Source organism: Chlamydotis macqueenii, chromosome 6, assembly GCF_036417535.1.
Source record: "Chlamydotis macqueenii isolate bChlMac1 chromosome 6, bChlMac1.mat, whole genome shotgun sequence".
NCBI lineage: Eukaryota > Metazoa > Chordata > Aves > Otidiformes > Otididae > Chlamydotis > Chlamydotis macqueenii.
Genome location: NC_141561.1, coordinates 44,827,007 through 44,893,707, shown reverse-complemented (window position 1 = coordinate 44,893,707; position 66,701 = coordinate 44,827,007). Strand labels below are relative to the sequence as shown.

The 66,701-nt window shown below is 53.0% G+C and overlaps 3 protein-coding genes across 3 annotated transcripts; 1 reads left to right on the top strand and 2 right to left on the bottom strand.

Moving 5' to 3' along the window:
- Nucleotides 1-11,419: 11,419 nt before the first annotated feature.
- On the bottom strand, nucleotides 11,420-16,666 carry LOC147600363 (E3 ubiquitin-protein ligase RBBP6-like). The gene is made up of 4 exons (XM_086751254.1): nucleotides 16,501-16,666; nucleotides 13,701-13,800; nucleotides 12,771-12,882; nucleotides 11,420-11,512 (listed from the first exon to the last, which is right to left on the bottom strand). Exons 1-4 carry the CDS (start codon nucleotides 16,664-16,666, stop codon nucleotides 11,420-11,422), a joined length of 471 nt encoding a protein of 156 aa, XP_086607380.1.
- Nucleotides 16,667-21,036: 4,370 nt separating this feature from the next.
- LOC147600362 (ubiquitin carboxyl-terminal hydrolase 36-like) lies at nucleotides 21,037-39,262 on the bottom strand. Its single transcript, XM_086751253.1, has 19 exons — nucleotides 39,028-39,262; nucleotides 38,735-38,956; nucleotides 37,882-37,992; nucleotides 37,502-37,604; nucleotides 36,792-36,859; nucleotides 36,287-36,357; nucleotides 35,791-35,873; nucleotides 35,360-35,465; nucleotides 34,919-35,059; nucleotides 34,511-34,611; nucleotides 34,086-34,209; nucleotides 33,636-33,825; nucleotides 33,414-33,501; nucleotides 33,199-33,272; nucleotides 32,416-32,519; nucleotides 31,834-31,968; nucleotides 22,121-22,201; nucleotides 21,622-21,682; nucleotides 21,037-21,119 (listed from the first exon to the last, which is right to left on the bottom strand). Exons 1-19 carry the CDS (start codon nucleotides 39,260-39,262, stop codon nucleotides 21,037-21,039), a joined length of 2,181 nt encoding a protein of 726 aa, XP_086607379.1.
- A 374-nt stretch (nucleotides 39,263-39,636) lies between these two features.
- Nucleotides 39,637-58,578, top strand: LOC147600361 (E3 ubiquitin-protein ligase RBBP6-like). The gene is made up of 14 exons (XM_086751252.1): nucleotides 39,637-39,802; nucleotides 40,832-40,931; nucleotides 41,749-41,858; nucleotides 45,564-45,589; nucleotides 47,872-47,960; nucleotides 48,897-48,922; nucleotides 52,228-52,253; nucleotides 54,534-54,622; nucleotides 55,558-55,583; nucleotides 56,455-56,464; nucleotides 56,957-56,966; nucleotides 57,863-57,951; nucleotides 58,070-58,166; nucleotides 58,435-58,578. Exons 1-14 carry the CDS (start codon nucleotides 39,637-39,639, stop codon nucleotides 58,576-58,578), a joined length of 1,008 nt encoding a protein of 335 aa, XP_086607378.1.
- The last annotated feature ends 8,123 nt before the right edge of the window (nucleotides 58,579-66,701 follow it).

The following is a 66,701-nucleotide window of genomic DNA, read 5'->3' as shown; positions in this document are numbered from 1 at the left end:
GACTTGCTCTTTTTCTATCTTACTGCAACACAACTGATTTGCACTGGATGTACTTGTGGAGCAGTGAAAAATGTGCACGTTCACATACCAGTAGCGGCCAGTATGCACCAGTTTATATCAGTCAACAGCTATGGTCGTTCATGGGACAGACCATACATACACTGACCCTTCCTGTTTGCTTTTCCACTGACAAAGCAGCAGTTGTGGAGAGGTAAAGAAACCAAACCAAATTTGGGAGGTAAAGAACTGGGGAGAGTGACTGTTTTGAATTAACATCATCTATTTTTTGTGTGTGCTGTGGTTTTTTTAAGATCCAAGTCTCCTCATCTTGCTTCATCTTACTCTTTCAGCTACTCCAATTCAAGATCAAGTTCCTCCCGCACTAACTCCTCCTCTCGATCACTTAGCCATTCCCATTCCCGTTCCTACCTGCGATCACCACCTCATCCAAGAAGAGGCAAAGGGAAGAGCCGTAACTCTCGTGCCAGGTCAAGGTCACGTGGCTCTCGCCATTCCAGATCAAGGTCACCCCCCTACAGAAGATACCGTTCACGATCGAGGTCCCCAGGGTTTAGAGGTCGGACTCCCACTGAACGGACTGTACCTGAAGGGGGACGAGAGCGGGGGAACGTTAACAGATACAGAGGTGTTCCACCATATCACAGGAAGGCTTATGAAAGAAGGAGTAGCCATAGAGAAACAGTGTGAAACAGGAGTAGAAACAATATGGAAGAGTAGTATCCAGTTTCATTATTAGTATGTCTTAAATTCCTTAATTTTGCTATAGCCTTACTAATGTTTTGTGGGTTTTGGATGTGTTTTGTAAACCGTTTCAGTTCAGACAAATTAGTAATGTATCTGTAAAGTGTTTTGTAAATGTTAATGGAAATTATTTTGTAGATGTCGATCGCGATTATGTTACTGTGGGGAAAAGACTGTGTATATGAGAGAACCATTTATTAAAATTTTGAAACGAGTTGGAGTCTTTGGTGAATTAATGCATATGAAGACGAAACCATGAGTGGTTGATCTGAGCGACAGGGGCTTGAAGGTCCAAATAACCGACAGTCACTCCCTTAGACCCTGCTGGTATCTGGACCAGTGTGTCATAAAAACATTTGAGCAAATACTGCTAAAAATAAACCCCAACTCCTTCAATAATTTGAAGATGTCGTTCTGTTACAATTTGTGTGTTGAAAGGACGCAGTCAGCTGGAACAAAACTGACTGTGGTACTAACTGTCGTTAAATCACTTAATGTGAAGACGTTAGTAGCGGCGGAACACGCAGTTTGACCTGCCTACAGCACACGATGCCCAGATTAATACAGAAAAGGGTATTTTGTCTTCCTGAATGATAATAAAAAGCCTCTAAATGCTTCTGTGTCTGAGGCTGAATTTCAGCACGAAAAACAATTTTCCAGCTCATAAGTTGTGCGTCCTTTTAGTGCTGCAAAATGAAATGATGATACTAGCATACATCTTTCTCAATTCAGGTACAGTCAGTATCTTCTCCTTCAAATAGTCTGCACCTTAAATACCCGTTTAAAAATGCTGGAGAGCATAAATTGTTCTACGCACAGCTTCCCTTTGAAGAAGGCTGGATGGGTCACACACGTCTGTGTGTAAGGGGCAAACAGAGCCCAGGGTTCTGAGTGCCCCAGAGCGCTCTTTTCCAGGAGGCAGCAGAGGAGACAGCAAACCTCCCTTCAGACAGGACATTGCCGTCTGTGACGGCAGCTTCAGTCCCCACGCTGAGCTCCGCTTCTCTCCGCTGCTCAGAAAGCTTTTCTGCCCGGCTGGAGACGCTGGTCCTGCATTGCATCCCCCCTTTCTTGTTAAGCTAGGGAAAGGAAGGGGGATTTAAGCTGAAAAGGTACTCTAAACTTAGAATTTCCATTAAGAAGGAACTTAAAATCAACCCTAGAACGAAGACGTAAGTTCAGTCGCCTCAACCGCACTTCAGCAGAGGAGAGAGCATTTCCCTTGTGCAGCGAGCCCTCTCGGCCCTGACGGATCTGGGCTTTAGTACAGTCTGCCGCAAGCACATTTTTCTGTGCGTGTCTGTGCCAGATCAAGGCCACAGCAAGGCCCTGGAAGAAGTGTCTTCATGACAGCGATGCCGAGCAGCACCTTGCTGAGGTGCTAGAGCGTGCAGGGCTTTATTCACGGTAGCAGACGTGTTCCAGGCGTAAGGATTCCTACAGCTGACAGAGCAGGCGGATGACTGATAAGCTGTCTGACCAGTCGTTGGGTGGGAGGAGCAGCGGGAAATCCCAGACAGCCAATCAGAGGCAGCATTGCCTCAGGGGAGGGCGGGCACTGCAGCCCAGCAGCCCCGCCAGCTGGCGGCCAATCAGAGCCAGATTACCCTCAGGGCAGGACCAAACCGGGGCGGAGTGACGGCCCAGGGGACCAATCTGAGGCAGGATCCCATCAGCGCAGGGCGGGCACCTCACCTGGGTAGAGTGACAGCTGACGCCGCCAATCAGAGATCACTCCCTCAGGGAAGGGCGGGCTCTGCAGCCCAGCAGCCTGAGCACATGGGGGCCAATCAGGGGCAGCATCGCCTCAGAGGAGGAGACGGACAGCCCTCCCAGCCTATGGCAGTGAAGAGCGAGGTGAGCAGAAGGCGGGCTCTGCCGGAGCCGGGCCCAGCTGTGCCATGGCGCAGGTGGGGCCTGCCCCGTGGCTGAGCTGCGCCTGGCCCAGGCCCGGGGCCCCTCTTCATCCCTCCCCGCTGCCCCCCTTTGTCTCCTCTCCCTCTGCCCACCCCCGTGCTCTGGAACCCCCCATCTGCATGGGAGCCCCCGCCGCACACAGAGTCAGTGCCCCATTGGGATGGGGACGGAAAACACCGAAAATAGCAGAACGATAATTAAGGATGATCTTTGACAACAGACGGTAAAATGTGTAGCTTATTTTATCTGACACGGTGTAAGTACACAGAACTGGTCACGAGGAAAGGAGATATTACTCAAACTGACAAGGACAGCAGGAGAAATGTGGAACGAACAAGCTCCTGGCGAAAACATCAGGAGCACGGCTGGACAACAGCCAGCTGCCGTGAGCACTTAATGGCACACCAAGGCCCAGAGGTAAAAAGTGTCACCTCCTCTTCCTTGCGGCCTTCATCCCCAAGGACCCCCGCGCGCGACCACCAGACATCACGGCGCAGGCGCAACAAGAAGGCCGGGGCGCGGACCAGGGAAACGAGTTCCAGGAATGGGTCCGCCTTTCTGGGGAAGGTTATGAATTGTATCGGCGTTTCGCAGTCCTTATGAATATGTAAACGCTCCTGTGTATAATTACAGAAAGGTCCACCGACACAGGCGCGCACCTTTTTGGGAAGCGATCCCCTGTGCGCCCAGTGCGTCGGAAATAAAGTACACCTACTTTACAACCTTCTGGGTTGTGGAGTCTCTTTCTCCGCGTGCCAGGGGATCCCTCCCGCAAGGAGCCTGGGTGGGGGTGTCCCAGCCATCCCTCCTGCAAAAGGCTGGGCTGGTGGGGAAGCCTCCTGCAAGGAGCTGGGGGGGTGCTAGGGGGGTCCCCCTGCACGGAAGGGGGGAAGGGGCTGCAAGGAGCCAGTGGGGGATCCCTTCTGCAAAGATTTAGGGGGTCCCCCTTGCAAGGAGCTGGAGAGATCCCGGGGGCCCTTCCTACAAGGAACGGGGGGTGTCTCCTGCTAGACATGGGGGGGGTCCCTCCTGCCGGGAGCCTGGGGGGGATCTGGGGGTCCTTCTGCAAAATATGGGGGAGTCTCTCCTGCAAGGAGCTGGGGAGGGTCCTGCAGGTCCTTTCTGCAAGGAATGGGGGGATTCTTCCTGCTAGAAATGGGAGGGGGGACCTTCTGAAAGGAGCTGGGGAGGTGCTGGGGGTCCTTCCTGAAAAAAAATGAGGGGGTCCCTCCTGCAAGGAGCTGCGGGGGATCCTCCAAGTCGTTCCTGCAAGGAATGGGGGGGGTCTCTCCTGCAAGGAACTGGGGAGGACCTGGGGGTCATCCTGCAAGAAATAGCAGGGTCCCTTCAGCTTGGGGGGTCCTGGGGGTCCCTCCTGCAAAATATGGGGGTCCCTTCTACAAGAAGCCTGAGGGTCCTTCCTGCAGGAAATGGGGGGCATCCCTCCTGCTAGGAACTGGGAGGACACTGGGGGTACCTCCGCTAAGGTCGAGGTGTCCTGGGGGTCCCTCCTGGCCGGATGGAGGGGGGCTCCCCCCGCAATCCCCCCCCCGCACTCACTGTCGGAAGAGCCGCTCCATGGCGCGCAGCTGCCGCCGGCTGAACTCCCGGAGCTCCCCACGGGGCTGAACACCCGCCGGCCGCTGCCTGGGGCGAGCCCTCGCCACCCAGCCGTCCCAGCGGGCTCTGCGCTCTGGCTCCGGGTTCCACCGCCCGGCTCCGCCAGCTCCTCCGCCACCATGCTGTCCGGATGCCTGCGCCCCCCGCCCCGCCTGCACCCACCCCCTCCGCCTCCCCCAGCAGTCCCGGGGCTCTCCCAGGGATGCTGCTGCCATCCCTTGGGATCAAGGCCTTTTCCAGCCCCGCCTCAACGCATCCACAGACCCCTGCGCCCCGCTCCCAGCTGCATCCCTCAGTTACGGGGTGGGGGGCCCAGGGCGGGAGGCAGGCAGCGCCCATCCCAAACCATCCCTTGCACCCCCAGATGCTGCCCGCAGCACAAGGGTCAACCTATGTGGGCGCACAAGGATGCGCCTTGTCCCCAAAATCAGCCCAGGCCAGCCCATGGAGGGGAGCCCCCGCCAGATCTGAGGGGGGAAAAATGGGACGCATCCATAACCAGAGCCTGGCGGCACGGCCGCTCGCCCCCTGCTCAAAGCTGGGCATCGGGCACCGGCCATCGCACACCCCGGGGTGCCCCTGGGGAGCCCTGCCAGAAAATGCGCCCGCAGACGCTGCAGTTTCTGAATCAGCAAGCTGCAGCCCCTCTGTGCTGCTTTTAGGCTTTTTCATCCCATTAAAAAGAAAAAAAAAAAAACAAAAAACCCTCAAATCCCCCGCTGGGGCTGCGCTCACACCCACAGTAGCCTCAGCCAAAAGAATCTGCAGAGGCCTCGGCACAGCCTGCTCCGCGCGAAGCGAGGGCAGAGCGGCTGCAGGGGCCACGTGCACTCGAGCTGCCCGCTCCCCGCACAGACCCCCTCCCCAAAACGCCGCTGCTCCCCAGAAACCGGGGGCTGCTCTCGCCCTCGGGAACGCAAACGGTGGCGGCAGGGCTGCATCTGATGGTGACGGCGGGCGAGCGAGCCCGCGTCACTGCCGCATCCCCGCTGACCGGGACTCCGCTCTCCTCTCACCCGGCCGCTGTAACACAAGGGCACGGCCCACGCAGCTCTTCTTCCTCCCTTCCCAGCACCACATGGCAGCTCGTTCCAGCATTCTTGGCATCCCACATCCCACGTTTCCCATGTCCCCTAGGCTCCAGCTTCCCTGGGACGCCATGGGGACCGGGGGTCACGGGATTTGCACATGTATGGGGACAATTGCGCACATACACGCACGCACACACAAAAAAAACCACAGCAGGCTACAGTAACTCAACCTTTTCTAACAACAAAAACCGCACTACTACAGAAAACCAAGGTCCTACGCGCACTACAGTCACGCCCACGGGCCCAAAAATCTACGAGACTCCTCAAAACAAACCCACACCTGGTTCTGCATCCAAAACTGGAGAGTCCACAGCGCGATGGTCCATGCCTGCTGCAGGCCTTCACCTTCCAAAGGCCCACGTGCGGCCCCCTCCTACGCGCCTCCTCTCTTGGCAGGTTCTGCCGTGGGCTCTCTGGCCTTCTGCTTGCCCACGCAGACAGGCTTCTGGGCTTGCAGGGACGCTTCTTTCAGCCTGCGCAAAACGGGAGGGGAAAGCGTCCATCACCGCGTCAACCCCCCAAAACACAGCTGGCCTCCGCACTTGCACCCCTCCTAGGACCCTCCCCACACCATGGGGTGACGCTGAAGGACAGCGGAGCAGCAAGAGCCTCGCACGCACCGGCAAAAACTTCAGCAGGCACTTTCCCTGTGCCCATTCCTCGTGCCCTGGACAGCCCTTCCCATCGGCTCCCACGCCTGGCTCCGTCCCGCACCGGCCCTCCACCCCAGCCGATGCCGCCGCTCTCCCTGGGGCCGGCCCCCCCGCACCAGGGAATTTGCCAAGGGTCCCCCGCTCTGCCACTGCCTGACTGCGCTGGGCCCTGCGAGGCACCCAGACCACGTCTCCCTGCTTCTCACAATTCTTGGTGGGACCACACCAACACGTGACCAGTCCTGGCCAGCGGCACAACCAGGCGTGTATCGCTGCCGCGAGGCTGCACCACTCCTTCCCCCGAGTTTCCCCTCGCTTTGCAGCCCAGGACCTTGGCTCACTCGGACCCGCAGCCACCCACAGCCACACGGCCTCTCTGCTACCTCTTGCTCTCATGGAGCTTCATCGTTTCTTCTCTCTTCTCCAGGCAGCTCTGGAGGCTCTTGAGCTTTTCCAACAGCTTCTGCAGGTGTTTCTGCCTCTGCAGCCCCGCTTGTTCCCTTTCCTCCTGAGGGAGCTGCTTCAGAGACCGCGTTCCTGACAGCTCCCTCATCTTCATCAGGCTTGCCAGAGCACTAATGGTGTCAAGGTACTGCGGAAAGCTCCGGGAATGCATTATTTCCTCGGCTGCCAATTCCTCTGCCACCTACCATCACCCTGCTCAGCCACCTGCTCTCCTTCTGCTCCACTGAGGCAGACAGACAACGCCGCGAGGAACCTGCTGCGCTGCCCTTCCCACTTTGTCTACTTTCCATGCGTGCTTTCCCTGGGCGAGCTTCTCAGAGGGGCTCTGTCCTCACGGACCGTACCCTCTCCTCAAGGATCAGCCCCGACTCCCTGAGGGTAACAGCCCCAGAGAGCTGAGATGGGAAGGGGAGAAGGATGTGCTGTTGCGTGTCCGGGCATCCCCAGACGCCCTGGCAGACGCCCGGCGTGCCCCGGGACCTGCCATCCACACTTTGGCCTCACCCACGTTCCCGCAAGAGCCCTTGCGCCCATCGCTCACTTCGGAAACGCGTTTGAAACCACCCTCCCCTCTACGAGCGCTGGGTACTGTTTCTACACGTCTGTCGCTGACCTACCGTCTTCTCGCTGAGCTCTGCCGCCTTAGCCACCGCCGAGCCTGTCGCCCCATGAGCAGCCTCGCACGAGCCCTCGTGAGGAACGGCGTCAGGAGCCTGCGCAGACAGGGAAAGAGCAATGGAGCCACCGCACTGCCTGGCGCTGGGCTGAGCTGCCTTGTGCGCCTGCCTTCCACTGCACGGGACAGGCTGCCCTGGCCACGCCGCGGTCTGCAGCCTCCCACCCCGGCCAGCTCCAGGCATCCTGGTTTTCCCATCGAGGCCGCAGGCGCCATAAACCACGCCCTGCCTTCTCACCTTGGCGGGCTTTGGTGCTGTTCCTGGCGCCGGTGCCGGCTCCTTCACAAGACTTTTTTTTCGCACTACGTTCCCCAGCAAGTCTTTCACCAGGACCACACACGGCTCTGAACCCTTCTTCTCGCCAGCTGGAGGCAAACAAACACCCACCACGATGTGCCGCTCTCCGTACGACACGCTGCGCCTTCCCAGCTCGGCCCCTTGGAGCCTCGCCGGGTTGCCCGGGCTCGGAGACGGGCACAGGCTACGGAGAACAGCCCGTACACGCCCGCCCTGCAGATATCACTACCCGAGCATCTGGCCATTGCTTTCTCTACATATTTAGGATGCAACCCTACTTCCCTGGGGGACAAGTCGGAGATTGCACCCCTCACCGCTCCTCTGCTTGGGAGCTTCTACCAGCGATGGCACCGCTTGTCCACACTGCTCTCCGTACAGGGAGAGACCCTATGGAGAGGGACCGAAAGAGAATGGCCGAGGCTGGCAGAGGACTCTCACACCGCATGCTAATCCCAAGGCTTTACGAGACCCACGGCTCTGTTCCTTGAGGCGCTGGCTGCTCTCGCTTGCCTCGAGGAGCGCAGCAGCCGAGCGCGGGAGCCCTCACGCACAGCGCCGGGCGCCTGCTCGCTGCTGGCTCCCACAGCGCGGCAGCTCCTGCTGCCAAGCCCTTCGCCGGCCGCCTCCTGCCAACGCCACCTCCTCACACGGCACCACGCGCTTTTCTGAAGCCTGGCGCTTTTTCTTCTGCAACGCTTTCCTAGCACCTGCGCACACTACCACGCACGGGAGAGCTGCCTTTGCACAGGAACAGCCTGAGCCCCATGCACGTGAGGAGCCTGTGCCCCTGGCATGGCCCATTGCCCCCTCCTCCGCGTTATGGGCTCCACCACACCTGTCAGGCCCTAACGGATGCCTCTTCCCCCTACAGCCGTGACAGCCTCACTTACCTGAGGACTGACTCTCCTCCAGCATCTTCAGTCTGCCCCGGAGCTCGTCCATGCCTGCTTTTTGGCGCTGGATCGTTTCCTCGTGCCTCTGGCCTCGGCACCTCCTGCCCAGGTTGACCAAGGCCCACACCAGCTGCAGGAAGAAGCAGCCCAGTCAGTTCTCGCCCAAATCGCCTCCGGCTCAACACGAGCTCAGCTTGACCCCGGTTTAGACACCGCCACGCTGAAAGATGCCGCGCCCTCAGCAGGTGCCAAGAGCCAAGCCCGTGGGGCGTCTCTCCCCACAGTCTCTTGGCAGATTGGTGGGGTAGAGGAGCGGCAGCAGAGACCCCTTCCGTGGTCCTCTGTGCCGGCCTCACGCCACCAAGGGCATCAGCCCTGCAAACGCTCCGGAGAGCTGGGAGAGGGACGGCGCTTGGCTCTCAGCAGCCCCCTCAGTGTTTTTCTCTGGCACTTGGCGCCACCACAGAGGATTTTATTCCCTTGGACACAGGCACACCGATCCGCTCGGTGGCCTGCCTTTCTACGTGATCACAGAATGAGAGAATGGTTTGGCTTGGAAGGGACCTTTAAAGCCCACCCAGCCCAACCCCCCCGCAAGGAGCAGGGACATCTCCAACCAGACCAGGTTGCTCAGAGCCCCGGCCAACCTGGCCTGGAATGTTTCCAGGGATGGGGCATCCACCACCTCTCTGGGCAACCTGGGCCAGTGCTCTACCGATGATGTCCTACCAATGGCATGCGTGATTCTCTTCTACACTACACCCGTGCACACAGACCCCCACAGTTCCTTTGCTTGCTGCACCGCCCCAAACATCCAGACACTCAGGAGAAGGGAGGCCCTTCATCCCACCCTGCCCACTGCTGCAAGCTCCCCGCTCGGCTCTGGCCGCTGTCGCCCCGCCCTTTGCTCTCAAACAACAGCTGTGCTGGGCTGCAGCTCTGGCGCCCGGCGCTTCCCCTCCCCATCGCTACGTGCGCACCAGGACAGGCGCTACCTCCCGCTCAGCGTCAGGCTCCGAGTCACCGCCTGGCACCCAGCCTTCCTCGTTGGCACGCCCTCTGCCACCCTTGCCGTACAGGATGTACGATGCCTACAGTCCCTCCAGCTGCTGCCGCAGTCACCTTGCAGTTCTTCCCTTTTCCCGTGCCAGGGAACTCAAAAGGGGATTCAGCGCGGGGGACAACAGTCCCTCCATTCCCGTCCTGTGCAACACGCTACCCCTGCTCCTGCGCGCTCAGCCCTGTCACTGCTTTTGTGGTGCCAATCCCACCAGCAAGGTTGGGAAAAGGAGCCAACGCTTGCAGATCTTCCCCTCCGTCGCCCCCGCCTCTGCTTGGCAATTAGCACAACCATCCGCACACACCACACCTCGCGCTTCCAAAGCGCTGCGCCCACACCCAGCTCCTCACCCGGTGGCAATGCCCGTGCAGGAGCGCGGCTGACGCGGCTCGTGGGTGGCACAGGCAGCCCCGCTCCTGCCTTCGGCCAGCTCGGAGCATGCCTGAGGCGGGCTGGGGCACTGGCCACTCTCACCGGCACACTGACAAACACCACGTGCGCCATCGATACCCTCAGCAAACCCAGAGCTCGGCAGCCTCCGCACGGACTCACCCTCCTAAAGGCTTCAGCCACCTTCGCCGGTATCCCGGGAGCCTCTTCCACCTTCACCACCGCTTCTTGCGAGGCGTCCCTCAGCGCCTGACACTCTGCTTGGGCTTGCCTGTGCCAAGAGACAAGACCCTTGAGGGACACCGTGACGGACAGCAGCTGCCCAAACAGCCTGCGGAGAGCAGCACCCCGGGCACCCGTCGGTGACTGTCGCGGTGTGGGTGGGAACGTTCAGCTCAGTTCGTGGAGACTTCAACACACGGCCACTGGCACGCGTTCCACTCAACTCCTATCTCAGTTCACGTGGCGCTTGCATAGAGCCCCCATCGCTGAGCTCCGCTCCGCGGCTCTCACACACACCTTTGGCTCCCGGGGAGGTCCCAAAATGCCACCAGCTGCTGGGAATCCACTAAGCAGCTTTGGCCAAGGCCCCAGTTCACGGCTGCATGTACCTTAACTCGTTAGCTGCTGCTTGCAGAGCTCGATCCTTCTCCTTCATCACCATGGACATCTCCAGCAGCTCCCTTCTAAGCAGGTGCAGCTCCTGCTCTTGCTGTTTCACCTGGCAGATGTTCTGCTCCACTTCTGACTTCAGCTGCTTGCTCAGCTCCCCTAGGCACACCACAGCTCCATGGGTGTCTGGCTCCCCCATCACCCAAGCCCTGGGGGATCCGCACCTCCCAGTGATCCGACGTCTGCGACCACGTCCCTTTTTCCCAAGGCGTTGTCATAAGGGTCGTCAGCCATCATGGGGCTTGTCCCCACAAACCCTCACCCTGCCCTCGCTAGCAGCCCTCGCCTCCTGGGCCCTGCCACCAGACCTTGCTTCCCCAAGTCACAGCGCAGGGCCGGTCTCTGTCAGGGCAGATGCCGCAATCACGGCTGGCTATGGCTACTTGCCTTCTGCTTCGAGAAAAGTGGGGTCGCCAGCATTTCCTGGCCTGCCCGCTTTCACCCACCTGCCTTCCTCATTCGCTTCGCGCTGTTATGGCCAGCAAAAGTGGGCCACGCGCATCCCTTTGCCTCACACCTCAGGCTCCTTTCTGCCCCATACAGCCTCCCCAAAGCAACGTCACGCCCACTGAGGGATCCCCGGCCAGGCTCTCCCAGTTTAAAGCCTCAGGCCACCTGCGGCTCCAAGGTGTGTACTCTTAACTTGAGCATTCACGGATTTGTTGTGTAAGTGCCAAGGCACAAAAATTAAAAGCTCAGTAACACCACAAGTCCCCCACAGTCTTACCCCATGTGCTGGGCAGTTCTTTATGTAGTGGCCAGGTTTCCCACAACGGAAGCAAGTATATGATGGTGGAGGGGCAGCCAAGGGATTCTTCACGTAACTAGAAGTTTTTTGGGAAAAAAAAACCAAAAAGGTATGCATGTGTCTCTCTACAATTTGTCCACAGGCTCCAAAGAACACATTTGACATTATCAACACCTACTTGACTGGATCATATTCACGGCAAGACTGCGTCATCATAGCTTTTATCTTCTCTTCTTCGGTGGCACTGGCTTCAGCCAGGTTGGCAGTCTGTGTAACGGGGAATTATTTGACACACATTAGAAACACCCTTCAGCCCACACAGCCAACGACACCAGCACTCACCCACTGCTGTAAAGAGCAGCACGGCGCTGGCTGCGCTTGCGCAGAAACAGCTGCTCATACAAAACACAGGTGTCCTGATGGCCTTTGCAGCATGGCCGTATAACCAGAACATGGTGGCACACCTTTCTTCTAAACAGGTATCTATAAGCAGCAAAATTAAAATTAGTTACAACTTTTTTTTAAATCATGCAGAAAAGCGTATACTTTGTTCATAAATGTCTGTATTAGGTGACCCTAACATGTTATCCATGATCAGATCCAATGATCCAGGGTTAGAGGAACACCTCTCACCATTCCAGTGAAGAAAAAGGAGTTTTCCTTAAAAGAAAGGTGAAAAATACAAAACACCACCTAGTAACTTTTCTGCTATCAGGACTATTTTGAAATGCATACTTACCCATACTATTTGACCCGAGTGACAAATCAAGATCTCGACCATCACCAGTCAGGTATCTCCTTCTGTTACTTCTTTATACTTCAGCAGCCGAATGGCAGTGCTGTCAGCTCTGAAGAAAAATGCTGTCCCTTCTCCACAGGTAAATTCCAAGTGGCGGTACACTAAAGAAAGGCTTCACCTTTGGGAAATTAAAGCAGCATCAACCCTGAAGTCACCCAGATCCAAAAATGTGCTGCAGGCAGAAGTTCAGGAAAGCGACGGGGATTTTACCCACAGGAGTTCCCGGCTCTAACCCTGCAGCAAGATCTCCACACTGGGTTTTAGATATTTTCATTTGCAGACAAACTGCTAAACTGAACTGCTTCATCAGATAAAGTGGAAAGATCAAATGCAGAGCTGTAGAAGACCACTTTGTGTCGCAACGAGAGTTAAATCCACCGCAATCTATTAGAGACGTTTAAGCCCTCAGAGGGGCCCAACCAACATCACTTCAATTATCCAGTTCTAGGAATAAAGACCCAAGTATTGAAGGTCGTGAAAAGGAATCAGTTAGCCTCACAGAACTGTTCTCAACATGGATGGGATGTGTTGGGTTTGGTATTTGTTGGAACCTCAAGTCCCATGTAAGGAACAGCACCAACTTTAACAAGAGTGGTTTCTCAGTGGTTTTTGATAACGTCTGTAAACTGCATTAGGCAAAAAAAAAAGTATTTAAAACAAAAGCGAAGGACACAAAGTGAAAATGGCAAAAATGACACAGGTGTGTGTGTGTTTTATATAAAGTGCACAAGTATGTGTGTATGTGGGTATGGAATCAAGCGCGGTGTGTAGGAACAAATGTGAGAGTGTGTTTTTACATACTGCTTTTGGTGTTCCGCTCACTGGCTCAGCTGGACTTCTAGAAAAAGAAAGAAAGAAAGGAGATCAGAACTTGAAATAAAGCACTTGTACCCCACAGAAAGCAGTGAAAACAGATTATAAAGCCTCAACATCAGCACCTTATGTACTGATAGCCCAGCGAATGTGGGAATTTATTCATATACATAAACTGTTCTCTCCTGGAACATCCAGTGCCACTAAAAACAACCACAAACATCCCAATTCTACTCTGTCACAAATTATTCCAAGACTTCCAGGGACAGAACACAACAGGGCAAGAGGAAGTCCTCAGGTATTTTGCCTCTGCTCTCTAAGTATCAAAATCAGGAAATCTGTGCTACAGTGTCCTGTTCTTAAATAACCAGCCATCAAACCAGGAAGGTAACTGTAGCCAAGCTGTAGATTCCTGGTGTTACAAAGAGGCACCAGATACAGAACTGAGTTTCTAAGAAAGAACAGTGATGGCCTAGACACTGCGAAGGGCAAGTGTACTTAGCGCAAAAAGATCAGTCACCTGACCATATTTAGCCATGGCAGCGCCAAAAATACCAAATGTGTTACATCTGCTGTATGGGCTGAAAACAGGAGTAGAAATGTCACCTGACAGCAGTTCCTAGGATCTGGTGTGATTTAGGAGTCCTGTGACAAACGTACTGTCCCAGCAGGCTTAAAAATGTCCGTCTGCTTTGGGACATTCAAACCTACCCCATCACAACAAAAATTAACAGCAGCTTTAACAGGAAAGAGAAATCTGAATGCCTCTGTACGCCAATATCCAGGAAAAAGTGAACAGACTGCACCCGCTACCAAAGAATACAATGCTTTAGGGACACTCACGGGACAGAGGTTTTGCTGGGAGCTTTAACTCCTCCAGCAGGGATTCGTCTCACAATTACCGAGCAGTTCTTCGGAATCAAGGCATCATCATCTGTGTATTCTGAAAGCAATACAGAAATAAAAAATCAGTCAATTTGTAAGAATGTACATTAATACGCAATTCCGTAGCATTCAGAGGATCCCTGTACAGATTGAAAAGCCAAATGTTATATGTAAGATCCCGCTTTTATCGTCTCAACACACTAACAGGACATCTCAAGAAATCTGCAGGTTTGAGAATCAAACACAAGCAGCGATTTCTGTTTGATTCTTTCAAAAGAGTTTGAATGCCAACAGCAACATGGTCTGAAAGGTCACTAAAGGAGAGTCTGCCAGTGCATGAGGTTCTTTCCTGATCTAGCTGAAGTTGCTTTTGCCCATTTGCCTTTGTCCATTTTGCCTTCCTAGTGTCTTAACACGAGTCCATCATACCATTCTTCCCACTGGCTCTTAAAACCCCGCTTGCTTTGAGCTTACCTTAGCATTGCTTCTGTCACTAGGTTGCCATTATGGAAAGCAACAGTGACTGAGCTGGAAAGGGTTCGAGTTCTCTGAACAAGCAGGCCATCTTCACTCAAGTGTCACTTTGCTCTTTCCGAGATCGTTTCCACATTTAGTCAGGACTCCTGCACAGACAAAGTGACACAAAAACCATACTTGATGTCCACATGTAAGAGCGCCAAACATCCCATTTAGGCAGAAGATCCTGGTCTAGATTTTCCCTTCCTCTTCTGAAGGTGAGTTTAGGCATCTGCAGCTGATTAAGAAAACCTGAAAGTCACCGTTATGCACACAGACCAACAGTTTGGCACACAGACCTGTTACACTGAAATGTATTCCCTAGCTTGGCCCTGAAAACCACTGGGGGATTTTTGCGTTTTCCCATGAAAACACCCTTACGAAAGCTTCCGGAAGCATCTGTGTCACTAACAGACCAACTTTAACATTTGACACTCATGCAACACACCCTGCCTAGAGGAGGATCTTGCCGCTGTTAAACAGCAGGGATGCTCTGTAAAGTACGAAGCAGATTCCTCCTTCAACTTCACCCTTAGGCAGCACCACACTTAACAGAACCCAGTGAAGCAGAGACTTTTTCTTCTCTGCAGGCTGATTACGTACAGAAACAATGCAACACACCTTGGACAACTGGTGCGATGTCTGTTGGAGGAACACTTGATGGGGTAACATACTGATGAGCATCAACTTTTGTTCTGAAACTTGACCTTCTGTTCCTCACCTGCTATAACAGAATCTACCTCTTTGCCCCATTTCAAAACATTTCTTCTTTTGGAGCGAATCATTGGGCTCCGTCGCGGGCTATGAGCATCCAACATTCTGGTTTTAAGGCTCCGTTTGAGACAGACCCAGCTGTTACAGGAGTGGTGTCAGCCAGCTGGCCATTCAGCCTGCTTGCGTTTGTGAAGCTGAAAGTACCTTAGCAAATAAAGACAAAATTCAGAGACCCTTCTGCAGAAAAGCCCTTAAAGCAAATCAGACATTTTTCAAAAGCTCTTGACAGTTTTATTCAACACCACAGGAAAACCAAAGCCTTCTGAAATGTGTCCCCACCTACATATGTCATGGCATCCACTGGCCTCCTGAGACCCCTAATACTGTGCTGTTGAGTCTCCTCACAAACATTCTCCTGAAAATGGTTTCACTGTCGATCAACAGCGAGCTTTATGTCCAGCCACTGAACTTACACTTCCTGCAGCGAACATACGATTCTGTTTAAGTTTAAACACAAAAATCAGGAAGAGGAAAAAAAACTCTAGAGCACATTCTAAAGAAAAGACTGTTGTAAGGGTGCCAGAGAACTAAAGGAAAAAAAATAATGTTCAAGGAGTGAAAACAATTTACAAGTCTCATTATTTCTGAAAATCCCATCCCAAAGTCTCCAATCACATTCAAGCTCCTCAAGATGGCAGATCACCAAACGGAAACATCATACTAAGTAATACAAACCCATTATCAGCTCCAAGAATCAAGCACCATTGAGCAGATTTAAATGAATTTATGACTTCTCTAAGAATCCTTCTTGCTTATATTCACCATAAATGTTCTGCCACAAAACTTCAGTACCGGCCCGACACCGTTACCGTGCACTATCAGGGAAAAAACCACCCACGGTTAGAAATGAATGATGAACTGATGCTCCATAGCATCTGCGTGGCAGTGTCCCTGGTGTACAGCAGCAGTTCTATTAACAAGAAATGCCAAACTGTCCTTCAGAGGCAGCCAACACTCAAGTGCACGATGGCTTTAAGGGCTCTGCTGAGATTCCAACTCACAGCTGCACTCTTGACCCAAAATGTTGCTGGGGAGCAGTTTCTGCAACAGCCACAGAACCAGTTTTCCAGTGCCGCGGCGTACAAGAAGTTGAAGGCAAAGTTAAGTGACCAAACCCGCTGTTTTTCTTCAAGTCAGCCACCTGTTCCATTGCCATCCCGTTCAGCTTCCTCCAGCAGATTTCAAAGAAATCTGGCAAGCCTGTTCTTATCAGATATCCTCCCACATTTCCGTATCATTTTCCCTGAAGAATTCCCGGAAAGCAAAACCTTAGTGAGCTCTCCACGTTGCACATGAAGCGCGGGCACTTGTAGCCTGGCTGTGTGGCTGAAACACAGCTCTGGCGGTGGTTGTCAGAAGAGCCGCGAGGAAGGAACAGCTCTGTGGGGCTCCCAGCACAAGTCCCAGCTAGGGATGGAGGGCGAATCCCATTGTCGCTTCCCACCCCGCGCCCGCCGCCCCCACGCACCTTCTTTGGTCTGGGCGTTGGTGATCTGCAGGTCGCTGTTGGGCACCTTCAGCTTCTCCCGGGCCATGATCTGGCGCTTGAGGTCGCGCAGGGAGATGTGCAGGCCGTTGAAGATGAGCGTGTGGTACTTGAGGCTGGAGGAGAACTTATAGTGCAGGCAGGACATGGTGAGGGCAAGGCGGTGTGTCCTCGGCAGCGGCGCCTACCGCAGCACACAGGGCCGTGGGCTCTGCTCTGAGTTGGGGCACGCAGCCCCGGCTCGGCCTCCGCTCCCTGTCTGGCACACAGCGCTGCCAGGCCGGTGTGTTTGGTGGCTACGGCGACTGCGGTGCCCTGGCCTCAGCGTTCCGCCAGGGCTTTAGGGGCACCAAGCAGAGGGGCTGGGCCAGCGGTGGTTCTAGGCCACGTTCCGTTGCCCCGACAAGACGCTGCCTGGCGCCACGAGCGGAACCAAACAGAACAGTCCGGCCACGCCCGGTCACCTGTCTGCTGGCTGTGCAGCCAGGGCCACTGGACTGGATCATCCTGACCGGGAGGAAGATGGAGGAGGCGCTGAAGCTGGGCCGCAGGGAGGCGGGCGAGGAGGGGGAGCTGGGTGGGCTGCTGGCTGCCTCGTGGAGAAGGCGCTGATGCAGGAGATGGAGTTGGAGCCCGCCAGCCGCGGCTCCTCCTGCCCGTGGGAGCAGCTGCGGGGCAAGTACCCTGAGGAGAAAGACCTGGGAGTGTTGGTAGACGAGAGGTTCAACATGAGTGGGCAATGCGCCCTTGCGGCCCAGAAGGCCAACCGCATCCTGGGCTGCATCAAGAGGAGCGTGGCCAGCAGGTCTAGGGAGGTGATTCTGTCCCTCTACTCTGCCCTGGTGAGACCCCACCTGGAGTACTGCGTCCAGTTCTGGAGCCCCCAACACAAGAAAGACATGGACCAGTTGGAAAGGGTCCAGAGGAGGGCCACAAAGATGATCAGAGGGCTGGAGCACCTCTCCTATGAGGCCAGGCTGAGAGAGTTGGGGCTGTTCAGCCTGGAGAAGAGGAGGCTCCGGGGAGACCTGATAGCGGTCTTCCAATACCTCAAGGGGGCCTACAGGAAAGATGGGGAGAAGCTGTTCAGTAGGGCCTGTTGTGATAGAACAAGGGGTAATAGGTTTAAATTAGAAGGAGGTAGGTTTAGATTGGATATGAGAAAAAAATTTTTTATAATGAGAGTTGTAGAGCACTGGAACAGGTTGCCCAGAGAGGTGGTGGATGCCCCATCCCTGGAATCGCTCAAGGCCAGGCTGGATGGGGCTCTGAGCAACCTGATCTAGTCAGGGATGTCCCTGCTTCTTGCAGGGGGGTTGGACTAGATGACCGTTGAAGGTCCCTTCCAACTCTAACTATTCTATGATTCTATGATTCTACCCGCTGCTCGGCCCCCAGGCTGAGGCCGCTGACGGCCAGCGCGGCCCCGAGGAGGGGCTGCCCGGCAAGCAGGGTAGGCAGAGAGGGCGAGGGGGAGCCTCCCCACGCTCACAGCCCTGCGGCTCACCGCCCCTCTCCCCGCAGGCAGCGGCCGTGAGTCGGGGAGCGTGGGAGATGGCATCCCCGCACCCCAGAAGGTGCTCTTCCCTGCGGAGCGCCTCTCCATGGAGTGGGAGCAGATGTACCCAGTCGGCGCCGGGCTGCACAACGTGGGGAACACCTGCTTCCTCAACGCCGGCCTGCAGTGCCTGACCCACACGCCGCCGCTCGCCAACTACCTGCTCTCCAGGGAGCACAGCCAGACCTGTGAGTGGGGAGGCCCGGCTCGGCGGGCGGCAGGGGAGGAGCAGCACCCGCCTGTCCTGCTCCCGGCGCTGCGCTCACCACCTCTGTGCGTGGCTCTGGCCAGGGCCGTGCGGGTGTCGGGATGCGCCTGCTCTGCTCCCTCCTGCCTGTTTCTCCGTCCAGAGGTCATCCTTGTGTCCGCGGAGACTTTGTCTCTGCTGGGCGTAGCCAGGACTGAGATGGGTCCAAGGGGGTCTGCTGGCTTCCTGGGGGCTGAGCTGGGGGTCCCACACAGCCCCTGCCTGCGGGGAGCGCGTGAGGGCAGGGCCCAAGGCTGCGTGCAGGCAGCAGCTGCTGTTGCTGGGGGGCTTTGAAAGGGAGTCCGGCGGGCACCGCTCCCAGCTGTGCCCAAGGGGAGCACGCGGGGCTCGCAGCCCTGTGCGTAGGGCTCTGCTGGGATCTGCCCCTCAGGGCCGAGCGCTGGGCTCCTCCAGCGCGTCCCTGTGACCTGTTTTCCGTCCACGTGGACAGTGTCTCGTCTGGGGGGGTTGCGCTGGCTGGTACTGTGACTCGGGCTGCTACTGAAATCCGGAATAGAACTCCTTAACAGCAATGAGAAGTTAAGAAGCAGGCACTTCTTTCTTGCAGCGCTGGGCACACGGGGATCGCTCCACCCAGCGTGCACGCCTGTCTCATCCAACAGCACAGTTAAATACACATTTGATATACATATTCAATAGATTTACGAGAAATGTCACGCATAAACATCAACTTTCCGAGAAATCATTATAATACATCTCCTCCCATTCGCGCATGCTCAGTAATTTGAGTCAGGGGTCTTCTGGTGGTCTCGGGGGTCGTCAGGACACCCCCTCCTCAAATTCGTCGGTCGAACCCATCCTTGAAATCTCCGTATGTGGTCCTGAGAACAAGGTCATCTTTTCCTTGAATCTTCTGGCTTAAAAGTGATGGCTTAGAGCCCAAACAACCTACCTGGGCCTCGTTCTACCACCCCCAAACTTTCCCCAACACAATGGGCCAATTATCTAAGATAAGGAGGTGCCATCCTTCTCAGATAAGGAAGTCTTATGTTCCTTAAGGTAAGGATACTTCATATATAAAACTTAACCCTATATTTCTATGGTTAGTAAAATCACTCTACATTTATATTCCAGAATCACATTGATTAAGTATTCTCCTATTATTAACCATTGATATTGTTATTAATTATAATTCTGCTGATTGAAGTCCTCGATACCCAGATCGAGATGGAAGGGTACGGGGTTTCCTAGCAGCGAGCTGGTATTCATAAGGGGTTTGCAACACTTCGAAGGTTTTGCACCATTTGTTTCAGAAGTTTTGCAGCACCGGGACCTGTCACAGAAGGTAACGCGAGAGCAGATGCTCTCACTAACGCGGCCCTCGTTCCAAACACACTCACGCAGGCTGAGCTGTCCCATGAATTTTATCACCAAAACTCTGCAGCCCTTCAACGACAACTACAGCTGACACGGGAACAAGCTCGGGCAACTGTGCGTTCCTGAAGCAGCTGCCAGAACACAGTTACGCCCCCTTGATATGGGGTTAATCCGCGCGGTTTGTGCTCTCAAGAATTGTGGCAATCTGATATAACTCTCGTCCCGTCATTGGGCCCACACAAATATGTGCATGTAACTATCGACACCCATCCCAGCTTATTGTTTGCCTCTGCTCATGCAGGAGAACGTGCTCAAGATGTTTGCCAACACTGGACGTCAGCGTTTGCTTTCATGGGGGTTCCCACGCGTGTCAAAACAGGTAACGGGCCAGCGTATGCTTCTCGCGCAGTCCAAAACGTCCTTGCTCTGTGGGGCACCCAGCATGTTACTGGTATCCCGCACAACCCCACTGGACAGGCTGTCACTCAACGCGCCCATGGCACACTTAAAAATATGCTGTTAGAACAAGAAGGGGGAACGGAAGGGAGATCTGCAAACGAAAAGTCAGCGAAAGCAATGTATGTGCTCAGTTGTCTAAATGGTTGGAGTGACAATTCTTCCCCAATACAGAAACATTTTGGATCGTCTCCTGTACCTGAGGCCATCCGAGGGCAAGCTCCGGGGATGGTTCAGAATCTGGAAGCAGGGAACTGGGAAGGACCGTTCCCTCTTGTAACGTGGGGAAAAGGATACGCTTGTGTCTCTACAGGAGCAGTGAACACGTGGATCCCTGCGCGATGGGTACGACCGGCGCTCCAGGCTGCCTCGCGTTTGTCGGATTGTTAACGAGCTGTGTGGCAGCTCCGTGGACATCACTCACGGAAAGCAGAAATGTGTAGGGAACTATCAAAACCCAGCACTACTCCAGTGCCCGCCCTGATGGGGGGTTTTTCATATGTGGGGACCGTGCGTGGGCAGGGATGCCCTCCCATATGGGGGGCCCTGCACCATGGGAACCTTGGGGATGTTTACACCCAATAACGCAGTGATTTTACAGCGTAAAAGACCTAAACGAAGTACACGTAGCTTTGAATCTGACTGCCAAGACAATACAGAGTTTGGGAACCCAAGTGAAATTATTGCTGCTCCAGTCTTTGCACTTGGTGTGGCAAGTGCCCAGGCTTCGCTACGCTAAATAAATTGGGCTGTTGGCTTGCTAAGCAAACAAATGCAACTGCATCGGCGCTGTCAGCGCTGCTGACTGATGCAGGTGCTGCACGCGACGCTACTGTACAAAACAGAACCGCTGTCAGCCTGCAGAGCACATCTGACAGGCCTGTTTGCGTGCGCTGGCCACGCGTGCAGCAGCGTCTGGTCAGTACTCTTCCTCTGAATCTGCCGAGGGGATAAACAGAGGCGGCTCGGGGCGCAGGAGAGAGACAGGGCCCAGAGCGCACTCTGCGAACAACAGGGGAGCCCTGAAGGTGCTGCGCCTGCCTCCTTTCTCTGCCCTGACCCTGCTGATAAGCACCCTCCTGCTCGGCGGTGTCTCCGGTGTAGTCGGGGTGGTAACAGAACAGAGCAGCAATAGATTTTTTATTATGAGCACAAAATCACGGTTGCCAGGATTTTGATGGGCTTTGCTGCGTGAATCTGTCTGATCATTCGGAATCCATTCACAAAAGCATTCAAAACTTGCAAAAAGGAGTACAGAAACGGCAACAAAGGGATGGCTTTGATGTATCCAGAAATCTTTTTGTTGGGTTGACAAAAGCTTACTACAAGTAGCTGTAGGATGCTCATTCATTCCTTTTAGATGTGCATTTTGATCTGCATTCCGTGCGTGTGGAAATGTGTGCAGACTTTAATAGATAAAGCCTTGGAACAAGCCTCTTCTCAGAAACAAAGCAGGGGAGATGTGGGTATTTCTCCAGCCAGTACGGTGCCAGTGAAAGCGCACCGTCCTTGGGGGAGGGATACAATCCTGCTCGCAGGAAGAAGCCATGGCAGGAGAAGGGAAGCTTTAGGATACAAGACATTGTCAGCAGAACTTATGGCTTGTTTCAACAGAGGCTTGCAAAAAACTAGTCACTGGCTTTGTAGGTAAGGAGGTTGCTGCAGTTGTTATGTCTGTAACAGCAGAAGAATGCTGTAGTAGAAAATTACTTTAAACAAGAAGGGGGAATTGTTGGGGACGACGAGTATCAGAAGCCACGGGAATGAGAAACAAGGGACTTTCCAAGAGAAGGAAAACAAGAGAAAGGACATCTGGGGGTGGATGGGCGATCGGAGGGTAGATAAGCACATAAGCTGTAACAATAAATGATTTCACTTAGCATGCAGCGGGGGTCCGTGACTACGTTCCCACAGCCTTCCCTCAGCCATGACACTTTCTGAGGCCAAGAAAAGCTCACAACGCTCTCCTGGCTGTCCTGTCCGGGCCAGGCCACGGCACTCACGCTGATCTGCTCCACAGCCTTCCCCGGCACTGAGGCCAGGCTGACAGGCCTGTGCTTCCCTGCATCCTCCTGTGGCTCTTCCTGTGGACGGGCGTCACGCGTGCTGCCCTCCCGTCAGCCGGGGCCTCCTCGCTCGGCCAGGGCTGCTGGGCAGTGGTGGAAAGTGGCCTGCCGAGCGCTTCGGCCAGCACCCTCAGCCCCAACGGGCGGGTCCCGCCCGGCCCCGCAGATCTGTGTGTGTCGCAGTGCGGTCGCAGGGCGCTGACCATTTCCCCCGGGGGGTGGGGGCTGCATCGTGCTCCCCGTGCCGGTCTCTGGCTCGGGGGCTGGGCACCCTGAGCACAGCTCGCCGGCACAGATGAGGCGCAGGAGGCGTTCAGCGCCGCAGCCTTTTCCTCAGCCTCTGTCCCCGCGCTGCCCCTGCCCCGCCAGGGACGGGGATTCTCCTCAGCCCTGCTGCTGCTGCTCCTGTCTGTGCAGACACAGCTTTCACGCTCTCTCACGGCAGCGGCAGATTCAGCTCTCGCCGGGCGCTGGCACTGCCAGTTCTACGCCCGCACACCCTCACGGCGTCCTTGGCGTCCTGCGCAGCTGCTGACCAGGCCCGGCCGCGCGGGGGCGGTGCTCGGCCTGCGCCCGAGGGGATGCCGCCTGGGATTGGTCGCTGGGCTGTCACTCTGCCCCCGTTTGGGCCTGCCCTGAGGCAATGCTGTCTGGGATTGGTCCTCTTGGCTGTCACTCTGCCCCCATTTGGTCCTGCCCTGAGGCAATGCTGGCTGTGATTGTCCCCGGGTGGTGAGTCTGCTGGGCTGCAGTGCCCGCCCTCCACCTGGGGCAATGCTTCCTCTGATTGGCTGCCTGGGATTTCCCCCTTGCTCCTCCCATCTAATGACGGGTCAGACAGCTTATCAATCATCACGTGCTGCTCTCCCACACGGCGTGATTGGTGGAGCCAGCCTGCCCCGCCCCTGCAGGGTGCCCAGCTTTTTCCACTCTTGCCGCCTTTCCTGCAGGCCAAAAGTGAGAGTGCAGACTCTCTCGGTGCATCTTTGGACCTATAAAAAGTGGGCTTTGCCCTAAAAATGAGAGTTTAGACGCTTAAAATGAAGCTCTAGGCCTGAATAATGTTGTGATTCCTAAAATGAAGGCTTTGAGCTGTAAAAGTGGGGTTAGGGCCCTGTGAAAGAGAATTTGGACTCCAGAAATGAAGCTTGGAGCCCTGTAACGGATGGTTTGGAAACGGAAATGAGGCTTTGGACACTGCAATGAGCTTCAGTGTCTTAAAGCAATGTTTGGGCTCTGAAAAGGAGACTTTGCAAACTAACCCCGAGGCTTTGACCCTGAAAATCAGGAGTCAGGCCACATATTAGACATTGGACCTAAAGTGAAGGTTTGGACCATAAAAATGAGGCTTTGAAATCTGTAAGAGAGAATTCAGGCCCTCAAAATTGAGGTCTGGAAAATAAAAATGAGGCTTTGGCCATGAGAAGTCGATGCCGCAAGCCTGTCAATGTTTAAGAGGCACTTGGGCAGTGTCGGTATTAACGAGCTTTAACCTGGTCAGGCCTGAACTGGTCAGGCAGTTTGACCAGATGATCGTTGTAGGTCCTTCCAACTTAAATACTCTATTCTATCGTATTGTAAGAAAACAAAAAAAAAAGAGGCTTTAAGCCCTAAAAATTCCAGAATGGATCCTACAAATTAGACTATGGGAGCTTTGGGAGCTAAAGAGAGTGTTTGGACCTGGAAAGGGGGCATTGGACCCTAACAGAGAGCCTTTCAACCTTCAAAATCAGAGTTGAGGCAATAAAAATGATACTTTGGGCCCTTAAAATGAGTCTTTGAACCTTTGGAGTAGGGTTTGATCTTCTAAATGAGGGTTTGTATCCTAAAAATGAGAATTTAGATCTTGAAAATGACTGTTTGGACAACCAAAATGAGAGTTTGGGCCCTAAAAATGAGACTTGAAGTTTGAACTTTAAAAATATGTGACTGCACCTTAAAACTGGGTCTTTGGACACTGAAATGAGCCCTTGGACCCGGAAAATGATTGTCGTAGTTCAGCCCCGATCGGGACCAAACTACGCAGTCTCCGTTCCTCTCACAAGGAAAATTCTTCACAACAGGCTGGCAGACACCTCTCAGGACGTTTTTACATCTCATTCACATCTCCTCTCCTCCCCACTTCTCTCAGCCGGGCCGGGCCCAGTCGGGCCCAGTCGCCGCCCGGCGGGAGGCCAGAGGGTGAAACCTGCAAGGCCCACGAGGCTCGCGCCTCCCCCTCTCTGTCCCCACTCAGCTCCTTCACATCTTCTCTACTTCCTTTTTGTCTGTTTTCCCCTTCTTAAATGTGTTATGGCAGAGGCGTTATCATGGAACGTGCTGACACCAATTGGCTCGGCCTTGGCCAGCAGCGGGTCCGCCCTCGTCCCGGCCGAGTCCACTGAACAAAGAGGAGCAACTTCTAGCAGTTTCCGATAGAAGCTGCCACCTTAGGCCCCCCTTGCTAAACAAAACCAGAACAGTGATGATTTAGTCTCTAAATTGAGGATTTGGGGCCCTTTAAATAGGATTGTGTGGCTTGAAGATGCAGCTTTGGACTAAGAAATGAGGCTTTGTGCCCTAAACATGAAGGCTGGCAATGAAAAATGATGATTCGGGCCTTCAAAAGGAGGACATATCTAAATCTAATTAACATTTTCCCTTATATCTACTTAACAACATCTTATCTGAGTAAATTATGTTAACATCTCTAAATCTAATTAACAACGTTTTATCTTACCAAACTAAAAATGTGTCCCAGGCCAAGTTTGAGGCCTGTGGCTCTGGGGGATCAGAAGAGGAGGGTGATTGTTCACGAGGACAATCACAAGGAGAACACACGTAAACCAACACAAGCATAGCAGTGCCCAACATCAAAAGTGCCCCAAAATAAAGCGCCATCAAAGCGTTAATCATTTTGCTCATTTTTGCAACCTTTTTTTTCCTTTGTGATGGTTTAGCCCGAATTACCACACAGTTTCTCGCTCACACTCCCCCTCCCCAGTGGGGAAGGAAGGAGAACCCATGGGTTGAGATGAAGACAATTTACTAAAATAACAAGGGAAAACTACAATAATAACAGAATATACGGATATTAAAATATACAAAGTGAACAATATGTGTTTTCTCACCACCCGATGTCCCAATGACCGACACAGCCCGTCCCGAGCAGCGATCATGGAAACAAAACTGAGCAGCAAGCAAAGGAGCAAAAGGGAGCCAGCAAGGGAGAGGGAACGATGCCAGCAAACGAGGAAGGAAGATGGATGCCAGGAAGGCAGATACCCGCCCTGGCCAGCCCCCACTTCTCTACTGAGCATGGCGTTCAGGCATGGAACACTCTCTTTGGCCAGTTTGGGTCAGTTATTCTGTCTGTCTTTCTCCCAGCTTCCCGCATCTGCAAATTAGCGAGACTTGGAAAGCAGGACGGTGTCCTTGGTCTCATTCACAACAACTCATATCATCAGGGTGTTTATCAACATTCTTCACACAGGGCATCCAAAACACACCGGCTACTGAGAGGAAAAATTAACTCCATCCCTGCCAAAACCCGGACAGTGTCCACCCCTTATTCCATACAATCTACGTCATGCATATACATATATACGTGTGTGTGTATATACACAGAGATGTAACTCCTTCAGTCTGTTGAGCTCATTTAGTCCATGACTTTGGGCTCCATCTGTCCTGACAGTCTTTCAGGACAAGAGAGATGGTATGTAGTGTGGGGTTGTTGCCTGCTGCACCTGGAACTCACAGTTGGTACATCTGGCGTGGCTGGTGTATCATGCCCATGGTCTGCGAGTGGAAGATGTTGATCTTGAGGAAGTTGTTGGGGGCCAGTTCCTGTTCCATCACCGTTGCATCTCTCTCGGTTTTATTGAAGCTCATTCTTCACTGATCAGGGTGTTCCTTGCTGCAATACCTTTGACGTGACATGTAAGGACTATAGAAATGATTATATACAGGTCAAATTATTGGCTGTTCTCACCTAACATCAGATCTCCTTCAGCTACACGTGGGACTTCCCCATCCTCCCGCATTACCCACCAAGTACATCCAGGCCCTTCAGCAAAAGCAATCCCACGGGTGGGTTTGCCTTTGCCCAGGGGAGGAATAACCCAGACCGTCTTTCCTAACATACTCCTTAGATGCACCACAGGGACTTTATCACCCTCTGCCCTCTGGCTGGGCAGGGCCAGCTCGATTGGTGGATCCCCGAGTGTTGACTAACCAGGTGGCTTTTGCTAAATGTTTATCCCAATTTTTGAAGGTCCCACCACCCATTGCTTTCAGTGTAGCTTTCAGCAGTCCATTGTGCCGTTCAATCTTTCCAGAGGCTGGTGCGTGATGGGGGATGTGGTATACCCACCCGATGCCGTGCTCTTTGGCCCAGGGGTCTATGAGGTTGTTTCGGAAATGAGGCCCGTTGTCTGGCTCAATTCTTTCTGAGTGCCATGTCGCCAGAGAACTTGCTTCTCCAGGCCCAAGATGGTGTTTTGGGCAGTGGCGTGGGGTACGGGATAGGTCTCTAGCCACCCAGTGCTGGCTTCCACCATTGTAAGGACGTGGCGCTCACCTTGACGAGTTTGTGGGAGTGTGATGTAATCAATCTGCCAGGCCTCTCCATATTTATACTTCAGCCATCGTCCTCCCTACCAAAGAGGCTTTGACCGCTTGGCCTGCTTAATAGCAGTGCATGTTTCACATTCATGGATAACCTGTGCAATAGTGTCCATGGTCGAGTCCACCCCTCGATCACGAGCCCATTTGTATGTTGCGTCTCTTCCTTGATGGCCCGAGGTGTCATGGGCCCACCGAGCTAAAAATAGCTCACCCCTGTGTTGCCAGTCTAGGCCCACTTGGGAAGCTTTAATCGTAGCAGCCTGATCCATCCTTTGGTCATTTTGGTGTTCTGCCGTGGCTCGACTCTTGGGTACGTGAGCATCTACGTGACGGACTTTTACAACCAGATTCTCCAGCCGGGCAGCAATCTCCTGCCACAGTGCGGCAGCGCATATGGGTGTCCTGGTTCTGGCTAGAGCAGAGTTAATATTCACCTGAGCTGTGCAGAGAACTGGAGCTGGTGGCCCCTATGGCTGGGGCACCCAGCTGGGATAGTTAACTAATGAGCCAACAGCTGGGGTTAATTTACCCAGCTGAGCCCATCCCATCTCAGAATCACAGAATCACAGAATTATTATCAAGATTGGAAAAGACCTAAAAGATCATCCAGTCCAACCATCACCAGTACTTCTCAGCTAAATCATATCCCTCAACACAACATCCAAACATTTCTTGAACACCCCCATGGTCGGTGACTCCACCACCTCCCTGGGCAGTGCATTCCAGTGCCTGACTACCCTTTCCGAGAAGTAATATTTCCTAATGTCCAGCCTGAATCTCCCCTGGCGCAGCTTGAAACCATTGCCTCTAGTTCTGTCACTGTCTACACGAGAGAAAAGGCCGACCCCTAGCTCACTACAACCTCCCTTCAGGAAGTTATAGAGAGCTATAAGGTCTCCCCTGAGCCTCCTCTTCTCCAGACTGAACCATCGCAGCTCCCTCAGCCGCTCCTCATAAGGCCTGTGCTCCAGACCCCTCACCAGCTTCGTAGCCCTCCTCTGAACGCGTTCCAGGGCCTCAATGTCTTTCTTGCAGTGAGGGGCCCAAAACTGAACACAGTACTCAAGGTGCGGCCTCACCAGTGCCGAGTACAGGGGGACAATTACCTCCCTGTTCCTGCTAGTAACACTGGTTTTGATGCAAGCCAGGATGCCGTTGGCCTTCTTGGCCACCCGGGCACACTGTCGGCTCATGCTCAGCCGAGCATCAATCAGTACCCCCAGGTCCGTTTCCTCCACACAGTCCTCCAGCCACTCCACCCCAAGCCTATAGCGCTGCCTGGGGTTGTTGTGGCCGAAGTGCAGGACTCGGCATTTGGTCTTGTTGAACCTCATCCCATTGGCTTCAGCCCAGCTCTCCAGCCTGTCTCTGGAGACAGTTCCCTCTGTAGGGCGCACCTCCGCCAGTTCCCTCAGCACTCTTGGGTGGATCTCATCCGGCCCCATGGACTTGTGGCAGTCCAGTTGGAGTAGTAAGTCTCTGACCGTTTCTTCCAGAATCACAGGGGGGTTAGCGTGCTCCCCAGCCGAGACTACCAGGTCAGAGAGAGGAGTACCCTGAGGATAACTGGTCTGACCTTTAAAGACAGACGTAAAGAAGGCATTCAGAACCTCCGCCTTTTCCTTATCCTCAGTGGTCACATTCCCAGCCTCATCCAGCAAAGAGTGGATATTCTCCTTTGTCCTCCTCTTACTGTTAATGTATTTATAAAAGAGTTTCTTATTCCTTTTCACCCCAGTGGCCAGGTTAAATTCAAGCTGGGCTTTTGCCTTTCTGATTTCACCTCTACACATCCTAACGACTTCCTTGTATTCATTCTCTGACACCGTGCTCAGGGTATCAGTGAGGAGGGTGCTGAGGGGAGCCTCCTGCTACATGGAAGAAATGGGGTGTGGAGATTTGTAAGCCATCGTACTGTGTTGGTATTCCATCACTGTTTTGTGTTTTTTTTTTTTCTATTATTGCTGTTAAATTTACTTTTTGTTCAATCTCAACCCACGTGTTTTTGCTGGTTTTTTTTGTTTACCAATTCTCCCCCTATTCTCTCGGAGGGTGGGGGAACGAGAGAGAGACTGCGTGGTCTGGTCCCGGTCAGGGCTGAAGTACGAAACATGGTGTTTCTGTGCCTGTGAACCCCCTGGAAAAGAGCGCTCTGGGGCACTCAGAACCCTGGGCTCTGTTTGCCCCTTACACACAGACGTGTGTGACCCATCCAGCCTTCTTCAAAGGGAAGCTGTGCGTAGAACAATTTATGGTCTCCAGCATTTTTAAACTGGTATTTAAGGTGCAGACTATTTGAAGGAGAAGCTATCCACTGCACCTTTAATTGAGAAAGACAGATGCAAGTGTCATGATTTCATTTTACAGCAATAAAAGGACACACAGGTTGGGAGCTGGGAGATTAATTTTGCATTCACATTAAGTGATTTTCCGACAGTTAGCACAACCTGCAGGTTTTTACAGTTGACTGTGTCCTTTCAACATACAAATTGTAACATCAGCCTTATGCAGAACACATTACTGAAGGCAGTTGGGTTTTTTTTGTTAAGTAGAATTGTTCAAATGTTTTTATGACACACTGGTCCAGACACCAGCAGGGTCTAAGGGAGTGACTGTCGGTTATTTGGACCTTCAAGCCCCTGTCGCTCAGATCAACCACTCATGGTTTCGTTTTCATATGCATTCATTTACAGAAGGAAAAAGCTACTTTCAAGATTTTAATAAATGGTTATTTCATAAACACAGTAACATAATCAGTTCCATTAACATTAACAGAAATGTTTACTGCTACATGACTAATTTGTTTGAACTGAAACAGTTTACAAAAAAACACCCAAAACCTGCAAAAATTTACTAGGAATAGAACAAAATTAAAATATGTCATTTTAGACATACTCTAATCAAACAGCCTCCTCCTCTTTCATAGTCTTTCCCCTCCTCCATCACGTTGTTCCGTCATGGCTACTCCTTCTTTCATAAGCCTTCCTGTGATATGGTGGAACACCTCTGTATCTGTTAACGTTCCCCCGCTCTCGTCCCCCTTCAGGTACAGTCCGTTCAGTGGGAGTCCGACCTCTAAACCCTGGGGACCTCGATCGTGAACGGTATCTTCTGTAGGGGGGTGACCTTGATCTGGAATGGCGAGAGCCACGTGACCTTGACCTGGCACGAGAGTTACGGCTCTTCCCTTTGCCTCTTCTTGGATGAGGTGGTGATCGCAGGTAGGAACGGGAACGGGAATGGCTAAGTGATCGAGAGGAGGAGTTAGTGCGGGAGGAACTTGATCTTGAATTGGAGTAGCTGAAAGAGTAAGATGAAGCAAGATGAGGAGACTTGGATCTTAAAAAAACCACAGCACACACAAAAAATAGATGATGTTAATTCAAAACAGTCACTCTCCCCAGTTCTTTACCTCCCAAATTTGGTTTGGTTTCTTTACCTCTCCACAACTGCTGCTTTGTCAGTGGAAAAGCAAACAGGAAGGGTCAGTGTATGTATGGTCTGTCCCATGAACGACCATAGCTGTTGACTGATTTAAACTGGTGCATACTGGCCGCTACTGGTATGTGAACGTGCACATTTTTCACTGCTCCACAACTACATCCAGTGCAAATCAGTTGTGTTGCAGTAAGATAGAAAAAGAGCAAGTCCTAACGGCTACAGGGCAGTAACAAACACCAAGAAAACGTGATTTAGCCTGGAGACAGTAAAGCTCAACTCTAAAAGGCCAGCTTAGTCTACTTCGCTTCATACTTAGGTGGTGCTTGGAACGGGGTGAAAAATACTTGTCCTGCAATCCTACATACAGGGCTATTTGATCAACACTTCTAGCCAGGTGTCCCAGCAAAATCTGGCACATACCTCTCGCTCTGACCAAGGACAGCGATCGCATTTCAAGCAAAATCATATCGTAACGCTTCTACACTCCGCCTCTCGTCATACGACTCCATGCCATTACTCTAGGAAAGACCCTGACAGCATGACTAAGAGAGAGTCCCGGTTAAAATCTCTCCATGTATCCACAGGAGATACAGAAAAGAGGAAATCCTTCTAGACAATCTGCTTCTCCTTCACGGAGGAACCGAGAGGAAACGGCCTTAAGCTGCACCAGGGGAGGTTTAGATTGGATATCAGGAAAAATCTCTTCACCAAAGGGTGGTCAGGCACTGGAACCGGCTGCCCGGGGAAGTGGTTGAGTCACCATCCCTGAAGTTGTCCTAAAATAACAGTGTGGAATTTTCCAATCATTTGCTCCAGCAGTATTGGCTAAGTTGTTAAAGGAATCATGTCGGAGGCCAATTTCTATTGGGAAATCAATTTCTACAGCCCTGTTCAGCCAGCAATCAAAAGCCTGGCTTTCCACCTGATCCTTTAATTAGATTTAGTTTTTATATGTAATTATGGTTTGCTCAAAATTATTCATTGTTTAAAGTCCTCCTTTCAATCATGTAGCAGGTTTTTTTTTTTAAATAATCTTACTGCAAGCACAGAACCCCTTTGTTAAAGCCAAGTCCAATTAAGCCATTTAAAAATTAATTACCACCTGTATTTTCCACAGCTCTCTGCGCATACGTATTCCATTATAAATCAGCTGCTGTATAAGTGATGTGTTACGGCCTCATTTAACAGGTGACAAGTAGTCACCTACTGCATTTCTGTAGAACACTTACCGTTCCCAGCCCGGTCTGGCACCTGAGCAGTGAACTGCAGTGGCTCTCATGGGGTGACCTTTTGGAGTGGGGAGAGGGAAAAGGGAAAAAAAATCCCATTCAGTTTATCTGAAGATTTTTTTATTTAAGAAATTCTGAAGTTCCTGTCACTTACCAGCTGTGGGTATGGGCTGTCCTGGGGGGCCCAGCAGACTCGGCAGTGCTGGCTGTCTCAGTGCAGGAGCCTGACAGCCCTTGTGAATACAAGCAAGAGTTGCAAAATAAGCTCTACTGAAATACAAGACTCGCTGCTTGTGTTGACATAAAACTGAGCTTCTCTTCCAACACACTGCCGACGGACAGCGAGGAAGATGTAGCGAGTTCAGCAGCACTCACCAGAGCAGCAGGAGGGGTAACAGCCAGGAGTGGTGGTGGAGGTGGTGGCAGTGGCGGCGGCTGCTGCTGCGGCTCCCGAATCTGCGCAGAGCGCCTTTTTGTGTAGCCAGTTCCGTTGCTGAAGCTGTTCACAGCCTAGAGGCAGAGAAACATTTACAAAGAGGTGACAGGAAACTTCAGGAGATGTACGAAGAAAGGCCTCCACAGGGTACAACCCCTTGTGTATTCCTGTCCGTGCTATCAGCCCTACAATAAATCAACACACAGAGGTGTGAACAGATGGCATTAAACACCGGTATCAATGACTGGCAACGCAGAGTCTCTGTCTTTGAGGGCCTTCACTGTTAACACCAAACTTGAAAGGGAGGCAATCCTGTTAAACAACAGCGGGACCTGAATTTGCCCCATGGCCTCCACAGCGTTGTGAGCTTCTGTAACAGCAGATCATGTACTTGAGCAGGAAACTGAGCCGTATTCAATCCAGCCCTGCTTAAGGCCGTGTCAGTGAATGCTTCCTTCCCTGCCAGCTGTTTGCAAGTAGACTTTTCTGACAAACAGTTTACGGAAACGTCATCACGTTACCTGGCGTAGGAACCTGTTGGCAACTAATGCATCTGGAGAAACGTCTGTCTGGTGACACGTTGGGCAGGTGTGTTCCTCAGATTCCAGCAGCGCTGTTCTAATGCCTGTGAAGAATTAGAATCATCAACACAGATTTTAGCCCAACCATGGATATTTTGTGAGTTCTAACCAATGATAAAAAGACATCTCTGATTAATGGGTGAATGTGGTCTTGAATGGAGAGCATGGAGCTCTAATTGTCCAACAGCGTACAAAATGTCTAGTACGAAGCAAATACCTGTACGGTTTTGATATTTCACTGTTGTAACATTGGAAGCTGTGGCGAAGGCTCTGTCCTGGTGTTTTGACTCGACTTTTTTCCTCCGTCCAGTACAGTGAGCAGTCCCCAAGCTCAAGGGGTGGCCGGAAAGTTTTGCCTGGTGGTCAGTTCTGCTCGCCTGCCCCTGGGTGCTCCCCTGCATTATTGACATAAATAAAAACTCTGTGGTCTACCGAAAAGAAGTTTTTGTGCGCCAAGAGGAGAAAATAAAAGGTGGAGCCCAGAGAAAGGGGAGCGGAACAGAGGCAGAGGGAGGGAAGTAGGGGGCGGTAGGAGAAGAAATCAGAGTTGTTTTCAGTCAGAAGCACAAAGGAAAAAAGGAAGGAATCTGAAGAACAGAAACCCCGCGCACCGTCACCAGCCCTGGCTGCACAGCGGCGCCCACAGGGCCGGTCCCATGCCGCTGCCCGGGGAAGAGGCAGCTCCCCAGCCCTCCAGCTGCGGCCTCACCTGCTCCCACTCACCCCAGGGGAGCGCTACCCCGCGACGGCCGGCGAGGCCGCCCCGCCGGAGAGACTGGCAGAGCCGCCCCTCCATCCTGAGCGAGAGGGCAGGACCCATGTCTCCTGCAGCACTCAGGGATGTGAGCGACAGTGGGGGCCCGGCCCCGCGCCCCGACCCAGAGGGAGGGCAGAGACACTGCCACAGCCCTGGGGCTGGGGGGGCTCTCCCCACCCACCGCCGGCTTCGCAAGATCCCCAGTGCTGGCTCCACGCTCGCCCCCGACACAAGCCCCAGCTCCGAAGGCATGAGGTGCCTGCCGAAGTCTGCGGGCAGAAGCTCAGGCTCACCTTTTTGGCAGAGAGTGCCGGCTTCTTGGCCCGCGGTGGTGACGCGGTGCTGCTCAGGTCCAGAGCAGCGCTGGCCCACAGGGACCGACTCACATTTGCTGAGGGGGCACTTTGGGGTGCAGCTGGCCTGGTGCCGGGGCCAGCAGGGAGGGGCAGTTTGGGCCACGGGGACTCAGCGGGCCGCTTCAGCGGAGCAGTGCTGTTTGGCAGCTTCGTCCCCATCCTGAACGTGCCGCGGGCCACAGGGCCTCCCACCTCCTCCAGCCCTGGCAGCTTCCTCCCCGGCAGCACGCCTGGTCTCTAGACAGAGAGAGAGAGAGAGAAGTTCAGAGAGGAGAGAGTTGGAGGCAGCCAGGACACAGAGCCACACTGCCCTCCCCATCTCTCCCCAGGCCCACACAGGATCCCTCCTGCAAACCCTCCTCCCTCGCGCCTGCCCCTTCGGAGCCGCGCGCCTGCCTCCCCGCCAAGCTGCAGCCCACCCGCCCGCGCAGAGCAGACGGGGGGCAGCAGCTGCCAGCTCCCGGGAGCGCTGGCCGAGAGCAGCCCTCAGGACTCACCGGGCCCAGCAGCGGGGAAGACACCGTTTTCCTGACCCGACCGCAGATGGCGCCGGTGCGGCCAGGCCGGCCGGAGGCAGCTTTGGCCAATGGCCCCTCCGGGCTCTTCTTGGGGCTGGGGATTCTGGCAAAGGCAGAGCAGCGCACGCATTAACTGCGAGGGTTTGCGTGATCGTAATGCTCTCGCCAGAGATGCACGCAACAACAGGAGCCAGGAGCTCCGAGGAGGTGAGGGGCTCTTGCCCTGCACAAGGTCACGGCACGGGGCTGGACCTCTCCCTGCCACCCTCCTCCCAGCCAGCGCGTGCGCACGGGCATGGGGCTACGTGGGCCCAGCTCCTTCCAACAGGCAGGCACGTGCTACCAGCCCTGTCCCAGATGCTGAGAGCAGGGGACAGGGGCCGGGAGACACCGGGCGCTCTCACCTCCGGTAGAACAGCAGGTAGGCCTGCTGGGCCAGGACCACTGAGATGTTGCTGGGGCGGACCAGGTCATCGTCCATTTGGTACCACTGCCCGTTGCTGGCCTGCGGAAGGAGAAGAGAGAAGGGGGTCGGGCTGTGTCCGGGGACCCTCCTGGCCTGAAGAGCAGCAGGAACAGCGCCCGCCAGCAGAGCCCCTCCCCCCAAAACCCACAGGCGGCCCAGGGCAGGCAAGGGGACTCTGCGAGAGCAGACCTCCACGCTTCTGTGGCAGAGCACAGCCTGCACCCCCCACCCACTGCTCCACACCACTCCATCTGCTGAGCACCCTCCTTCCTGTGCCTGACAGGGACCCACCAGCGGCCAGCAGCCCCCAGCCCAGACTGGAGCCAAGAGAGCGCCGCGGGCTCACCTTCACGTGGCAGTAGTAGTGCCCTGACTGGCTGCTGGTCCCAGCGTGCACCAGCACGGCATAGAGCCCATACACAACAGGATCCCCATTCTCCTGGGACATGTAAGGGCGGAGGTTCAGGAGCTGGGGATACGGCACGTTCTGCGGAGAGAGGACGCCTTGGGAGCCTGCACAGCAGATGGCTTTCTTGCTACAGCAAGAGCAGCTCAGTGGTCCTACGCGTCCCATCGCTCGAGGGAGGGGGACGCGCTCTCCCCAGGCAGAGGTCACGCTGAGGAAGATGCCGGAATGAGCCAAGCTCCCCCCGCACCACACAGCTGGGGAGGGGCTGCAGGACTGCAGCAGAGCTCACGCTGTGCACAGGAACCCCTCCCACCCTGCCCTGGGCAGCGGGGCCTGGGGCCAGGAGACAGCCCCTTATCGGCGTTGCCAAGCACTCACCTTTGTGATTTTGCCTCCACCAGCAACGCGTTTCAGCTTGAGCACAAGAATGTTGGAGGCTCGGTGGATGGTGACGCCTTCGCTTCCTGACACTTCATGCTTGCACCTGGAGAGGAAGAGCTGGAGCTGTGTTCCACCACCCAGATGATTGCCAGCCCTGGCCAAGCGGCAAACCCCACAGAAACGACCCTGACGACCCCAAGCACAGCTCCAGGGCAGCTGCTCACGGCCACGTCTGCTGGCCCACGTCCTGCTCACGAGGGGAGGGAGCTGAGGAGTGGCGGGCTTCATCGCAGGCTTCAGTGGCCACGTACTTCATGGTGTGGCCATGGAGCAGGTAGAGGAGCCCTCCCGTAGAGCGACAGGCTTTCCACCTGCTTCCCACCAGCACACCCGCGGGCCCCTTCCCGCCCACAGCCCCACACACTCACTTGGCACATGTGTAGGCGTTCTCCCCGCGCAGCACAGCCGGCCTCACAAACTGCTCCAGCGCCTGCTCGAGGTTTGCGGCTTGCTGCAAGGACAGAGCAGAGGTCAGGGCACGAGCGGCCTGTCCACACGACAGACCAGCTCCCTGCCGAGACGCTGGCCCCAAGACAGAACCCAGAACATGAGCACAGGGCCACGGACGGCGCCAAACCTGTGAGCCGGCCACCAGCTAGCCGCTGGCCAGCATGCCGCGAGGGACGGCCCCACTGCCCCTCACCACCACAGAGCCCCGGCGGAGGAGTCGTGGCTCACGCTCAGGCAACGGGCGCTGCTCTGCCCGGCACAGAAGGCAGCGCAACAACGGAAGCTGCTTCCCCCTGGCCTGCAGCGTGCCTTGGCACTGGCAGGTGAAGGAGCCTTGAGAGCAGGCACGGGGCAGCTGCAGGAACATCCCCGCGAGAGCAGAGCTCCTCCCCATCCCCGACCCTGCCGCACTACCTCGATCTCCAGCGTCAGGTCCAGGTACGGGTCATAGGTGTCCAAGACGCCCTTGCACAGCGAGCACTTCACTGAGACAGAAAGAGGAGTGAGCACAGCCTGGCACCACACCTGCACCCGCCACCAGCCCAGCGCAGCGCAGGCAGCTGCAGTATTCCTGCTCTGCGGGTGTGGGCTCTGGGATGGCAGCACCGCGATTCACAGCCTGGCAAGGAGGAAGGCTGGCAATTCCACGGTGCGCTGGGACAGCAAGTGCTGCTGGAAAGCTGGCAACACAGGTTCCTTTGCTGGTGGCAGCGAGCCGGGGACCCGCAGCCAACAGCCTTTTCCATGGCCGCCACAGGGGCCACCACCCACTGCTGCCGCAAGACTGAGCAACTGCAGACACCCAGCTGTGGGGAATTTGCACAGCTCAGCAATCTTCCCAAAGATTTGTACTGCAAGGCTGTCAGGGAAGCAGCAGCGCTGAGAGTCACAGGCCCAGGACCTGGCGGCCAGCACTCACCACGGGACCGCAGGTAGCCGCCAAAGATCTGGTGAACCAGCGTCGTGGCCTGGGTCTGGCGATCCAACCTAGAGACAGCAGCACCAGATCACGCACCACCCCTCCACAACGGCCGCCCCCGCCGGCCACCGCTGTCTTCTCAGCGCAGCTCCCCTGCGCGCTCCGGCCAGCCAAGGGGCTGCAGAGCTGCGGGAGCAGAGGGAAGTCGCAGCCTCTGCCAGGCTGCCCTCCCAGTGCCGGGGCTCACAGGGTGACACCGGGCTCCCACGCGCACCTTCCTCTAGAAGGAGCAGAAACTCCTGGCCGCAGCTCAGAGCTGGGCGCTGCACACAGAGGCCACGCAGGCTGCCCGGGACAGAGGGCCCAGGGGAAAGCTGCTCTCCCGCAGCCACAGAGCTGGGGCTGCCCTAGCAAGCACGCCTGCATTCCTCAACCACTGGGACAGCATCCAAACCCGTAGCAGCCTCAGCATTTGGGGACAGGAGCGCAGCTGTGCTGGGGCAGAGGGGTCAGGAGAAGGGAGAAGGCAGAGCTGTGTCACAGAGGGGCAGAGGGGGGCCATGCACCCCCAGGCCCCTGGAGGCAGCACCTCCCTCTAGGAGTCCCAAGTGGGGGACACGCTCACCCTACCGTCCCCTCCCGCGGGCGCAGGGGACCAGCGAGGGGGCAGCGCAGAAGAGCAGCCGTGGGCCGTCAGAGGCCCCACATACCTGCTAGAGCCATTCAGGCAGGCCTTCTGCATGGCATCAAGGGTGCAACGCAAGAAGTAGTGCGCGTCCCCCTGCATGCCGAACTGGATGTACTGGGCAATCCCTGCAGGAGAGGGAGAAATCAGCCCCAGCACGTGATGCAACAGATGCTGGCCCTCCCTCGGGGCAGGGACTCGGGGTCTGAGCCCCCTCAACCCAAACCACACGACAGACTCATGCCGGCCGCGGAGGAAGCTCCACGCAGCCCCCGGCAGGCTCCGTGAGTCACCTCTGAAGAGCTGTCTGCCAAGACCCGCCCCGATCTCAAAGGTTCTGCTCCCGCCTTAGGCACCGCGCTCCTGCACGGTGACGGGAGGGGAGGGAAGGGCAGCCATCCTTACGCTTGAGGCTCTGGATGACAGACACTGGCTTTATTGCTGTGCCGCTGCTGGAAAAAGCCTGGATCGTGTGCTTCTCCATAACACACAGCATGCAAAAGCCTCTTCGCTGGCCTGCAGCAGGAGAGAAGACAGGACGTCGGGACAAACTCCGGAGAGATGGAGGCAGGACAGGGGGCAGGGGACCTCCGGTCCAACACAGCTCAGCCGCGCTCAGTTTTCCCTAGGAGCTCTGTGCTCCGGTGCAGCTCGGGGGCATCCCGGGTGCACAGGGACCACCACACGCCACCCCAGCTGGCGCAGCCCGAGTCACAGTACCAGCCAGCGCAACGCCCCAGACGAGACACTGTCCACGTGGACGGAAAACAGGTCACAGGGACGCGCTGGAGGAGCCCAGCGCTCGGCCCTGAGGGGCAGATCCCAGCAGAGCCCTACGCACAGGGCTGCGAGCCCCGCGTGCTCCCCTTGGGCACAGCTGGGAGCGGTGCCCGCCGGACTCCCTTTCAAAGCCCCCCAGCAACAGCAGCTGCTGCCTGCACGCAGCCTTGGGCCCTGCCCTCACGCGCTCCCCGCAGGCAGGGGCTGTGTGGGACCCCCAGCTCAGCCCCCAGGAAGCCAGCAGACCCCCTTGGACCCATCTCAGTCCTGGCTACGCCCAGCTGAGACAAAGCCTCCCCGGACACAAGGATGACCTCTGGACGGAGAAACAGGCAGGAGGGAGCAGAGCAGGCGCATCCCGACACCCGCACGGCCCTGGCCAGAGCCACGCACAGAGGTGCTGAGCGCAGCGCCGGGAGCAGGACAGGCGGGCACTCCTCCTCCCCTGCCGCCCGCCGAGCCGGGCCTCCCCACTCACAGGTCTGGCTGTGCTCCCTGGAGAGCAGGTAGTTGGCGAGCGGCGGCGTGTGGGTCAGGCACTGCAGGCCGGCGTTGAGGAAGCAGGTGTTCCCCACGTTGTGCAGCCCGGCGCCGACTGGGTACATCTGCTCCCACTCCATGGAGAGGCGCTCCGCAGGGAAGAGCACCTTCTGGGGTGCGGGGATGCCATCTCCCATGCTCCCCAACTCACGGCCGCTGCCTGCGGGGAGAGGGGCGGTGAGCCGCAGAGGTGTGAGCGCGGGGAGGCTCCCCCTCGCCCTCTCTGCCTACCCTGCTTGCCGGGCAGCCCCTCCTCGGGGCCGCGTTGGCCGTCAGCGGCCTCAGCCTGGGGGCCGAGCAGCGGGTACTTGCCCCGCAGCCGCTCCCATGGGCAGGAGGAGCCGCGGCTGGCAGGCTCCCACTCCATCTCCTGCAGCAGTAACTTCTCCAACGAGGCAGCCAGCAGCCCACCCAGCTCCCCCTCCTCGCCCGCCTCCCTGCGGCCCAGCTTCAGCGCCTCCTCCATCTTCCTCCCGGTCAGGATGATCCAGTCCAGTGGCCCTGGCTGCACAGCCAGCAGACAGGTGACCGGGCGTGGCCGGACTGTTCTGTTTGGTTCCGCTCGTGGCGCCAGGCAGCGTCTTGTCGGGGCAACGGAACGTGGCCTAGAACCAGCGCTGGCCCAGCCCCTCTGCTTGGTGCCCCTAAAGCCCTGGCGGAACGCTGAGGCCGGGGCACCGCAGTCGCCGTAGCCACCAAACACACCGGCCTGGCAGCGCTGTGTGCCAGACAGGGAGCGGAGGCCGAGCCGGGGCTGCGTGCCCCAACTCAGAGCAGAGCCCACGGCCCTGTGTGCTGCGGTAGGCGCCGCTGCTGAGGACACACCGCCTTGCCCTCACCATGTCCTGCCTGCACTATAAGTTCTCCTCCAGCCTCAAGTACCACACGCTCATCTTCAACGGCCTGCACATCTCCCTGCGCGACCTCAAGCGCCAGATCATGGCCCGGGAGAAGCTGAAGGCGCCCAACAGCGACCTGCAGATCACCAACGCCCAGACCAAAGAAGGTGCGTGGGGGCGGCGGGCGCGGGGTGGGAAGCGACAATGGGATTCGCCCTCCATCCCTAGCTGGGACTTGTGCTGGGAGCCCCACAGAGCTGTTCCTTCCTCGCGGCTCTTCTGACAACCACCGCCAGAGCTGTGTTTCAGCCACACAGCCAGGCTACAAGTGCCCGCGCTTCATGTGCAACGTGGAGAGCTCACTAAGGTTTTGCTTTCCGGGAATTCTTCAGGGAAAATGATACGGAAATGTGGGAGGATATCTGATAAGAACAGGCTTGCCAGATTTCTTTGAAATCTGCTGGAGGAAGCTGAACGGGATGGCAATGGAACAGGTGGCTGGCTTGAAGAAAAACAGCGGGTTTGGTCACTTAACTTTGCCTTCAACTTCTTGTACGCCGCGGCACTGGAAAACTGGTTCTGTGGCTGTTGCAGAAACTGCTCCCCAGCAACATTTTGGGTCAAGAGTGCAGCTGTGAGTTGGAATCTCAGCAGAGCCCTTAAAGCCATCGTGCACTTGAGTGTTGGCTGCCTCTGAAGGACAGTTTGGCATTTCTTGTTAATAGAACTGCTGCTGTACACCAGGGACACTGCCACGCAGATGCTATGGAGCATCAGTTCATCATTCATTTCTAACCGTGGGTGGTTTTTTCCCTGATAGTGCACGGTAACGGTGTCGGGCCGGTACTGAAGTTTTGCGGCAGAACATTTATGGTGAATATAAGCAAGAAGGATTCTTAGAGAAGTCATAAATTCATTTAAATCTGCTCAATGGTGCTTGATTCTTGGAGCTGATAATGGGTTTGTATTACTTAGTATGATGTTTCCGTTTGGTGATCTGCCATCTTGAGGAGCTTGAATGTGATTGGAGACTTTGGGATGGGATTTTCAGAAATAATGAGACTTGTAAATTGTTTTCACTCCTTGAACATTATTTTTTTTCCTTTAGTTCTCTGGCACCCTTACAACAGTCTTTTCTTTAGAATGTGTTCTAGAGTTTTTTATCTCTTCCTGATTTATTCCTGTATTGCTTTCAGAATACACAGATGATGATGCCTTGATTCCGAAGAACTGCTCTGTAATTGTGAGACGAATCCCTGCTGGAGGAGTTAAAGCTCCCAGCAAAGCCTCTGTCCCGTGAGTGTCCCTAAAGCATTGTATTCTTTGGTAGCGGGTGCAGTCTGTTCACTTTTTCCTGGATATTGGCGTACAGAGGCATTCAGATTTCTCTTTCCTGTTAAAGCTGCTGTTAATTTTTGTTGTGATGGGGTAGGTTCGATGTCCCAAAGCAGACGGACATTTTTAAGCCTGCTGGGACAGTACGTTTGTCACAGGACTCCTAAATCACACCAGATCCTAGGAACTGCTGTCAGGTGACATTTCTACTCCTGTTTTCAGCCCATACAGCAGATGTAACACATTTGGTATTTTTGGCGCTGCCATGGCTAAATATGGTCAGGTGACTGATCTTTTTGCGCTAAGTACACTTGCCCTTCGCAGTGTCTAGGCCATCACTGTTCTTTCTTAGAAACTCAGTTCTGTATCTGGTGCCTGTTTGTAACACCAGGGATCTACAGCTTGGCTACAGTTACCTTCCTGGTTTGATGGCTGGTTATTTAAGAACAGGACACTGTAGCACAGATTTCCTGGTTTTGATACTTAGAGAGCAGAGGCAAAATACCTGAGGACTTCCTCTTGCCCTGTTGTGTTCTGTCCCTGGAAGTCTTGGAATAATTTGTGACAGAGTAGAATTGGGATGTTTGTGGTTGTTTTTAGTGGCACTGGATGTTCCAGGAGAGAACAGTTTATGTATATGAATAAATTCCCACATTCGCTGGGCTATCAGTACATAAGGTGCTGATGCTGAGGCTTTATAATCTGTTTTCACTGCTTTCTGTGGGGTACAAGTGCTTTATTTCAAGTTCTGATCACCTTTCTTTCTTTCTTTTTCTAGAAGTCCAGCTGAGCCAGTGAGCGGAACACCAAAAGCAGTATGTAAAAACACACTCTCACACTTGTTCCTACACACCGCGCTTGATTCCATACCCACATACACACATACTTGTGCACTTTATATAAAACACACACACACCTGTGTCATTTTTGCCATTTTCACTTTGTGTCCTTCGCTTTTGTTTTAAATACTTTTTTTTTTGCCTAATGCAGTTTACACACGTTATCAAAAACCACTGACAAACCACTCTTGTTAAAGTTGGTGCTGTTCCTTACATGGGACTTGAGGTTCCAACAAATACCAAACCCAACACATCCCATCCATGTTGAGAACAGTTCTGTGAGGCTAACTGATTCCTTTTCACATCCTTCAATACTTGGGTCTTTATTCCTAGAACTGGATAATTGAAGTGATGTTGGTTGGGCCCCTCTGAGGGCTTAAACTTCTTTAATAGATTGCGGTGGATTTAACTCGTTGCGACACAAAGTGGTCTTCTACAGCTCTGCATTTGATCTTTCCACTTTATCTGATGAAGCAGTTCAGTTTAGCAGTTTGTCTGCAAATGAAAATATCTAAAACCCAGTGTGGAGATCTTGCTGCAGGGTTAGAGCCGGGTGCACCTGTGGGTAAAATCCCCGTCGCTTTCCTGAACTTCTGCCTGCAGCACATTTTTGGATCTGGGTGACTTCAGGGTTGATGCTGCTTTAATTTCCCAAAGGTGAAGCCTTTCTTTAGTGTACTGCCACTTGGAATTTACCCGTGGAGAAGGGACAGCATTTTTCTTCAGAGCTGACAGCACTGCCATTCGGCTGCTGAAATATAAAGAAGTAACAGAAGGAGATACTTGACTGGTGATGGTCGAGATCTTGATTTGTCACTCGGGTCGAATACTATGCGTAACTACGCATTTCAAAATAGTCCTGATAGCAGAAAAGTTACTAGGTGGTGTTTTGTATTTTTCACCTTTCTTTTAAGGATAACTGCTTTCTCTTCTCTGGAATGGTGAGAGGCGTTCCTCTAACCCTGGATCATTGGATCTGATCCTGGATAAGCTGTCATCTAATCCAGAAGTTCATGAACAAAGTATAAGCTTTTGTGCATACTTGCTGCTTTTGATATTTGTTTAGGAGAAAAGAGTGCCACCACTTTCGTAAGAAAATCAGACTGTTGCCTGCAGGCCATACAACAACTGCTTCCTGAAAAAGGACAAGAACTAATTAACAGTTTCTGAACGGTTCCGTTTCAGTAACTGGTCGATGATAAACTGTTTAATGCTGGACTCCAATAGACAGCTTTCCTAATTTCTTGTTTGCTTTCCGAGGATTGGGCCAGGGTCCCTCTCCGAGATATTCTGGAGCAATAGGTTGATCCCAAGCGGGTTTGGTTATTTTCATTTCTTCTCAGGAACCACAGAGGCACTCTTCAGCGGTCATAGGCTGGGACTGTGTTTTGAACAAACTCAAATGACAGCAGGTTGGAAATGCCTCTTTCAGTGACACTCAGAGGACAGAGTGCAGACGTTCAGACTACAGCAGAGGTTCACTGTTGCTGTGTTTTGCTTGTAGAACTTGACTATGTGTTTAATGTGTTGTGAACAGGTGCACGGCTCTTCCGCATCGATTTCTGTGTCCCAGCTTACACAGGTATAGATATGTTCTGTCAAATACTTAAAAGAAAAAAAGTGTTTGCTCGGTGTTTTTAAATGTTATACGGTGATGTACAGCTGTGTGTATATTTGATGCTGCCGTGTAAAGAGTAGTTCTCAGTTTGGGAAGACAGAAGGGGAGCACACCTGAGCAGCCTCTACATAAGGCTGCATAACATCAAGTATTTCAGGAAAATTCAGGAACACGACACAGAGCAGCTCAAAAGTGTTGCTTTAACCTCTTTAGTGCAGACTGGCAGTGCGTGCGGGCAAGGTGCTAACAGATTTCTGGTTTATTATTGCTAATCAACAGTCACTCCCTTACACCCTGCTGGTATCCGGACCAGTGTGTCATGAAAACATTTGAGCAAATACTGCTTAAAAAAAAAACCCAGCTGCCTTCAATAATGTGAACACGTAGTTCTGTGTAAGGTTGATGTTACAATTTGAATGTTGAAAGGACACAGTCAGCTGGAACAAAAACCTGCAGGTTGTGCTAACTGTCGTTAAATCACTGAATGTGAAGACGTTAGTAGCGGGGGAACGCACAGTTTGGCCTGCCTACAGCACACGATGGCCAGATTTCTACTGAAAAGAGTATTTTGTCCTGACGAGGGATTATAAAAAACCTGATTCCTTTTAATGCTTCTGTGTCCGAGGCTGAATTTCAGCAAGCAAAAGCAAATTTCCCAGCTCAGAAGTTGTCCTTTTAGTGCTGCAAAATGAAATGATGATACTTGTCTTTCTCAATTCAAGGTACACTGGATAGCTTCTCCTTCAAATCTTCCGCAGCTTAAAGACCAGTTTAAAAATGCTGGCGAGTATAAATTGTTCTACGCACAGCTTCTCTTTGAAGAAGGCTGGATGGGTCACACACGTCTGTGTGTAAGGGGCAAACAGAGCCCAGGGTTCTGAGTGCCCCAGAGCGCTCTTTTCCAGGGGGTTCACAGGCACAGAAACACCATGTAACGGCGTAAGGACCCCCAGAACACCGTCGGGACACCTGTGTTTTGTATGAGCAGCTGTTTCTGCGCAAGCGCAGCCAGCGCCGTGCTGCTCTTTACAGCAGTGGGTGAGTGCTGGTGTCGTTGGCTGTGTGGGCTGAAGGGTGTTTCTAATGTGTGTCAAATAATTCCCCGTTACACAGACTGCCAACCTGGCTGAAGCCAGTGCCACCGAAGAAGAGAAGATAAAAGCTATGATGACGCAGTCTTGCCGTGAATATGATCCAGTCAAGTAGGTGTTGATAATGTCAAATGTGTTCTTTGGAGCCTGTGGACAAATTGTAGAGGTGTTTGTTCTAACAAGAGAGACACATGCATACCTTTTTCTTTTTTTCTCCAGAAACTTCTAGTTACGTGAAGAATCCCTTGGCTGCCCCTCCACCATCATATACTTGCTTCCGTTGTGGGAAACCTGGCCACTACATAAGGAACTGCCCAGCACATGGGGTAAGACTGTGGGGGACTTGTGTTACTGAGCTTTTAATTTTTGTGCCGTGGCACTTAGGTAACAAATCCGTGAATGCTCACGTTAAGAGTTGTTTCTCCTGGGGTGAAATACAGAGCTTATACGGCAATGCTGCAAAGGCCTTCAAACTGGGAGGGAAACCTGGAATTATCAGTGTAACTGTTTTGGATTTTCTACATCATGGACATGAAATATGGCCACAGAACTTTCTCTGTGAACTTTCAGGCATATTTTTGTATATTTCAATATCTGTTTTTAGCTCTTTTTCAAAGACAGTTCACAGATTTTAGTATTTTGTGTAAACACAAGATGTTTCTGTTGACCCCCTCTGTAGAATATTTGCTGATGTGAATTGCACAAGCCTCTGGTTGAGCCGCTTTTCAATGATGTAGCAGAGTGTTGTTCCTCAGATTCCAGTAGTGCTGTTCTAATGCCTGTGAAGAATCAGAATCATCAACACAGATTTTAGCCCAACCATGGATATTTTGTGAGTTCTAAGCAATGCTGAAAAGACATCTCTGATTAATGGGTGAATGCGGTCTTGAATGGAGAGCATGGAGCTCTAATTGTCCAACAGTGTACAAAATGTCTAGTACGAAGCAAATACCTGTACAGTTTTGATATTTCACTGTTGTTACACTGGAAGATCTGGAGAAGGCTCTGTCCTGATGTTTTGACTCGACTTTTTTCCGCTGTCTAGTACAGCGAGCGGTCCCCAAGCTCAAGGTAAGTGAATAAAACACATCTCAAAAAAAAGTAGTAGGTTCCAGTTCTGAAGGTTTTATCCAGCTCTTCCGTGGAGAAGAATGTGGATTAAATGCCTGACTATCCGTTGGTTGCAGTCTGATTTGCACATGAGATCTGATCAAGGTCAGAGCGGGAAGAAATCTCCATCCAACAGCAACTGGTTGAATTTTGCAAGAAGCCTTTGAAACATCAACCAGAAGCAAAACGAGCTCCCAATAAGAACGACTCGCCTGGAAACGCTGCTGAAATGTTCTGCAGAAAAACAGATCCTTAGCACACCCGCAGTTTAACCAACTTCCAGGGGCACGAGCAGTGGCACCACCCTAATTCCATATGGGAAAGGATCCCGGATTTGAAGGTATAGACACAACGACAGTGTTTCCTCCCTCGAAATGACACAGCCTGGCCAGCTGGCTTGCACTGCCACTCGGACATCTACGCATGCTTTCTCTTGTTTGCTTCATGGTCAGTCCAGTGAATTCCATACTTACGCATTAACAAATGGTATGACGTATTTTCCACTGGTGGTTATCATCGCGCCCTTTGCGCTGGGATCTTTCGCCTCCATCATGAAACGCCTTGGAATTCCTGTGCTCGTTCTCAGTCTGGGAACAGACCCCAGCTTTTTGTCCTGTTAAGAAAAGAAACGCAGACGTCTCTCATCTTAACACCCACACGCAAAATGACATTTCAATGATGATTTTAGGCGGCAAAGCCTTTACTCCTCTCCTTTCACCTGTTGTAGGGGCTGCTCGGCTGAAATACTTATTTCCTAAATGACTATAGCCAGGGTGACCCAAAGCCTTGAGCAGTGCTTTGAACTCAGTCGACGTTCTTTGGCTTAACTTCAGGTTCCTAAGGGTGAGATATCCCTTGGCTCCTTCCACTCAGAGAAGAGACACAAACCCGCTCCTCCTGCAAAGCGCAGTTCAGAGGGAGAGCTCAGTTCAGTGCTCTGAACCAGTCACTGGGGAAACTGACATTCACTGTCTCTGTAGGAAGGCTGGATTCACACCTCATGCATATCCATTCAGTGCCCAACGCTAAATGGCAGGAATGCTCAACCAGAGGCTGTGGAATTCACATCAGCAAATATTCCACAGATGGGGTCAACAGAAACATCTTGTGTTTACACAAAATACTAAAAACTGTGAACGGTCTTTGAAAAAAAAACCTAAAACCAGAATATTGAAATACAGAAAAATAAGCCTGAAAGTTCACAGAGAAAGATCTGTGGACGTATTTAATGTCCATGACGTAGAAAAAACAAAAAAGTTACCTTGATAATTCCAGGTTTCCCTTGCATTTTGAAGGGCTTTGCAGCATTGCCGTATAACCTGTGTATTTCACCCCAGGAGAAGCAACGTGAGCATTCACATATGAAAACAAACCCATGAGTGGCTGATCTGAACGACAGGACCAGATAATTGATGGTCACTCCCTTAGACCCTGCTGGTATCTGGACTTGTGTCATCAAACCGTTTGAACAAATACTACTTAAAAAAAACCCAACTGTCTTCAGTAATTTGAAGATGCCGTTCTGTGTAAGGCTGATGTTACAATTTGAATGTTGAAAGGACACAGTCAACTGCAAAAACCTGCAGGTTGTGCTAACTGTCGTTAAATCACTGAATGTGAAGACGTTAGTAGCGGGGGAACGCACAGTTTGGCCTGCCTACAGCACACGATGGCCAGATTTCTACTGAAAAGAGTATTTTGTCCTGACGAGGGATTATAAAAAACCTGATTCCTTTTAATGCTTCTGTGTCCGAGGCTGAATTTCAGCAAGCAAAAGCAAATTTCCCAGCTCAGAAGTTGTCCTTTTAGTGCTGCAAAATGAAATGATGATACTTGTCTTTCTCAATTCAAGGTACACTGGATAGCTTCTCCTTCAAATCTTCCGCAGCTTAAAGACCAGTTTAAAAATGCTGGCGAGTATAAATTGTTCTACGCACAGCTTCTCTTTGAAGAAGGCTGGATGGGTCACACACGTCTGTGTGTAAGGGGCAAACAGAGCCCAGGGTTCTGAGTGCCCCAGAGCGCTCTTTTCCAGGGGGTTCACAGGCACAGAAACACCATGTAACGGCGTAAGGACCCCCAGAACACCGTCGGGACACCTGTGTTTTGTATGAGCAGCTGTTTCTGCGCAAGCGCAGCCAGCGCCGTGCTGCTCTTTACAGCAGTGGGTGAGTGCTGGTGTCGTTGGCTGTGTGGGCTGAAGGGTGTTTCTAATGTGTGTCAAATAATTCCCCGTTACACAGACTGCCAACCTGGCTGAAGCCAGTGCCACCGAAGAAGAGAAGATAAAAGCTATGATGACGCAGTCTTGCCGTGAATATGATCCAGTCAAGTAGGTGTTGATAATGTCAAATGTGTTCTTTGGAGCCTGTGGACAAATTGTAGAGGTGTTTGTTCTAACAAGAGAGACACATGCATACCTTTTTCTTTTTTTCTCCAGAAACTTCTAGTTACGTGAAGAATCCCTTGGCTGCCCCTCCACCATCATATACTTGCTTCCGTTGTGGGAAACCTGGCCACTACATAAGGAACTGCCCAGCACATGGGGTAAGACTGTGGGGGACTTGTGTTACTGAGCTTTTAATTTTTGTGCCGTGGCACTTAGGTAACAAATCCGTGAATGCTCACGTTAAGAGTTGTTTCTCCTGGGGTGAAATACAGAGCTTATACGGCAATGCTGCAAAGGCCTTCAAACTGGGAGGGAAACCTGGAATTATCAGTGTAACTGTTTTGGATTTTCTACATCATGGACATGAAATATGGCCACAGAACTTTCTCTGTGAACTTTCAGGCATATTTTTGTATATTTCAATATTCTGTTTTTAGCTCTTTTTCAAAGACAGTTCACAGATTTTAGTATTTTGTGTAAACACAAGATGTTTCTGTTGACCCCCTCTGTAGAATATTTGCTGATGTGAATTGCACAAGCCTCTGGTTGAGCCGCTTTTCAATGATGTAGCAGAGTGTTGTTCCTCAGATTCCAGCAGTGCTGTTCTAATGCCTGTGAAGAATCAGAATCATCAACACAGATTTTAGCCCAACCATGGATATTTTGTGAGTTCTAAGCAATGCTGAAAAGACATCTCTGATTAATGGGTGAATGCGGTCTTGAATGGAGAGCATGGAGCTCTAATTGTCCAACAGCGTACAAAATGTCTAGTACGAAGCAAATACCTGTACAGTTTTGATATTTCACTGTTGTTACACTGGAAGATCTGGAGAAGGCTCTGTCCTGATGTTTTGACTCGACTTTTTTTCCGCTGTCTAGTACAGCGAGCGGTCCCCAAGCTCAAGGTAAGTGAATAAAACACATCTCAAAAAAAAGTAGTAGGTTCCAGTTCTGAAGGTTTTATCCAGCTCTTCCGTGGAGAAGAATGTGGATTAAATGCCTGACTATCCGTTGGTTGCAGTCTGATTTGCACATGAGATCTGATCAAGGTCAGAGCGGGAAGAAATCTCCATCCAACAGCAACTGGTTGAATTTTGCAAGAAGCCTTTGAAACATCAACCAGAAGCAAAACGAGCTCCCAATAAGAACGACTCGCCTGGAAACGCTGCTGAAATGTTCTGCAGAAAAACAGATCCTTAGCACACCCGCAGTTTAACCAACTTCCAGGGGCACGAGCAGTGGCACCACCCTATTTCCATATGGGAAAGGATCCCGGATTTGAAGGTATAGACACAACGACAGTGTTTCCTCCCTCGAAATGACACAGCCTGGCCAGCTGGCTTGCACTGCCACTCGGACATCTACGCATGCTTTCTCTTGTTTGCTTCATGGTCAGTCCAGTGAATTCCATACTTACGCATTAACAAATGGTATGACATATTTTCCACTGGTGGTTATCATCGCGCCCTTTGCGCTGGGATCTTTCGCCTCCATCATGAAACGCCTTGGAATTCCTGTGCTCGTTCTCAGTCTGGGAACAGACCCCAGCTTTTTGTCCTGTTAAGAAAAGAAACGCAGACGTCTCTCATCTTAACACCCACACGCAAAATGACATTTCAATGATGATTTTAGGCGGCAAAGCCTTTACTCCTCTCCTTTCACCTGTTGTAGGGGCTGCTCGGCTGAAATACTTATTTCCTAAATGACTATAGCCAGGGTGACCCAAAGCCTTGAGCAGTGCTTTGAACTCAGTCGACGTTCTTTGGCTTAACTTCAGGTTCCTAAGGGTGAGATATCCCTTGGCTCCTTCCACTCAGAGAAGAGACACAAACCCGCTCCTCCTGCAAAGCGCAGTTCAGAGGGAGAGCTCAGTTCAGTGCTCTGAACCAGTCACTGGGGAAACTGACATTCACTGTCTCTGTAGGAAGGCTGGATTCACACCTCATGCATATCCATTCAGTGCCCAACGCTAAATGGCAGGAATGCTCAACCAGAGGCTGTGGAATTCACATCAGCAAATATTCCACAGATGGGGTCAACAGAAACATCTTGTGTTTACACAAAATACTAAAAACTGTGAACGGTCTTTGAAAAAGAGCTAAAACCAGAATATTGAAATACAGAAAAATAAGCCTGAAAGTTCACAGAGAAAGATCTGTGGACGTATTTAATGTCCATGACGTAGAAAAAACAAAAAAGTTACCTTGATAATTCCAGGTTTCCCTTGCATTTTGAAGGGCTTTGCAGCATTGCCGTATAACCTGTGTATTTCACCCCAGGAGAAGCAACGTGAGCATTCACATATGAAAACAAACCCATGAGTGGCTGATCTGAACGACAGGACCAGATAATTGATGGTCACTCCCTTAGACCCTGCTGGTATCTGGACTTGTGTCATCAAACCGTTTGAACAAATACTACTTAAAAAAAACCCAACTGTCTTCAGTAATTTGAAGATGCCGTTCTGTGTAAGGCTGATGTTACAATTTGAATGTTGAAAGGACACAGTCAACTGCAAAAACCTGCAGGTTGTGCTAACTGTCGTTAAATCACTGAATGTGAAGACGTTAGTAGCGGGGGAACGCACAGTTTGGCCTGCCTACAGCACACGATGGCCAGATTTCTACTGAAAAGAGTATTTTGTCCTGACGAGGGATTATAAAAAACCTGATTCCTTTTAATGCTTCTGTGTCCGAGGCTGAATTTCAGCAAGCAAAAGCAAATTTCCCAGCTCAGAAGTTGTCCTTTTAGTGCTGCAAAATGAAATGATGATACTTGTCTTTCTCAATTCAAGGTACACTGGATAGCTTCTCCTTCAAATCTTCCGCAGCTTAAAGACCAGTTTAAAAATGCTGGCGAGTATAAATTGTTCTACGCACAGCTTCTCTTTGAAGAAGGCTGGATGGGTCACACACGTCTGTGTGTAAGAGGCAAACAGAGCCCAGGGTTCTGAGTGCCCCAGAGCGCTCTTTTCCAGGGGGTTCACAGGCACAGAAACACCATGTAACGGCGTAAGGACCCCCAGAACACCGTCGGGACACCTGTGTTTTGTATGAGCAGCTGTTTCTGCGCAAGCGCAGCCAGCGCCGTGCTGCTCTTTACAGCAGTGGGTGAGTGCTGGTGTCGTTGGCTGTGTGGGCTGAAGGGTGTTTCTAATGTGTGTCAAATAATTCCCCGTTACACAGACTGCCAACCTGGCTGAAGCCAGTGCCACCGAAGAAGAGAAGATAAAAGCTATGATGACGCAGTCTTGCCGTGAATATGATCCAGTCAAGTAGGTGTTGATAATGTCAAATGTGTTCTTTGGAGCCTGTGGACAAATTGTAGAGGTGTTTGTTCTAACAAGAGAGACACATGCATACCTTTTTCTTTTTTTCTCCAGAAACTTCTAGTTACGTGAAGAATCCCTTGGCTGCCCCTCCACCATCATATACTTGCTTCCGTTGTGGGAAACCTGGCCACTACATAAGGAACTGCCCAGCACATGGGGTAAGACTGTGGGGGACTTGTGTTACTGAGCTTTTAATTTTTGTGCCGTGGCACTTAGGTAACAAATCCGTGAATGCTCACGTTAAGAGTTGTTTCTCCTGGGGTGAAATACAGAGCTTATACGGCAATGCTGCAAAGGCCTTCAAACTGGGAGGGAAACCTGGAATTATCAGTGTAACTGTTTTGGATTTTCTACATCATGGACATGAAATATGGCCACAGAACTTTCTCTGTGAACTTTCAGGCATATTTTTGTATATTTCAATATTCTGTTTTTAGCTCTTTTTCAAAGACAGTTCACAGATTTTAGTATTTTGTGTAAACACAAGATGTTTCTGTTGACCCCCTCTGTAGAATATTTGCTGATGTGAATTGCACAAGCCTCTGGTTGAGCCGCTTTTCAATGATGTAGCAGAGTGTTGTTCCTCAGATTCCAGCAGTGCTGTTCTAATGCCTGTGAAGAATCAGAATCATCAACACAGATTTTAGCCCAACCATGGATATTTTGTGAGTTCTAAGCAATGCTGAAAAGACATCTCTGATTAATGGGTGAATGCGGTCTTGAATGGAGAGCATGGAGCTCTAATTGTCCAACAGCGTACAAAATGTCTAGTACGAAGCAAATACCTGTACAGTTTTGATATTTCACTGTTGTTACACTGGAAGATCTGGAGAAGGCTCTGTCCTGATGTTTTGACTCGACTTTTTTTCCGCTGTCTAGTACAGCGAGCGGTCCCCAAGCTCAAGGTAAGTGAATAAAACACATCTCAAAAAAAAGTAGTAGGTTCCAGTTCTGAAGGTTTTATCCAGCTCTTCCGTGGAGAAGAATGTGGATTAAATGCCTGACTATCCGTTGGTTGCAGTCTGATTTGCACATGAGATCTGATCAAGGTCAGAGCGGGAAGAAATCTCCATCCAACAGCAACTGGTTGAATTTTGCAAGAAGCCTTTGAAACATCAACCAGAAGCAAAACGAGCTCCCAATAAGAACGACTCGCCTGGAAACGCTGCTGAAATGTTCTGCAGAAAAACAGATCCTTAGCACACCCGCAGTTTAACCAACTTCCAGGGGCACGAGCAGTGGCACCACCCTATTTCCATATGGGAAAGGATCCCGGATTTGAAGGTATAGACACAACGACAGTGTTTCCTCCCTCGAAATGACACAGCCTGGCCAGCTGGCTTGCACTGCCACTCGGACATCTACGCATGCTTTCTCTTGTTTGCTTCATGGTCAGTCCAGTGAATTCCATACTTACGCATTAACAAATGGTATGACATATTTTCCACTGGTGGTTATCATCGCGCCCTTTGCGCTGGGATCTTTCGCCTCCATCATGAAACGCCTTGGAATTCCTGTGCTCGTTCTCAGTCTGGGAACAGACCCCAGCTTTTTGTCCTGTTAAGAAAAGAAACGCAGACGTCTCTCATCTTAACACCCACACGCAAAATGACATTTCAATGATGATTTTAGGCGGCAAAGCCTTTACTCCTCTCCTTTCACCTGTTGTAGGGGCTGCTCGGCTGAAATACTTATTTCCTAAATGACTATAGCCAGGGTGACCCAAAGCCTTGAGCAGTGCTTTGAACTCAGTCGACGTTCTTTGGCTTAACTTCAGGTTCCTAAGGGTGAGATATCCCTTGGCTCCTTCCACTCAGAGAAGAGACACAAACCCGCTCCTCCTGCAAAGCGCAGTTCAGAGGGAGAGCTCAGTTCAGTGCTCTGAACCAGTCACTGGGGAAACTGACATTCACTGTCTCTGTAGGAAGGCTGGATTCACACCTCATGCATATCCATTCAGTGCCCAACGCTAAATGGCAGGAATGCTCAACCAGAGGCTGTGGAATTCACATCAGCAAATATTCCACAGATGGGGTCAACAGAAACATCTTGTGTTTACACAAAATACTAAAAACTGTGAACGGTCTTTGAAAAAGAGCTAAAACCAGAATATTGAAATACAGAAAAATAAGCCTGAAAGTTCACAGAGAAAGATCTGTGGACGTATTTAATGTCCATGACGTAGAAAAAACAAAAAAGTTACCTTGATAATTCCAGGTTTCCCTTGCATTTTGAAGGGCTTTGCAGCATTGCCGTATAACCTGTGTATTTCACCCCAGGAGAAGCAACGTGAGCATTCACATATGAAAACAAACCCATGAGTGGCTGATCTGAACGACAGGACCAGATAATTGATGGTCACTCCCTTAGACCCTGCTGGTATCTGGACTTGTGTCATCAAACCGTTTGAACAAATACTACTTAAAAAAAACCCAACTGTCTTCAGTAATTTGAAGATGCCGTTCTGTGTAAGGCTGATGTTACAATTTGAATGTTGAAAGGACACAGTCAACTGCAAAAACCTGCAGGTTGTGCTAACTGTCGTTAAATCACTGAATGTGAAGACGTTAGTAGCGGGGGAACGCACAGTTTGGCCTGCCTACAGCACACGATGGCCAGATTTCTACTGAAAAGAGTATTTTGTCCTGACGAGGGATTATAAAAAACCTGATTCCTTTTAATGCTTCTGTGTCCGAGGCTGAATTTCAGCAAGCAAAAGCAAATTTCCCAGCTCAGAAGTTGTCCTTTTAGTGCTGCAAAATGAAATGATGATACTTGTCTTTCTCAATTCAAGGTACACTGGATAGCTTCTCCTTCAAATCTTCCGCAGCTTAAAGACCAGTTTAAAAATGCTGGCGAGTATAAATTGTTCTACGCACAGCTTCTCTTTGAAGAAGGCTGGATGGGTCACACACGTCTGTGTGTAAGAGGCAAACAGAGCCCAGGGTTCTGAGTGCCCCAGAGCGCTCTTTTCCAGGGGGTTCACAGGCACAGAAACACCATGTAACGGCGTAAGGACCCCCAGAACACCGTCGGGACACCTGTGTTTTGTATGAGCAGCTGTTTCTGCGCAAGCGCAGCCAGCGCCGTGCTGCTCTTTACAGCAGTGGGTGAGTGCTGGTGTCGTTGGCTGTGTGGGCTGAAGGGTGTTTCTAATGTGTGTCAAATAATTCCCCGTTACACAGACTGCCAACCTGGCTGAAGCCAGTGCCACCGAAGAAGAGAAGATAAAAGCTATGATGACGCAGTCTTGCCGTGAATATGATCCAGTCAAGTAGGTGTTGATAATGTCAAATGTGTTCTTTGGAGCCTGTGGACAAATTGTAGAGGTGTTTGTTCTAACAAGAGAGACACATGCATACCTTTTTCTTTTTTTCTCCAGAAACTTCTAGTTACGTGAAGAATCCCTTGGCTGCCCCTCCACCATCATATACTTGCTTCCGTTGTGGGAAACCTGGCCACTACATAAGGAACTGCCCAGCACATGGGGTAAGACTGTGGGGGACTTGTGTTACTGAGCTTTTAATTTTTGTGCCGTGGCACTTAGGTAACAAATCCGTGAATGCTCACGTTAAGAGTTGTTTCTCCTGGGGTGAAATACAGAGCTTATACGGCAATGCTGCAAAGGCCTTCAAACTGGGAGGGAAACCTGGAATTATCAGTGTAACTGTTTTGGATTTTCTACATCATGGACATGAAATATGGCCACAGAACTTTCTCTGTGAACTTTCAGGCATATTTTTGTATATTTCAATATTCTGTTTTTAGCTCTTTTTCAAAGACAGTTCACAGATTTTAGTATTTTGTGTAAACACAAGATGTTTCTGTTGACCCCCTCTGTAGAATATTTGCTGATGTGAATTGCACAAGCCTCTGGTTGAGCCGCTTTTCAATGATGTAGCAGAGTGTTGTTCCTCAGATTCCAGCAGTGCTGTTCTAATGCCTGTGAAGAATCAGAATCATCAACACAGATTTTAGCCCAACCATGGATATTTTGTGAGTTCTAAGCAATGCTGAAAAGACATCTCTGATTAATGGGTGAATGCGGTCTTGAATGGAGAGCATGGAGCTCTAATTGTCCAACAGCGTACAAAATGTCTAGTACGAAGCAAATACCTGTACGGTTTTGATATTTCACTGTTGTTACACTGGAAGATCTGGAGAAGGCTCTGTCCTGATGTTTTGACTCGACTTTTTTCCGCTGTCTAGTACAGCGAGCGGTCCCCAAGCTCAAGGTAAGTGAATAAAACACATCTCAAAAAAAGTAGTAGGTTCCAGTTCTGAAGGTTTTATCCAGCTCTCCCGTGGAGAAGAATGTGGATTAAATGCCTGACTATCCGTTGGTTGCAGTCTGATTTGCACATGAGATCTGATCAAGGTCAGAGCGGGAAGAAATCTCCATCCAACAGCAACTGGTTGAATTTTGCAAGAAGCCTTTGAAACATCAACCAGAAGCAAAACGAGCTCCCAATAAGAACGACTCGCCTGGAAACGCTGCTGAAATGTTCTGCAGAAAAACAGATCCTTAGCACACCCGCAGTTTAACCAACTTCCAGGGGCACGAGCAGTGGCACCACCCTATTTCCATATGGGAAAGGATCCCGGATTTGAAGGTATAGACACAACGACAGTGTTTCCTCCCTCGAAATGACACAGCCTGGCCAGCTGGCTTGCACTGCCACTCGGACATCTACGCATGCTTTCTCTTGTTTGCTTCATGGTCAGTCCAGTGAATTCCATACTTACGCATTAACAAATGGTATGACATATTTTCCACTGGTGGTTATCATCGCGCCCTTTGCGCTGGGATCTTTCGCCTCCATCATGAAACGCCTTGGAATTCCTGTGCTCGTTCTCAGTCTGGGAACAGACCCCAGCTTTTTGTCCTGCTAAGAAAAGAAACGCAGACGTCTCTCATCTTAACACCCACACGCAAAATGACATTTCAATGATGATTTTAGGCGGCAAAGCCTTTACTCCTCTCCTTTCACCTGTTGTAGGGGCTGCTCGGCTGAAATACTTATTTCCTAAATGACTATAGCCAGGGTGACCCAAAGCCTTGAGCAGTGCTTTGAACTCAGTCGATGTTCTTTGGCTTAACTTCAGGTTCCGAAGGGTGAGATATCCCTTGGCTCCTTCCACTCAGAGAAGAGACACAAACCCGCTCCTCCTGCAAAGCGCAGTTCAGAGGGAGAGCTCAGTTCAGTGCTCTGAACCAGTCACTGGGGAAACTGACATTCACTGTCTCTGTAGGAAGGCTGGATTCACACCTCATGCATATCCATTCAGTGCCCAACGCTAAATGGCAGGAATGCTCAACCAGAGGCTGTGGAATTCACATCAGCAAATATTCCACAGATGGGGTCAACAGAAACATCTTGTGTTTACACAAAATACTAAAAACTGTGAACGGTCTTTGAAAAAGAGCTAAAACCAGAATATTGAAATACAGAAAAATAAGCCTGAAAGTTCACAGAGAAAGATCTGTGGACGTATTTAATGTCCATGACGTAGAAAAAACAAAAAAGTTACCTTGATAATTCCAGGTTTCCCTTGCATTTTGAAGGGCTTTGCAGCATTGCCGTATAACCTGTGTATTTCACCCCAGGAGAAGCAACGTGAGCATTCACATATGAAAACAAATCCATGAGTGGCTGATCTGAACGACAGGACCAGATAATTGATGGTCACTCCCTTAGACCCTGCTGGTATCTGGACTTGTGTCATCAAACCGTTTGAACAAATACTACTTAAAAAAAACCCAACTGTCTTCAGTAATTTGAAGATGCCGTTCTGTGTAAGGCTGATGTTACAATTTGAATGTTGAAAGGACACAGTCAACTGCAAAAACCTGCAGGTTGTGCTAACTGTCGTTAAATCACTGAATGTGAAGACGTTAGTAGCGGGGGAACGCACAGTTTGGCCTGCCTACAGCACACGATGGCCAGATTTCTACTGAAAAGAGTATTTTGTCCTGACGAGGGATTATAAAAAACCTGATTCCTTTTAATGCTTCTGTGTCCGAGGCTGAATTTCAGCAAGCAAAAGCAAATTTCCCAGCTCAGAAGTTGTCCTTTTAGTGCTGCAAAATGAAATGATGATACTTGTCTTTCTCAATTCAAGGTACACTGGATAGCTTCTCCTTCAAATCTTCCGCAGCTTAAAGACCAGTTTAAAAATGCTGGCGAGTATAAATTGTTCTACGCACAGCTTCTCTTTGAAGAAGGCTGGATGGGTCACACACGTCTGTATGTAAGGGGCAAACAGAGCCCAGGGTTCTGAGTGCCCCAGAGCGCTCTTTTCCAGGGGGTTCACAGGCACAGAAACACCATGTAACGGCGTAAGGACCCCCAGAACACCGTCGGGACACCTGTGTTTTGTATGAGCAGCTGTTTCTGCGCAAACGCAGCCAGCGCCGTGCTGCTCTTTACAGCAGTGGGTGAGTGCTGGTGTCGTTGGCTGTGTGGGCTGAAGGGTGTTTCTAATGTGTGTCAAATAATTCCCCGTTACACAGACTGCCAACCTGGCTGAAGCCAGTGCCACCGAAGAAGAGAAGATAAAAGCTATGATGACGCAGTCTTGCCGTGAATATGATCCAGTCAAGTAGGTGTTGATAATGTCAAATGTGTTCTTTGGAGCCTGTGGACAAATTGTAGAGGTGTTTGTTCTAACAAGAGAGACACATGCATACCTTTTTCTTTTTTTCTCCAGAAACTTCTAGTTACGTGAAGAATCCCTTGGCTGCCCCTCCACCATCATATACTTGCTTCCGTTGTGGGAAACCTGGCCACTACATAAGGAACTGCCCAGCACATGGGGTAAGACCGTGGGGGATTTGTGGTGTTACCGAGCTTTTAATTTTTGTGCCGTGGCACTTACGCAACAAATCCGTGAATGCTCACGTTAAGAGTTGTTTCTCCTGGGGTGAAATACAGAGTTATATAAGAAATAAGAATTTCAGTCGAGCAGCCCCTACGACAGGTGAAAGGAGAGGAGTAAAGGCTTTGCCGCCTAAAATCATCATTGAAATGTCATTTTGCGTGTGGGTGTTAAGATGAGAGACGTCTGCGTTTCTTTTCTTAACAGGACAAAAAGCTGGGGTCTGTTCCCAGACTGAGAAAGAGCACAGGAATTCCAAGGCGTTTCATGATGGAGGCGAAAGATCCCAGCGCAAAGGGCGCGATGATAACCACTGATGGAAAATACGTCATACCATTTATTAATGCGTAAGTATGGAATTCACTGGACTGACCAAGAAGCGAACGAGGGAAAGCATGCGTAGATGTCCGAGTGGCAGTGCAAGCCAGCTGGCCAGGCTGTGTCATTTCGAGGGAGGAAACAGAGGGGATCTCTGCCCCTCCGTGGACCTCCATGGGCTGCAGGGGAGCAACCTGCTCCACCATGGTCGTCACCACAGGCTGCAGGGGAATCTTGGCCAGGAGCCGCGTTACTCCTCCCCCTCCTTCTGCACTGACCTTGGCGTCTGCAGCCGTTCCTCACAACAGGCTGGCAGACGCCTCTCAGGATCCTTTTTACATCTCATTCACTTCTCATCTCCTCTCCACTTCTTGCAGCCGGGCTGGACCGAGTCGGGCCCAGTCGGCTGCCTGGCGAGAGGCCAGAGGGTGAGGCCTGCAAGGCCCATGAGGCTCGCGCTTCCCCCTCTCTGCCCCCCGCTCAGTTGCTACACATCTTCTCTTTTTTTTTTTTTCTTTTTTCCCCTACTTAAATACATTATCACAGAGGCTTTATCACGGAACATTCTGCTACCAATCGGCTCAGCCTTGGCCAGCAGCGGGTCCGCCCTAGGCCTGTCCAAGTCCACTGAACAAAGGGGAAACTTCTAGCAGTTTCCTACAGAAGCTGCCACCTTAGGTCCCCTCACTAAATAAAACCACAACAGAAACCATTGTGGGGATGGGAAATGAGCACTGGGGACAGGAAATCATCAGCGGGACAGGAAATCCTTGAGCTGGGGAGTTGCTGTGGTAGGAAAAGTCAAACCCTGGCAAGGCTGGCTGAAGCAGGTGCTGGCGCAGTGTTCGCCATAGGGATGCAGGCTGGTTGTCCCCCAGAAACCTGACTCTGACCAGCCGCCATGGCAGGTACAGCAGCAGGCTCCAGCTCCTCCTGGGGCTCCTGCCCTCCAGGTAACCCCCTGTCGGACCCACCTGCCAACAGCTCACCCCATCGCCCCGCTTTGCTTCCCCCACAGAGAAGCTCCCTCTCCAGCTGTCGATGCCGCCCAAGGTGCCCGGTGTGAGCTTCATGGTTCCGGGCGTGCCGCCGCCGGTCCCCGCCTGTGTGCTGCCCTCTGTTCCAGAGCTGCCGGGGTCCTGTAAGCCTGCCCAGGTCCACCCCGTCACCTACCAGGTGCCACAGGCCAGCGTCTGGCACGGGGTGCCAGGGCCCCTGGGGGCCGCAGGGAAGTTGCAGCAGCTCCCCGAAAGCTGGCAGCTCCCTCCCGTGATGCAGCTCCCCTCCATGCCTGCTCCCTGTCCCCCTGCCCATGGCTGGGGACAGCAGGTGATGAGGGGGACACTGGTGTCCCACCAGCCGACGGGGCTGGGGCTGTGGGCTGTGGTCCAGGGGGAGCCCCTCTACCCCCCAGGCTCCCGCCCGCTGCATGTCGCTGCCCGCCCTGGCCCCCCGCCACCCTGCCGCCCTGCAGCTCAGCATTGGGTGCAGGGCCCCCCTGCGCTCCACACCCTGCCTGGCAGCACCCAGAAGCCATCACAGGCCTCCAGCGAGGACGGGGAGACCACCAAGAACAGCGTCCCTGCCGCCAGCCCACGCCAGCCTCCTCGACCTCTCTGAGTACGTGGCGGAGGGCAGCTGCCTCAAGGAGTGAGTGGGGGCAGCGGGGCTGGGGAATGCTGAGGACGCTGTCCCCGATGTTGCCAGTGTCCCCCGCTTGACCACCTCCCTCAACAAGCTCCCCCACCTCTTGGAGTGCAGGGCAGAAGGCGGCTGCAACAAGGAGCAAGTGGTGGCGGCGATGCTGACTGCGGGATACAGGGCCAGGCGGGTGGGAGGTGCCTGCGAGCACCACGGGGCGGACCTAGGGATCACAGGGTCAGGGGGCGGTCGGGTGTACGAGTAGCGGGGGGTATATAAGGCTTTGTGACGCAGCAGTAAATTGGCATTCAGAGCTAGACACCATGTGTCCGTCTCTTGTGTCCCTGCATAGGGAGGTGTGCAGATGGACGGGCGCCTAAGCCGTGTTGCCGATCGGGAGGCGACACTGACAGACAGCAAAACCACCTTCCCCGATGTCTCCGGCAGCCCGGCCAGCAGCACCTCCTTCAACCAAGTCCCTGATTTCTTGGAGTCCAGGCTGGAGGGGGGCTGCCCCAAGGACCGCCTGGCGAAAGCCATGCTGGGGGATACCGACCCTTCTGGGGAGTGGCGGCCTCCCCCTCGCAGGACCCCGAGGGGAAGCAGGGCGGGCTGGCGGCAGACCTTCCCAGCTGGCTGCCACTGAGCCCCTGGGAGACTTCCCGGAAGAGCTGGCCAGAGACTTCTGCGGAGAGCTCTCCAGAGAGGTCTCCAGAGATTTCCGCCGAGACTTCAGAGGACAGTGCTGGGGACAGTCCCCGGAAGGCTCCTCTGAAGTACCTTTCAGAGGGTCCCCATCTAAGCCCCCTGTGCATCCCACTGCTGAGTCCCCTGCCCAGCCCCCCGGCTCCTCCCAGCATCACCCGCCATGCCTGGTCCAGCTGCTGGAGGAGGCGCTGCGGAGGAAGCCCCAAATTCGCTTGCCGCTGCTGCCGGCCAGCATCTCCTGCCAGCTGGCACCCACAGCAGGAGAGGCGGGCGGCAAGAAGGCCAAGCGCCCCGCGCCAGCCAGCGGCTCCAAGCCACAAGAGACCTCCCCGTGGGACAACAGCTCACCCAAGCAGAGAAGGCTGTGCCACGTGGGAAAACGCTCGGAAGCCCCGAGGGAGGGGAAGCCAGACAAGGACGGGGTGGGGGCAAGGAGCAGCAGGCAGCAAGCGGGCAGCAACAAGCAAAAAGCAATGGATGGCAACAACGTGCCCAACAAGCCAGCCAGAACCCGGGGGGCTGCTGGGGGGAAAGGTGCCCCACACCCCCCTGACCGCTGCTGGTACCTGGACAGAGAATGAGAGGAGCACGAATCCCCCACGACACGTCACCTGCACTCACCCACTTCAGCCCCAGCCCTCTCCCAGACCTCTGCTTCTTTCTTAACTCGTTACAGGTTGGATGTTTGTTTCCCAGCACCTCTGTCTGCGGCCGTTCCTGCAGCGGGAGGGGGTTAACGCAGTCCCTGCCGCATGTGTAGATCTGACCCTCCACCTCTGCTCAGCCGCGACACGCGCTCAGAGCCAAACCGCTTCTGAGCTCTGCTGCACTGACTGAGCGCACTGGTGAGTCAGGGTCACCCTGGGGAAGCCACCAGAAGCCGGTACCTTCTGCTCCAGCCCCGCTGCAGCAAACCCCGCTGTCCCAGCATCCAGCCCAAGGAGCAGCGGCTGTCCTGGCTGTCCCCTCTGGAACCCACGGACACACTCGCTGTCCTGGTTTCGGACGCTGCGGGCGAGGAGAGAGCCCGTGGCGCGTGCCCAAACGTGGGCCTGAGCCATCAGCAGCCCGAGCTGCGCCCCCCTGGCCAGAGCAGGCAGCCCCCCCAACACGAGCAGCCCTCCCCGGGCCGGGCACCGCGCAGCAGCACCCACAGCCGGGCCTGGCGCCGCCGCCACAGCCCAGGCTCCGCCCAGAGCCGCCCTGGCCGCGGGGATCTGAGGAGCCAGCGCCGGCCTGGGGCACGCAGCCACCGTCGGGGAGCGGGCGGCCACAGCCCGGGGCCTGCACCTGCGGGGGTGATGGCTCTGATTGGTGCCCTGGGCTGTCGCTCTGCCCGCATCTGCCTCTGATTGGTACCCGGGGCTGTCATTCTGCCCTTAGCTGGCTCTGATTGGTCTGCTGGGCTGTCATTCTGCCCTCCTCTGCCTCTCATTGGTTCGCTGGGCTGTCACTCTTCTCTTTTCTGGCTCTGATTGTTGCCTAGGTCTGTCACTCTGCCCTCGTCTTGCTCTGATTGGATCCTTGGCTGTCACTCTGCCCTGGTTTGGGCCTGCCCTTCCCTGTGTGGATGCTGCCTCTGATTGGCCCCCGGGGGGGTCAGGCTGCTGGGCTGCAGTGCCCGCCCTTCACCTGAGGCGCTGCGTCCTCTGATTGGCTGCGTGGGATGTGCCCCTTGCCCCTCCCATCAAGGGATGGGTCAGGCAGCTTATCAATCGTGCGCGTGCTGCTCTCCCGCCAGCCGTGATTGGTGCCGCCGGCACGCCCCGCCCCGGCAGGCGGCCCAGCTCTCCTGGCTGTTCCCACCTTTCCTGTGGGCCTCCCAGCCTGAGCGGGCGTTTGGGTTTTGTACCCCCTGGCTCCCCGCGGCGAGAGCCGCATCCTCGGCCACGCTCCCTCCCTGAGAGCCCCGGGCCCTCCCCTCAAATAGGCAAACAAGTGCATCTGCAGGAGCCCGGGGGCAGCTGCGCCTGCGCTCCAGAGACGCCTGAAGCTGCCCTGAGCCCCAGGAGGCCCTGGCGCCTCGGCCTGCGCTGGGCCCTGCAGCCCCGCGGGGCCTGGCAGCGCTGGGGAGCCCCCGGGACAGAAGGGAGGGGCCGTGGTCGGCCCCCCTGGGGAGAGCGAGGGCTCCGTCCTTCCTTCTGGCCGCAGGAGGGTGCCCGGGGCGGGCACAGGGAACTGACTGCCTGCGAAATAGCGCTTGATTTGGGAGACTGACTGCGAAATATCGCTTGATTTGGGAGACTGACTGCGAAATATCGCTTGATTTGGGAGACTGACTGCGAAATATCGCTTGATTTGGGAGACTGACTGCGAAATATCGCTTGATTTAGGAGATTGACTGCGAAATATCGCTTGATTTAGGAGACTGACTGTCTGCGAAATAGCGCTTGATTTAGGAGACTGACTGTCTGTGAAATATTGTTTGATTTAGGACACTGACTGCGAAATATCGCTTGATTTAGGAGACTGACTGCCTGCGAAATATCGCTTGATTTAGGAGACTGCCTGCGAAATATCGCTTGATTTCGGAGACTGCCTGCGAAATATCGCTTGATTTAGGAGACTGACTGCGAAATATCGCTTGGTTTAGGAGACTGACTGCCTGCGAAATATCGCTTGGCTTAGGAGACTGCCTGCGAAATATCGCTTGATTTAGGAGACTGCTAGACAATGCCTAGCAATCCTGTTTGTCTTGAAACTCACTTCAGCTTGTCAGGGACTGGAATTTGTCAAGAAACTGGTATTTGTCAAGGAGTGATATGTCTAGCAAAGGACAGAATGTCAGTTCAGATTCGGTCAGAAGTGGGAAACTGCTGAAATGCCCCAGTGAAAGGAGAGCGTGGGTGAACGACTGAAGCTCATCTCCAGGAAGATCAGACCCCTGGAGAAGGGAACGACCACCAGAGACAGCTCTGAAATGCTAACGCAAGTGGTTTTTTAATAGCCCCGCCTCGCTCAGGCACATGTATGTCTGTATTGTGCAATCCTATGGATGTGTGTACCTGCACCAGATAAATTTTGGATAAAATGTGCTGTCGGTGTGCGTGCTTTTGGAGGAGCGATCCCCCACGCACCCGGCGCCAAATAAACATGCCTGCTTTGTAACTCACTCCGACTTGTAGAGTTTGATCCGCGCGTCACGCTGACCCGGGGTGTCCTTGCAGCAAAGCCCCCGTTGCCCCACTGGAGCACAAGAACCCGGAGGGGAGGAAGGGGAGAGGCGCGTTAGGCAACCTGCCCCCTCCTGAGACAGCCCACAGCACGAAAAAGCACTCGCATCCTGCCAAGTTTGTCCCCGTGCACAGAGGTGGGCACCTCCTGTGTGCTCTGGGCTGGCACAGCCTCCCCGAGTCGTGATCTGGAAAGTCTCATTTTTAAGGGACAATGTGTCTTTCATTACCCACAGCAATTTATCTCGCTGTCCCATACCCGCGGTGTCAAAAGGAGGGCAGGAAAGCTGGTGGCGGGGCTGGCAGGCGTGTCCCAGAGGAGCAGCTGAGGGCTCTGGGTGGTGCACGGCGCGGAGCCATTGGGCACCAAAGCCAGCTCGGGTCGGAACCAAGAGGTTCCCCTCGTTTTCAGGGCCCAAAGCGCCATTTGTAGCACCAGCCCATCCTGTCAGTGCCCACCGCCCCACTTTTAGGGCCAAAATCCTCACTATTCGGGTCCCAACCCGTCTGCTCTGACCCCCGGCCTTTTCTGGGGGCCCAAATTCCATCCTGAGGGCCTAAACGCGGGAGGCCCAGCCCGTTGCCTGGCAACGCCCGCCCAGAAGTCAGGGGGGCGCCAGTGGGCCCAGGACAGCCAGTGCCATTTGAGTAGGCGGGGCCAAGTCACGTGATTGACAGTGAGCAAAGAGCCAATCCCAGGAAGCATCGCCCCAGGGCAGGGCGGGCACTGTGCCTGCAGAGAGTGACAGCCCGGGCCGCCAATCAGATGGAGGCCGAGCTGTGCAGCGCAGCGGCCTGGCCGGCAGAAGAAAGAGGATTTCTTGCGCGCTGAGGCCAAATTCACCCGCTGGCCTGTGCTCCTGCAAGAACAGCTGGGCGCAGTGCTCTGCAGCGCACAGTGTGCCCATCCGTCCCCAGCCTTTCCGTCTGCAGCGCCGTCGGTTGGCGTCAGACCAGGCCAGAGGCCGCTGCTGCTGCTTCAGCCCCAGGGAGGTGGGGTCCCTTGAAATGAGAGCGCTGGCGTGTGGGCAGTGCCAGCCACGGCGTCTGTGGGGACACAGAGCTGTGCCTGTGGCTGAAACGGCCGCTTCTGCCAAGCTCGTGGGCCCCGAAGGGCCCCTCTGGGCCTGGATTTGTGCTGTTGAGCCATCTGAATTCTCCAGGTCCTGGCCCAACTGCCCTTGTGTGAAGCCCTGCCTTGTGCCTACAGATCCTTTGGCTGTGTGACCCTGCCCCATGTCATGAGCCAGGAGGAGTTCCCAGGGGAATACTGCTGCCCTGAAGAGAAGAGGTGAAGGTGCTTCTCTGTGCTGCTAATGTAGCTCACGGCCAGAAAGACTGACCTGCCTCAAGCTGCTGCAACCTCTGTCAGGTCTTGAGGGGTCTTCATCTGGATGAGAACATGCAGGGAAATAACCAGGCCGTGGTATCCAGATGGCAATGTCTGCCTGGTGAAACGGGGCTGAAGGCGCTGTCCTTTGTCTGCTGCTCTGAGGCTGACGGACGGAGTCTTACTGAAATAGCGGCGATGCTCCCTGTGAAGCAGAAGTTAATCTGCAGAGACCTGGTTTGGAAGTGCTCTGGTTTGCCATCTTATGCAACTGGAGTTTCCCGCTGTGCTCGTGACGGCCAGCCAAGCAGTTCTGTTTCCTTAGCTGCAGAAGCATCTCTGTCCGTGAGATGAAGATGAGGGATCTGAGCCACAGTCAGCAGGCACTGACCTCCCTTGAGCCCCGTGCCAGAGCCTGCCCAAGAGCCCTGGGCAGGGGCACTCGGGTGAAACGCATCCGTTTGAAGGGAGCCCCGGTGCGCAGAGCGATGGAGCGCGGAGGCCGTGTGGAGCTCCTGGGTGAGGGAGTCAGGGGGAGCCTGGGTTCAGGAGAGAGTGGAGAGCTGTGTGTGTCAGGCTGTGCTTCTCGGGGTGCTTCGTGAGAGCGACAGGGCCGGCTGTGCTGGGCTGTGCGCGTGGGTGTCAGCCTGTGCCCAGAGCCCTGCCACGGGCAGGCTGGGAGGTGCGAGGTGCCAGCAGAGCAGGGCAGCGGGCTGAAGCAGGGTCCAAGTTATCACCAAGCGTGCCGGAGAGAAGAGCAGCTGGCCCCTTCTGAGGGCAGCGCTGGCACCTCTGTGGGCTGTGTGGGACTTGGCTTTTGGCATATTGGGCCAGAGTGGGTGTTTGCAGGTGGTGTGTGGCTCTGCTCACGGTCAGTCCTGCAGGCTAGCTGGCTTGGTCTGAGCCCTGGCACAGGTGATAGAGCTGGGAGGAAGCCTTTGGGTCCTGCCATGAGTTCCTCTGGCCGCTGCTGTGTTTCAGGGTAACACCCCGAGGGATGTGGCTGTGCTGGAGCGGGGAGGCTGTGCTGGCGGCAATGTCAGAGATGCCTGCAGTGGCCATTGTGTGCTTTCCCTGAGCTGCTGTTGCTGCTGTGAGATGAGGCCCTGCTAGCCAGGCGCCCTGGTGTGCGTGCCCCAGCAAAGGAGGGAAGTGCGGCTGGTTTCTGTGGCGCTGGGGCAGCAAGGAGCGGGTCAGAGATCCCTGCTGATGGCGTGCGCTGCTCCTGCGGGAGTGGGTGGGTGCTGAGCGTCCCCGTCCCCTCTGCCTCCGTGTCCGCCATGGTGTTCCGAAGCCGCCTCCTC

Excerpts from the sequence above, each read along its gene's own strand:
- LOC147600363 (XM_086751254.1), bottom strand. The coding sequence starts at position 16,666 with ATGTCCTGCCTGCACTATAAGTTCTCCTCCAGCCTCAAGTACCACACG. Across the intron at positions 13,801-16,500 it reads CAACGCCCAGACCAAAGAAG|AATACACAGATGATGATGCC; the intron begins GTGCGTGGGGGC and ends TATTGCTTTCAG. Across the intron at positions 12,883-13,700 it reads CCCAGCAAAACCTCTGTCCC|AAGTCCAGCTGAGCCAGTGA; the intron begins GTGAGTGTCCCT and ends TTCTTTTTCTAG.
- LOC147600362 (XM_086751253.1), bottom strand. The coding sequence starts at position 39,262 with ATGGAGGAGGCGCTGAAGCTGGGCCGCAGGGAGGCGGGCGAGGAGGGG. Across the intron at positions 33,502-33,635 it reads CAGGCCAGCTGCACCCCAAA|ACTTCGGCAGGCACCTCATG; the intron begins GTGCCCCCTCAG and ends TTCTGCCCGCAG. Across the intron at positions 22,202-31,833 it reads TTACCCCTCCTGCTGCTCTG|GAAGAGCCACAGGAGGATGC; the intron begins GTGAGTGCTGCT and ends GCCCGTCCACAG.
- LOC147600361 (XM_086751252.1), top strand. The coding sequence starts at position 39,637 with ATGTCCTGCCTGCACTATAAGTTCTCCTCCAGCCTCAAGTACCACACG. Across the intron at positions 54,623-55,557 it reads CGTGAATATGATCCAGTCAA|TACAGCGAGCGGTCCCCAAG; the intron begins GTAGGTGTTGAT and ends TCCGCTGTCTAG. Across the intron at positions 57,952-58,069 it reads CGTGAATATGATCCAGTCAA|TTACGTGAAGAATCCCTTGG; the intron begins GTAGGTGTTGAT and ends AGAAACTTCTAG.